General features: G+C 36.5%; 5 protein-coding genes, 2 long non-coding RNA genes and 1 other non-coding gene across 11 annotated transcripts; 6 read left to right on the top strand and 2 right to left on the bottom strand.

The window, feature by feature from the left end:
• The first annotated feature begins 17,654 nt into the window (after positions 1-17,654).
• LOC109156219 lies at positions 17,655-24,190 on the top strand. Its single transcript, XM_019304079.1, has 6 exons — positions 17,655-17,817; positions 20,018-20,152; positions 21,697-22,376; positions 23,222-23,887; positions 23,921-24,015; positions 24,046-24,190. Exons 1-5 carry the CDS (start codon positions 17,771-17,773, stop codon positions 24,010-24,012), a joined length of 1,620 nt encoding a protein of 539 aa, XP_019159624.1. The 5' UTR covers positions 17,655-17,770; the 3' UTR covers positions 24,013-24,015; positions 24,046-24,190.
• A 3,043-nt stretch (positions 24,191-27,233) lies between these two features.
• Positions 27,234-28,376, top strand: LOC109156333. Its single transcript, XM_019304170.1, has one exon. The coding sequence runs from the start codon at positions 27,234-27,236 to the stop codon at positions 28,374-28,376; it is 1,143 nt and encodes a 380-aa protein (XP_019159715.1).
• A 4,040-nt stretch (positions 28,377-32,416) lies between these two features.
• LOC109156305 lies at positions 32,417-34,108 on the bottom strand. The gene is made up of 3 exons (XR_002049993.1): positions 33,709-34,108; positions 33,525-33,573; positions 32,417-32,696 (listed from the first exon to the last, which is right to left on the bottom strand). It is a non-coding gene; the product is annotated as an uncharacterized LOC109156305 (long non-coding RNA).
• Positions 32,480-32,560, top strand: TRNAL-CAG. The gene has a single exon. It is a non-coding gene; the product is annotated as a tRNA-Leu (tRNA).
• Positions 34,109-38,681: 4,573 nt separating the features above from the next.
• On the top strand, positions 38,682-40,564 carry LOC109156422 (proliferating cell nuclear antigen). The gene is made up of 4 exons (XM_019304284.1): positions 38,682-39,126; positions 39,577-39,729; positions 39,815-39,912; positions 40,193-40,564. The coding sequence occupies exons 1-4, from the start codon at positions 38,808-38,810 to the stop codon at positions 40,415-40,417; spliced, it is 795 nt and encodes a 264-aa protein (XP_019159829.1). The 5' UTR covers positions 38,682-38,807; the 3' UTR covers positions 40,418-40,564.
• A 69-nt stretch (positions 40,565-40,633) lies between these two features.
• LOC109156421 (cytosolic enolase 3) lies at positions 40,634-46,091 on the bottom strand. The gene is made up of 13 exons (XM_019304283.1): positions 45,793-46,091; positions 45,532-45,686; positions 45,045-45,219; positions 44,659-44,730; positions 44,465-44,581; positions 44,148-44,228; positions 43,524-43,600; positions 43,352-43,455; positions 43,129-43,227; positions 42,892-42,977; positions 42,696-42,782; positions 42,348-42,545; positions 40,634-40,979 (listed from the first exon to the last, which is right to left on the bottom strand). The coding sequence occupies exons 1-13, from the start codon at positions 45,895-45,897 to the stop codon at positions 40,911-40,913; spliced, it is 1,425 nt and encodes a 474-aa protein (XP_019159828.1). The 5' UTR covers positions 45,898-46,091; the 3' UTR covers positions 40,634-40,910.
• Positions 46,092-47,213: 1,122 nt separating this feature from the next.
• Positions 47,214-53,701, top strand: LOC109156401. The gene is made up of 3 exons (XR_002050024.1): positions 47,214-47,224; positions 51,977-51,986; positions 53,606-53,701. It is a non-coding gene; the product is annotated as an uncharacterized LOC109156401 (long non-coding RNA).
• A 277-nt stretch (positions 53,702-53,978) lies between these two features.
• LOC109156400 (polyhomeotic-like protein 2) lies at positions 53,979-66,199 on the top strand. Of its 4 annotated transcripts, XR_002050023.1 has the most exons (9): positions 53,979-54,119; positions 54,952-55,241; positions 55,333-55,548; positions 55,634-57,845; positions 57,960-58,711; positions 58,863-59,047; positions 59,126-59,341; positions 63,045-63,133; positions 65,770-66,199. XR_002050023.1 is itself a non-coding variant. In XM_019304249.1 (7 exons), coding segments are annotated over exons 2-7 (3,564 nt in total). In that variant the 5' UTR covers positions 53,979-54,119; positions 54,952-55,034; the 3' UTR covers positions 59,127-59,478. The 4 variants fall into 4 exon arrangements, 2 of the variants coding, with proteins under 2 accessions (XP_019159794.1, XP_019159793.1); XR_002050022.1 differs by lacking the exon at positions 65,770-66,199 and having other exon boundaries at positions 63,045-63,532; XM_019304249.1 differs by lacking the exons at positions 63,045-63,133; positions 65,770-66,199 and having other exon boundaries at positions 57,969-58,711; positions 59,126-59,478.
• Positions 66,200-72,089: the final 5,890 nt, after the last annotated feature.

Raw genomic sequence — 72,089 nt, 5'->3', positions numbered from 1 at the left:
TCATGTGTTAGCACGGGCATCTGATTCTATGTCTGCCCTGGGTTCGTGATTTACTGAGCCACCGGCCTGTAATTCATCTCTGGTTGATTATTAATGGAATTTCCATTCTTTCATTTAAAAAAAAAAACATATTTTTGGGGTATCCTTTCTCATTTATAATGTAAGTATTAAAGTTTGAACCATAAACTTAAGGGTCCCTCGATCAATGCTCATACCTTGGAGATTGATGGATCTCAACGCTGCACTATGGTTACGTTACTTCCCATTAGGTCATCCATCTTGTGACTTCGGTAAGCCAAGCATGCTTAACCACAGAGTTCTTTGGCTATCTGATTGTCATATCCTACTTAAAATCAATTGGTGATAAGTAAGTGGACGTTAACCATTTAACCATATCCTTCCATAGTAAGCCACAACGCCACTTCTTGAATCGACCAGGGGCTGAACTCGACCAACTCGGCCGACGCCCAATAATCTCCCTCCCAGCACCTATCACAACCTTAGATCACCCAGCCCAGTTGCTAGAAATTGAGTAAAAATAAACAATTAAATTTGAATTTCAATAGCATTGGAATGGTACAAACAGTGATAAATAAAACTCTTAAAATGTGTATTTATATTTATTGGATAATGTAACTAGTTATTTTAAGAGTTAAGATGGCCGAGTTGGTCTAAGGCACTAGTTTCAGGAATTGGTTTGAAAATGCATGGATTCAAATCCCATTCTTGACACTTTCTTCATTATTTTGCACAACCAAAATAGAAAAGATGATTGCAGTTGTGGTGTTGTGGCTTGTTCATGTTGGTAGTTTTTCAAAGCTGCCTTTGCCCTTTATTTTTTATTTTTTTTATTTTTGGTACTTCAGTTCCTTTGCCCTTTCTGTGGTAGAATGAACATACCCATGACATGAATGCATTCATAAGTTTAAATGTTTTCTGGCATTCATAGCATCTTCTTCATCATGAAAAATTACTTAATTGCCAAATAACTATTAAGCTTGAATTAGGATGAATGATTTGAAGAATGTTTGTAGGAGTGCACTACTTCAGTCATGTTTTGTTAACATTCGTTCAATGTCGCATATCTGTTTTTTATTTTGTGCATTAGCATATAGAAAAAGCATAAAGATTTAGGGTGTGTTTGGTTCACACATGAGAATCGAAATCGGAATGGAAATCAAATACTTAGTAATGGTAATAGCTTTAGGGTTTAGGATATATAATAATGCAATTAACATAAGTCAAGAGTGATCAATTAGTCAATAATTTAATGGGGGAGTTGATTAGTTTTACGAGAAGGAAATATTCTTTGAAAATTTCAAAGCAAGCGGAGGGGGATTGAAGACGCAAACCCTAGACGAAAGAAAGTCGTGGATTCTTTTGGAAAAAGGCTATTGTTTGGAAGAGGTAGAGGAAGGTGAAGGAGATGGATAAGAAGAAGATGAAAAAGATGAAAAAGAAGAGCAAAACATGTTCGAGGTCTTGCCAACCGCCCGAAAACTATGCAATGCACACACCCCACCCTGCCACCTAACTGTATGACTCCCCAGTTATTTGCTCGAGCAGTTTGCACCATCCGACGAGTAGTCTGCATCAACTGACTAGACTGGGTTGGGCTATCTGGTAATCGAAAATTAGCTAGGGCAGCCAAGCGAGGGGCGGAAAAACTCCATAGTCGTGGACCAATGAGAAGTCTATGGGTTGACCATTGACAGTTCGCTCCGTCAAGTCGCATGGGGTCCGCCACTCGCCAGTGAGCCAAGATCCTACACCGGCTGGTGCCTCACGGTCGGGGCGGACCACTCCTCCCAATCGTTTTTTTCCCCAAATTATGTTCCATACTATACTACTAAACGTGCCCTTAGCTATCTTTCTAGAAAAATACCTAGCTCTACTTTCCTAATTGGACTCCCCTTGGCCAAGCCCACCCCTCACCAATCATTATTGTGTAGACCATGGTCCACACAAGTTGTGTGGATTATATTTTGTATACTGTAAAATAATGTACATTCAGTACAAAAATAATGTACTTTTAGTATATTAAAAATATATATTGTATTTAGAGAATGTACATTATTGGTATACTGAGTGTACATTATATTGTATAATGTACATTCAGTACAAAAATAATGTACATTTAGTATATTTGTTGAATTTGGAAGGATGGAATGGCCTGGCGGGTGGAGAATAACACCACCCGCCAGTTAGGCGGAAGCAATAATGAAGAATCAAGGAATGGAAAATGTATAGATAATGTATGATTTTGTATTATTTGTCTGTGTTTCTAACAAAGAAACATAGTACGTGTATATATATATATATATATATATATATATATATATATATATATATATATATATATATATATATATATATATATATATATATATATATATATATATATATATAGGGAAGGGATCAGGTGCATTTGTTGCTTCCCATGCGGATGTGCGGTGGATTAATGTGCGTGAGGTTTATACTTAATGTGCGTGAGATTTGTACTCAATGTGCCTGAGATTTGTACTTAATGTGCGCCATGTTAATATGCGTGAGTTTAATTTGTACTTAATGTGCCTGAGTATTGTGTTTAATGTGCGTGAGATTTGTGTTTAATGTGCCTGAGTATTTCAGAATTACGAACTCAGAAGGAAACAGAACAGAAACTCACGCACATTAACGCCCAAGCTTCTTGTTACTTCTTCCTTCAATTTGGCCATGGATTCTGGATTATCAGCTACCTTCAGTGCAGTTGAATGTTTATATAAATGACGCACGCACAGTAAAATTTGCACAGTAGCTAAGTGTGGATTTCTGTTGTATTATTCCCATAATTCTTAACCACTATAGCCCGCCTCCGCATCATCATCATCAGGGAAGGGGCAAATGGCTACTGGGGATGGGGAAGAAGCTGACATCAATATTTTCTGCTGCATTTTACACATTCACGCACATTAAGTACAAATCTCAGGCACATTAAGCACAACACTCACGCACATTGTGTACAAATCTCACGCACATTAATCCACCGCACATCCGCACGGGAAGCAACAAATGCACCTGATCCTTTCACTATATATATATATATATATATATATATATATATATATATATATATATATATATATATATATATATATATATATATAAACACATAACTGTAAGTAATTATTCATAACTGACATGTATTCATAAATAGATACAACCATATAGATAAACCTAACTCTTTATTTTTCAACACTCCCCGTCAAGCTTGAACATCTGGAAGTTCCAAGCTTCGATTAAAACATACACCCTACCTTACTTTAAATTACAAATGAAAATTAAAAGCAGCTAGAGGATAACAATGTTGAATGGCTTCGGAGGGACAATGCTATACACAACCCTTGAGAAAGAAGGCACCTGGGGTCGAAGCTTGTCACGAACAACCTTGGGAATAAAGACACCAAGGGTGATGATTAACACGAACACCCTCAAAGCAACATAAGAACTCTAGGATTTGCGAACAACAATCTTCATCACGAACGGCAGAGCAAACCAATCATGAGCAGCAAAGGGGATGTAGTAGAGCCCATAGTAATGACAAATACACCCAAAGAATAAAGTATGAATACCGAGAATACCACATGAATGTTGTTTATACCCCTTATACCCTAGGGAATAAATATGGTATACCGAAAATAAAGAAACAAATACAGTTATACCAAAAGCACCCCGGAAAGAAGTTTGGCAACAAAGCCAAAAAATGCCTTCAAACTTCACCAAAAGGTCCAAAGAAGGACAAAACAACAATCTGGAATTTTCACCAGAGAAATACATCACAAGGAAAAATACACAAATGGAGTCGCAAAAGCCTGACGGAGATATCTGGAAAATTTCGCCAGAAAATCTCACCGGAGGTGGCCACACGCGCCAGCGCGTGAGATCGGAGGTCCGACAATGGCAGCGGCGAATGGCGGCGGCGGCGGTGATGTGGCTTGCTAGGTCAGCCTCGCCGGAAACTTTAGAAGAGATGGGTAACACCAATTTGACAAAAGAACTCACCAAAACCAAGTAATTTGAAAAAATTAGGGTTTGTGTGAACAATAACTTTCATGTTTATGCGACTGAAAAATACAACTTTGATGTTTGGCATACCCTAGGAAAGTAGGCTCTGATACCATGTTGAATTTGAAAGATGGAATGGCCTGACGGGTGGAGAATAACACCACTCGCCAGTTAGGCGCGTCCACTTTTTAAGCACAATTGTTTCTTCTCAAGTTCATCTTCTTAAATCACCATGAACTTTTAGTCTTGAGAAGAAATAATAACCACAGAGAGAGAGATTTAGAACAATGAGTGTTTTCTTGAATTCAAGAGATGTAGAGTGTATTCGTTAATCGTTCCTTCAGCAACTCACTATATATATCTCTGGTTGAGGGTAAAGGACACATAATCAGAACATCAGACAGCTTCTTAACCAGATTACGTCCATACCTTTGAGGTGTCCAAATCAGTAAGGACTTTCTTGTAATTTCATCTCAAGCCATAACGGCATTCTGCTAGCACAAACGCTCCTCTAATAAATGTCTTTCAACGGGTTTAAATCTTCAGAGACGCTTCTAATTGATTACCTGATCAATCAGGTCTTCATTCTTCAAACTCAGACTGACTCTAATCTACAGAATATTTTTATAGGAACCACACAATTTCCCCACGGAGTTCCTTTAGTAGTTTCTTCCCGATTTTCACGCGCCAGTCTAGCGGAGCCTCTTCCAATGCTACCTCCTCCAACTCCATGGCTAGCTCAGGAACCTTCCACAACTCATCTTTTTTAAGTTCTTGTTGGGCGGTGTTCACGGAGATATGTTATTGGCTCAAGTTTTAATAGGTTTTCCTATAACATTGGCGAGCTGTCTACTGGTCCCTTCAAATCATGCTTATCCTGTCAAGGGTGTGGAATTTCATGCATAAATGCTCCATCATATTCACACTATTGCTCGTATCCACTAGGACCCGTTTGATTATTGTACCATTGACATTCATAGAAATGAAAATATCATCACGATGTGACGTCCCCCTTGTAGGTCGGTCCTCATCAGCGAAGGTGATGTGCTCACAATGAAGTCTCTTCGGGTTTGGGGCTCCTCCACCAAGCCTATGTACAATCATGTTTCTTTAGTGGTTGAAGGTTTTTTAGTAAAAAAAAATGTGATCAGTTTTATAATTATTATTTCAAACATTCATGTTTGACATATTTATAAAACAGATCCCGCGCCTTTTCCCCTTACTACTGTTATGCACTGTGGCGTCTGTAGTTGTGCAATCTCTGGTGTTAAGCTATGTATTTGCACAGTCAGTGGTGTGTATTTTGGACTACTGGTGTGGATTAGAATAAGTTGGCGAAGAATGTGAGAGAAGGTCAAATTCTCCCTTTTTTCTGATTCCTTGATTTTTCTAGACAAATTAATTTACCCACATGGTTAAATATGAGTAATTTAGGATTCATAATTTCTAGTCAGTTTTTGAAAAAAAAAAAAAAAAAAAAAAAAAAAAGATAATGCAAGTCATAGATTGATAAATATAAACAGTCCAGATTTGTCCACAGTTTTTACGGGGGGGGGGGAGGGGGGGCTGGTTCTTATGTGAGCATGACCATATATATATATATATATATATATATATATATATATATATATATATATATATATATATATATATATATATATATATATATATATATATATATATATATATGGGTTCAGGTGCGGGTATAGCTTCTTGTGCAGTTGGAGCACCTTAAGCATTTAAATGGCGCACCTTAAGTACATAAACCACGCACCTTAAGCACACAAACAAAGCACCTTAAGAACACAAACCACACGCACCTAAAGCTTTAGGCCGACACACCTTAAGTACACAAACTACGCATCTTAAGTACACAAACCACGCACCTAAGATTTTAAAATGGCGCACCTTAAGCATACAAATCACAGACCTTAAGCATACAAATCACGCACCTTAAGCTTTAGATTGACGCACTTTAAGTTTCAACAACTACTTACCTTAAGCACACAAACCATACACCTTAAGAAGGAAAACCACGCCCTTAAATGTGACCTAGATGTGAAAATTATCAAATTGCCAGGCCACCGTGTTTTTTTTTTTTTTAAATTTTGTTAATCCTCGGCGTTGATTTAAGCAAGATCAATAGCTCATATTTAATCACACAAACACACCCCACCGCACGGAAACTGAATTCTATATATATATATATATATATATATATATATATATATATATATATATATATATATATATATAGTACAATGTTGTTGTCCGAATAAATTAAACCAAGTATTGATTGGACAGGATGTTGCTGCCGACGTCGATCGCCTAGTATGCAAGCAGCCCGGGCCGACTGACCTCATTTATTCCATGAGTAGTAGATATTTTGGATATTTATTTACGTTGATGCTATGCAGTATGCATGACCATGTATTTAATTTGGATATTTTGAGCTAGCTACTACAATGTATGATTAATCTTTTCCCAATATAATCTGTAAAGTTTGCTTTAATTTCATCAAGCGATATCGATGCATTCATTATATTATATATTTATATATATATATGCATGTTATCCTAATTCCTCCAAACACATATGTCCGACAACGTCCGTCCAGATCGGACAATGGATAGCATTTGAGATCGAGATGGGAAGTGCAGCTAATTAAACTCCACTCTCATCTGTTGGCCTGAGTCTCATGCATCATATATAATTGCCAGCCCAACATTTTTTTTTTCTTTTCTGAAATACTCATAATTCTTTACAATACAATATATATTTTATACTTTCTCAAACATTTTTAGTCCTAAGAATCTAAGTCCCCACCTCCGCAGTTCAAACCTATGACCACCCATCACTGCTGGAAATTATGAAATTTCCGACCACCTGAAAGTGATCTTAAATCAAGGTGAAAGCAAAAAGTGGTCGGAAATAGCAACAAAGGTTTTTCCGGATACCAAAAGTGGTCGGAACAAGAATTTCAACTTGATTTAAGATCACTTTCAAGTAGTCGAATTTAGAATGATAACGGGATGCTATCACACTACACGATAGTTCGCTCAGCCTAGCTTTGATTACACCTACCTTACATTATCCAAGATTTACTTGTTCCCTTTGCAGTGAACATAATCTCTACGTTCTGGCCTGCCTGGATGCCTTCATCAAAGATGATAATCATATAGTGGCAGGCATTCTAAGTAGTAGTACATAACCCAAAAGGGGGGCATGCATTCTAACAACTATATGTGTAGCCGTGTAGCATGTGATGATGTGCAATCACTTTAATATAATTATCAAAAAAAAATTCAATATAATGGTTTAAGTTAAAATTACACACACATACATATATATGAGTTATACTACATGTACTCCCAAATCTTATTACTCTCTAAATTTTACTCCCTGATGTAATAGACAATGATAAGTTACTTTTTTCAGGCTTGAAAAGTCAATCATTTGAGCTTGCAATTATATTAGTACCAATATCCACTTACAAATTACTCCAAATTATTGGGTTAAAAATAATGTTCTACAATTGTAATTACATAATGCATGGTTAGTAAGCATTGAGGAGACAACAACTTTCTGGCCATGCATGCACGTACTCTGATGCTGCTTATAGATTGGCTCATCACAATATAATGCATGCATCTTCCATCCCCACCCCAATCTCAGCTGCAAAAAGAATAATTTATCAATTATTAGTAATGGTCGACGACGAAAGTGGTCATTCCGTGTATATGTGTGATGATTATTGCATATACATTGATACACAGTACAGTACAGTACTGTGGATAGATATGATAGGATGATGCAGCAATAAATAAATACATACATATATATATATATATATATATATATATATATATATATATATATATATATATATATATATATATATATATATATATATATACTAGCTTTTTACGCGCATTGCGCGATTGGGATAATGTCCAATGTTTTTTTTTTTAAATAAGTACTTTAAAGTAGAGTTTTTTTCCCAAAATGGTCCCTCGACTATTGCTCATTCTCAATTTTGCGTTTCGACTTTTAATTGCACCCAATGTGGTCCCTTGACTTTTAAAAATTCCCCCAAATTGGTCCTCCGTTAGAAATTCTGTCTATTGAGTGTTAAAATGAAGGGCATTTTCGTCCTTTTACCTATTATATGCCTAATATGCTCTGAAAAATAGTCAAGGGACCATTTTGGAAATAGTCGAGGGATCATTTTGAGAAAAACTCATTTATTTATTTCATTTTTGTTTATTTCCATTTTTGTAAGACTATCAAATTAGAGTTTCTATACATTTTTTTTTACAAATATAAATAGTTAAAATCCACAATCAAACCTCAAAATTTTAAACTTTCTATACAAATTTGTTCCTTCTGTCTAAACATACAAACTTTTCCTCTAATCCTATCTAGTTTTACAATAAGTTCTGTAAATTTCAAAAATATAATACTCATATACTTTTTATGTTCACACACACACACACTAAAACTTCAATAGACAATCAATCACTATGCATCATATTAAATATTATTTTTACCATTGAAAATAACATTATTATTTTTATCAGTTTAGACACCCAAAATGTACTCTTCACTTCTCGGTCACTATGCCTTTTGAAAATAAAATTATTATTTTTACAATCAATCGCTATGCTCTGGCACTTCTTCGAACTGAGAAGTACGCGTCACTTCTCGGTCAATGACAAAATCTTAGAAAATATTTTTGGAAAGTTGGCTTAACTTAGCCTGTAAGGCCATTAGTTTCATTCCAAAGTTAGTACAAACCATAGCTACCATTTCCAAAAGCCTATCTCCCCAGAAGTACATCATGCTAAAGAGAGTCTAGAACTATGGCTATCAATTTTATGTCTTAAAGGACAAGTAAAATAAACCAAATGCAAAAATAATTAGCACAAAACAAACAATTCTAAACCTAAAGTCTCATCATTTACCAATATTACAAGTTCTTGTCATTTTGAAGTTTCTTTGTATTTTATATATGAATGTTAATAAACTTAAATTTGAAATTTAAACTTGTTTACCAAAGTACGTAAAAAAATAATAATTTTATTTTAACTATAAAAATAATATTTAATGTAATACATAGTGATTGATTGTCTTTTGAAGTTTTAATATGATTATATATATATATATATATATATATATATATATATATATATATATATATATATATATATATATATATATATATATATATATACTAATAAGAACCCAAGAGAGTTAGGCCTATAATGGGTAGAAAAAATGGCGGTCAAATTTTTTAATCAAATGAATGGCTCAGATTGATCAGATTTTAATTTTTCCTTAAGATTTCCTAATTTATCCTTAATGAATATGATTATCCGTTAACTTTCTGTTAGTTCACCGTTAACTTACTCATTGATTTCAATAAGAAAGGTCTTAGGTTTGAACCCCATCCCAATCAAAGTTGGCATAATTAGTACTCTATTTTACTCTTATTAACTTAAAAATAATAATTTAGTAGCTACAACAAAAAATAATACATATGCATTTCTTTAATTTAGAATTATGTGTCTACAATGTCTTTATTTTACATTCAAATTCATTACTACATTGTCTATTATCTTTTAATTTTGTGCACTATTTTTTAATTAAATATCAAAGTTATAATACAAAATAATGCTATATATTTATTTACCAAGTATTTTATTAATACCATGAAACAATTAAAGAAATATAATTAATAAAGCCAATAATATTAACTACTTAAGAGATTTGTTGACAAAAAGAGTATTCAAATCACACAACAAATTGAAGTGAGAACTACCTCACAATGTCCTTGTTTGACAATCAGCAGTTAGCGTTAGTGGATTTGACCATTGAAATATATCAACGGTTGGTAAAAAGATATTTGTATAAATTAGCTGTTTAGATTAACATGTAAAATGATATGAGGGTATAATAATAATAATAATAATAATAATAATAATAATAATAATAATAATAATAATAATAATAATAATAATAATAATAATAATAATAATAATAATAATAATAATAATAATAATAATAATAATAATAATAATAATAATAATAATAATAACAATAATAATAATAATTGTTTTTAAAAAATTAAAAAATATATATATAAATAAGCCAATTATATTAACTACGAACTTGGGGTATTTATTGACAAAAAGAGTATTCAAATCACACACCAAATTGAAGTGAGAAACTACCTCGCAATATCCTTGTTTGGCAATCAGCAGTTAACTCTTCAATATTAGTATGTATTTATTATTTTATGCCCTAATTTTTATTTTGCTCTCCTTTATGTCGCGTATTTGGTTTCAACCATACATATACAATTATTTTATTGACAATTATAATCAATCTTGACTATATTATCTTGCATTTGTAAACTTAGAATTACCTATTTAAATACGCAAATTCAACATTCAATTCCAATATAATATTTCCTTAATATACTTTAAATTACTTATTTAAAACAAAATAAAAATAAAAATTGGACATTATCCCAATCGCGCAATGCGCGTAAAAAACTAGTATATATATATATATATATATATATATATATATATATATATATATATATATATATATATATATATATATATATATATATATATATATATATATATATATATATATATATATATATATATATATATATATACTTCTACTATACTAATGAGAGTCCAAGAGACTTAGGCCTATAATAGGTAAAAAAAAAAAAAAGACGGACAAATTTTTTAATCAAATGAATGGCTTAGATTGATCAGATTTAAATTTTTCCTTAAGATTTCCTAATTTATCCTTAATGAATATGATTATCTGTTAACTTTTTCGTTAAATATTATCTTTTCCGTTAATTTCTGTTAGTTCACCATTAACTTACTCATTGATTTCAATAAGAAAGGTCTTAGGTTCGAACCACATCACAATCAAAGTTGGCCTAATTAGTACTCTATTTTACTCTTATTAAATTAACTAATAATTTAGTAGATACAACAAAAAATAATACATATGCATTTCTTTAATTTAGAATTATGTGTCTACAATGTCTTTATTCAAAAAAAAATTATTCATTATCGATAAATTAAATAAGAGAAATAATTTCATTAGTTCTATTGTCTTTATTTTTCTCCAATATAAAAATTCTTTTAATTCAAATTCATCAAGTTCTATATTGTAGATTGATAATTTCTATACTGTACATTCATAAAATTTATACTTTAGATTCATAATTTATAAACCGTAGATGCATAATATAAATACAGTAGATTCATAATTGATATACAGTATATTCATAATTTCTATATTGCAGATTCATAATATCTATACTGTAGATTCATAATTTCTGTACTGTAAATTCATAATTTCTAAACTGTATAGTTATCAATTATGAACATATAGTTCTCTGATTTGTGAAAACAGAGTTCAACAATTGGAATTTAAAGTATAAATTTTATGAATCTATAGTATAGAAATTATTAATCTACAATATAGAAATTATGGATATGGAATCGTGTCCACCTTGCAAGGTGGGCACGTACTCACAGCATAATTGGTGATATAAAATATTATAATCATCTAAGTATATAGACAACACACTAACGATTGCGGATCAATAAAATTGTTGTCTTTAAAAACTCGTAGTCTTTGAAGTGTTGTATTCAAATTCGCTTGAAAATAACGATTAATTAAAACCGTTGTCATTAAAAAAAAATAAAGAGCATGCAATGACAACAGTTTATAAAACCGTTGTCTTTGTAGTGTTGTGTATTCAAGTGCCCTTAAAGACAACACACAAACGACAACGGTTAAATAAAACCGTTGTCTTTAAAAATATAATAATGCAAAAAGACACCGGTTTTAAAAAACCGTTGTCTTTGTAGTGTTGTGTAATCAAGTACACTTAAAGACAACACACCAAAGACAACGGTTAAATATAACCGTTGTCTTAAAAATAGTAAAGAACGTGCAACAACGGTTTTATAAAACCGTTGTCTTTGTAGTGTTGTGTATTCGAGTGCTCTTAAAGACAACACACAAACGACAATGGTTAAACCCATTGTCTTTTAAAAAACAATAATGCACAAAGACAACGGTTTTAAAAAACCGTTGTCTTTCTAGTGTTGTTTATTCAAGTACACTTAAAGACAACATATCAAAGACGACGGTTAAATAAAACCGTTGTCTTAAAAAAAAAAACGCACATAGACAACAGTTTTAAAAAATTGTTGTCGTTGTGGTGTTGTCTTTTCTCAAAATGCACAAAGACAACACACTTATAACAACGGTTAAGTAAAAACCGTTGTCTTTGACAAAAGTGTTGCGTCAAAGACAACGGTTTTGCACCAAACTGTTGTCTTTTTATACAAAAAACAACACTTTTGTTAAAAAGTGTTGTCTTTCTAGTGTTGTCTATGTGCATTTTTCTTGTAGTAGTTATATTGTCTTTATTTTTCTCCAATGTAAAAATTCTTTACAGTCAAATTCATCAATTGATTATATTCACTACATTGTCTATTATCTTTTTTGTGCACTATTTTTTAATTAAATATCAAAGTTATAATACAAAATAATGCTATATATTTAGTTACCAAGTATTTTATTAATACCATGAAAAATTTTAAAAAATATAATTAATAAAGCCAATCATATTAACTACTTAAGGGATTTGTTGACAAAGAGAGTATTCAAATCACACAACAAATTGAAGTGAGAACTACCTCGCAATGTCCTTGTTTGACAATCAGCTGTTAGCGGTTAGCGTTAGTGGATTATATTAGCAGATTTGACCATCGAATTATATCAACGGTTGGTAAAAAGATATTTGAAAAAATTAACTGTTTAGATTGACATGTAAAATGACCTAAGGGTATACATATATTTAATAATAATAATTATTATTATTATTATTATTATTATTATTATTTTAAAAAAAATAAAAAATATAATTAAGCCAACCATATTAACTACTTGGGTGATTTATTGACAAAAAGAGTATTCAAATCACACAACAAATTGAACTGGGAAACTACCTCGCAATGTCATTGTTTAGCAATCAGCAGTTAGCTCTTCAATGTTAGTATATATTTAATATTTTATGCCCTAATTTTTATTTGCTCTCCATTATGTCCCATATTTGGTTTCAACCATACCTAAACAATTATTTTATTGACAATTATAATCAATATTGACTATATTATCTTACATTTGTAAATTTAGAATTACCTATTTAAATACGCAAATTCAACATTCAATTATCTATGCATGAACAATTCCAATATAATCTTGTCTTGATATACTTTAAAGTACTTATTTAAAGAAAAAAACATTAGGCATTATCCCAATTGCGCAATGCGCGTAAAAAACTATTATATATATATATATATATATATATATATATATATGTGTGTGTGTGTGTGTGTGTGTGTGTGTGTGTGTGTGTGTGTGTGTGTGTGTGTGTGTGTGTGTGTGTGTGTGTGTGTGTGTGTGTGTGTGTGTGTGTGTGTGTGTGTGTGTGTGTGTGTGTGTGTGTGTGTGTGTGTGTGTGTGTGTGTGTGTGATCAAATGAGTACAAGTCCTCCTATATAAAAAGTGAGGTTGATCTCAATTGTCTATCAAGTTCATTAATGATTGAGTTTTAGTATTAAAAAAATACGGGTTAGTTTTATAATTATTAAAAATATTTAAGAGCAGTGTTCATTTTATAATTAATTTTTAAAAGTTATTTTATAATTATTATGTCGGGAGGGAAAGTCAGCATGATACACCTCGTTTCGGGTCAAGCATGAATGAGACAAGAGGTAGGCACAGGGCAGGGATGCAATACCGGACGAAGGTAACCTAGGCAGATGTCTGCTGGAACCGAGCATCGAGGTCACCTAGCCTGGCCGCAATCAGATAAGAAGGAGAGTAGTCAGCCAATTAACGAGAGAGCCGGATGAGCCCTCTGCGCGGTCAACCCGAACGAATGGGAGCCCTAGGCATCCGACCAGGCAGTTGGCTGAGTAAGGAGGTCGGACAACCGGATGATCGGATGGGCCCTAGGATAGGTACCGTACCAAGAGTAGTCGTTCGGGCCACCGAGCAATTGGTCGGCAACCAGACGAGAGGCTTTAGCAGTCGGAAGGGTGACCGAGTGACAACGGGCGAGTACTCGACTGGAGGGCCAGAGACATGGAATCGCCCGAATGGGCGTCGAGCACAAAGAGTAGTTGGGGAAGATGCATAGGCAGACGACTAAGCAAAACACCCTACCGAAAGGTAGGACGGCCGACTCCCTTGAGGACTCAGACCGATACAGAAGACATGGCGGAATCCTTAGGCGATCTGAGGAGCGGATCTCATGGGGCGGCGAGATATGCAAAGGCAATACGGAAAAAAGATCAACCGAACTTAGGAAAGGAATCGATTGTATTTAGAGAAGGAGATCAAATGTATTTATGGCAAGGAAAACTTTAATTTGCCTAGTTTAGGCCCCTTGCATTCTCATATAAATATGCCCATGTACACCTTGAAAATGGTTAAGCTTTAGATACTCACACAAATCAATACAAAGCATTTACTTTTCCAATCACCGTGTTCTTATTTTTCGATTTTGTTGGCCCGCCGTTTGACTATCCTGATGATCAATAAAACCAACATATTACAAACTTGAAAGTTTAGTAATAGTAAGACCCTAGCCTCTCTTTTTTTCAGTGACGAGAGAAACCTGCAGTCACTTCCGAGGATGTGCATGGGATAAACCTCACCTTGTGACCCTAGTTTGCAAAGGACCACAAGGAGATCGATAAACCAACTTAGCTTGTCCATAATTGACCGGCTCAAACTAAGAGGGCTGAGATTTCAGCCCATGACCTTTTGGTTACAAGCTTATATCCTTAACCATCTTAATTTCTTAAGATGATAAGTGTAGATATGATGAGAATATAATTGTGTTGTATTCAATAATAATGTCTAAGAGTACATGGAGAGAGTATATAGAGATGCTAGATAGAATCCTATTCTACCACGAATAATATAGTCCTAGTCTAATATGAATAATATAGTCCTAATACTACCCGTCAAGCACAAGGTTGGCTAGCCAAAACATTGAGCTTGTCACGGAGAGAGTTAAAATGAAGAGACGACAAAGACTTTGTGAAAATATCCGCTAGTTGATCCTTGGTTGAAATAAAGTGCACTTCTAACTCCTTTTTGGCTACTTTATCGCGAACAAAATGATAGTCAATCTCAATGTGCTTCGTGCAGGCATGAAACACTGGATTGGCACATAAATAAGTAGCTCCCAAATTATCACACCATAGTCGAGGAGGAGACGCAGGCGGGATGCCGATTTCATGTAACAGAGAAACGAGTCATGTAACTTCTGCAGATACATCAGCGAGTCCCTTGTATTCTGCTTTAGTCGAAGAACGTGTCACAGTCTGTTGCTTCTGACAAATCCAAGATATAAGATTACTGCCCAAGAACACAGCAAAGCCACTAGTAGATTTGCGGTCATTTGGATCGCCAGCCCAATCTGAGTCAGAATAGGCGTGAATATCCATAGATGTAGACCGAGAAATACGCAGGCCAAGATTCAGGGTGCCTTTGACATACCGTAGGACTCTCTTTAAAGAGGCCCAATCTGTAGTAGTGGGAGCATGCATATGTTGACACAATAGATTAACAACATAAGATAGATCCGAACGAGTTACCGTAAGATACTGGAGAGCACCAGCAAGACTCCTGTATTGTGTTGGATCGACATAGGGAACGGCCACGTCGTCTATGATTTTCGCAGAAGAGACATGCGTGATTACTGGCTTGCAGTCCACCATGCTAGCACGTTTGAGAATATCCTTCATGTACCGTTGTTGGGATAAAAGCATACCGCCAGATAACGGGACAGTTTCTGTTCCCAAGAAGAAAGAAGGCACACCCATATCACGAACCTTAAATTCAAGTGATAATTTATCAATAAGAACAGTAACACGATCTGAGTCAGAACCCATAATTAAAATGTCATCAACATACACCAAGAAATAAAGACGAATAATGTCACGAGAATAGATAAAAAGAGACACATCCGTCTTAGAAGGCGAGAAGCCCACAGAGACAAGAAAATCATGTAGCCTTGTGAACCATGCACGTGGAGCCTGTTTGAGACTGTATAGAGATTTTTTAAGCAAACGTACATGATTAGGTAACGACTTATCCTCATAACCAGGTGGGTGTCGCATGTAAACAGTTTCAGCTAGCTCGTCATTTAAAAAGGCGTTGTGAATATCCAACTGGCGAATAGACCACCCACAAGATACGACTAAAGATAAGAGAAGACGAACCGTAGTGGGCTTAACCACAGTACTAAAGATCTCAAAAAATTCCTCTCCAGCAACCTAATTAAAACCCTTGGCTATTAACCTTGCTTTATGACGGTTTATTGAACCATCGGCCTTCCGTTTGGTTCTGAAAACCCACTTGCAACCAACAACATTCATACCTGGTTGAGATGGAACGAGACGCCACGTATGATTATGGACCAAGGCATTGAACTCCGTGTTCATTGCATCACTCCACTCAGGAAACTTTACCGCCTGAGACTAACAGGTAGGCTCAGGCAATATAGTGGAAATAGTGGTTAAGGCAACATGTTGATGCGAACTGGAGCTGCGAGTGTTCATGCTATGCGACTGAGGAGGCGGAGTAGCACGTCGAGGACGTCCACGACACATGTCCCTTAGAAACAAAGGGGGTGAAACTCAAAGAAAACATTATTGTCTTTTGCAAAACACTGGACAGACAATAGAGAAGAAGAGAGAACAGGGACATGTAAAACATCATGTAACTTAAAAGACCTAGAATCAGTAGCTAACGAAGCGGAACCAACATTAACAATAGGCAAACATGTACCATTGCCGACTCGCAGAGTCTCCGGGCCATCATAACGTGTCGCAGAAGTCATCAAAGAAGAATTAGGCTTAGCATGATCTGTAGCATCAGTGTCAGGGAACCACTGATGAGGACCGTTGGAATCACCATTATCACCAGAGACGGCCACCCCGGAGCCCCTGAATAACGCCGAAAATAATTGGCTCCCATGTGACCAAAACATTTACAAATTTGACAAGGATCATCATAGCGCCAAAAACAATTGGCTCCCGTGTGACCAAAACGTTTACAAATTTGACACGGATCATCAATGCCACGTCGTTGACTGGACCACTTCTCATATGGTGTATCTTAGTTCGATGCCATCGGCTACTGCTACGAAGCGAGGTGGGACATGGAGGTTGGAAAGGAAAACCCTAGCTAACTGATACCAGATAAGAATATAATTGTGTTGTATTCAATAATAATGTCTGAGAGTACATGGAGCGAATATATAGAGAAGCTAGATAGAATCCTAGTCTAACACGAATAATATAGTTTTAGTCTAATATAAATAATATAGTCTTAATAGATATATCTACATATTATACAGGGAGAAGTGTTCTAACCTAAACCCTCCTAGGCTCCTATATATGCTGAGTACACACTACAGAGAGCTGCTTCTGAAGTGTCTATAAATACTGAGTTTGCGACAAAGGCTTTGCTAGTTTGCACATCGAATCATTTCCGTCTTGTTTCTGTATCTCCCTTTTCTTACCCACAACTTAACACTCACCAACTTCAATTCACACACTCTTACTGTGCTCCAGATCCACTCCACCCAATTATGTTGCCAAATATCTTATTTCCATCACTTCGAGATGGGACATCAAGGTAATTCTTTTATATATATATATATATATATATATATATATATATATATATATATATATATATATAACGCAGTACTCGTGTAAAAAAAAAATATAGAATTAATTTTCTAATTATTATAAATTTTTAAGTTTATAATATTTATAAAATTGAATCGGTCATTTTTTCATTACTTATTAAAAATAATTGTACTTTTAAGTGATTTTACTTGCACATTTGTATTAGTTACTTACACTTTTAATCCATATTATTTGCACTATAGTTTAAGTTATTTACAAAAATGTTACCGTATTTTTTTTAAATTACATCAGATCCGTTAGATTTGCACAAATGTACGACTGTGATTGGTCCTCATTCCTCTCCTGAGTGTCCGTTCTCACCTAAACGTGTCTATACTCCGTAATAATTAAGGATTAAAAAAAAATCATTTTCTTCATTTTTCCCTTTTCTTTTCCCCATTGAATTGCAATTCATATTGGGGATGCTATGAATTGCAATTCAACAAAATGAGGAATTGCAATTCAGTGGAATTGCAATTCCCTCCAATCAAACACTATAATTCGGATGGTTAAATAATTAGGTTGTAATTGAATTCCAATTACACCCAACCAAACAACCCATTAAGGATTTTTTTTTTAAAGGTCATTTTCTTCTTCTTATTTTTTTGCCTTTCTTTTCCCCATTGAATTGGAGGAGGTATGAATTGCAATTCAAAAAATGAGGAAATTGAGATTTGGTGGAATTGCAATTCCCTCCAACCAAACACTTTAACCAATCGTTATGTTGTGCAACCGTGTGCACCATGCATGGTGCACACAGTTGCAAAAATGACGTTGTTTTGACTAAAAACGCGCGTCCCACTTTTTTAAAAAAAAATCACTTTCGATTCCCTTCAACAACATTATGTTGTTCATTCATTCTGAATTTTTATTTCATTCATTCTGGATATTTAGTTCATTCATTCTGGATATTTAGACGGAAATCGAAACTAATTTTTTTTAATTCATGCTGGATATTTAGTTCATTCATGCTGGATATTTAGTTCATTCATTCTGGATTTTTAGTTCATTGATTCTGGATGTGTAGTTCAAATTATGCACAACATAATGCCTATTGCAGGGAATCGAAACTGAAATTATTTTTTTTATGTGGAACGCGTGTTTTAGTCAAAACGACGTCGTTTTTACAACCGTGTGCACCATGTATGGTGCACACGGTTGCACAACATAATTTGCCCACTTTAATTCAGGTGGCCAGAGAATTATGTTGTAATTGAATGGCAACTACATCCAACCAAACAGTCCATAATATTGGAGAACTATTGGCTTGTTTGTTTAATGGCAGATTCGCCAAATTTTTGACGAATCCACCATTTTGACATTTTGACTTTTGTCAAAACGTCAAAAACCATGTTTGGTAACTCAGCGGGTTGGAGCAGCGGTTTGCTCCAAACCGCTGAAATCCCAAACACTGCTAAGAGCAGCGTTTGGGGAAGGAAAATCCTTCCCCAAAACACCCTCCATTTTATAAATAATAATAATAATAATAATAATAATAATAATAATTAAACTTGTTTGTAAGAAGAAAGAAGCATCAGGCTTCTCTTCTCTTGCCCTTCCCATCAAAGAGAAATTGATTGGTGTTGAGCTCACTTTTATAAGGGAGTGCAATGCCATTTATTTTCTAAACTTCCGATGTGAAATTCTTATCCACATCATTTTTGTATTTTTTTCTTATTATTATTATTATTATTTCAAAAATTATTATTATTATTTCAAAAATTATTATTATATATATATATTCTTTTGGTCATTTTACATGTTAACATCTAATCTAAATAGCTAATTTTACCAAACATCTTTTTACAAACCGTTGATACAATCTGCTGGTCAAATCCGCTAATATAATCCGCTATTTACTTACCGCTAATACAATCCGCTATTTACTTACCGCTAATACAATCCGCTAATCGCTGATTGCCAAAGAAGGCCTAAATATTTTAACAAAATCATTAACAGAAAAATTAAAAACATTCCTTCACTGACTAAAAAAACAGTATAACTTATAACATATAAATTGAATTATGGACTAGAAATTTAACTTTTAAAAAAGTATTAAATATAATTCATTGATAAAATCCATAATTAAAGTTTCTGCTTTATTTATTTGCATCTTAATTTCTTGACAATTTTATTTTTTGTAGGAAAAGAAGTACCGGCAGCATTGATGGAATACAAGACAAGGACGTGCATCTGCCCTACTCAGTACCACTTCATCCTCATCTAATCACTGCCAACCACAGGAAATTCACATTGCACCACGAGAATCCCAAACACAGGTTAATAAAATTTCTCATTTATCCATACAACTTATATTAAGTCCAATATTAAAATTATTTTAAAATAAAATAATTTTAAAATATTAGTTTTAACCCATCAGAATTATATTTGTGAAAACCTTATATAAAAAAAAAATTATTTGGCAAATTTGAAATTAATTATTGCTAGATTATTTATGTGTCAAATAAGTCTCTAAACTTTATGTTAAAAGTCAGGAGGAAATTTCAATTTTGGTCATATGATTATAGGGGTCTTGTTAATTTTAGTCTCTGACTTTAAAAAGTGTTAATTTAGTACCTTAACTATGCAATTTTTGTCAATTTTGGTCACTCCGGCTAAATTGTTAGCCAAATTTCGCCGGAAAATTTTAATAATTAAAATAATAAAGGTATTTTGGTCGTTTCACGCCTCTTTTTTTCTTCTCCGGCAAGTCAATCCCTTTCTCTCCCGTTTCCGGCGTTCTTTCTCCCTGTAAACCCTATCTTTAATATCATCAAGCCTCCTTTCCCATCATCTTAGTTCATTTCATTCGTCGAAAATGGGAGAGGAAGGGATGGACTAGCTTGGGAAGAAGAAAAGAGACGTGAAATGATCAAAATACCCTCATTATTTTAACAATTAAAATTTTTCAGCGAAATTTGGCCGGTAATTTAGCCGGAGTGACCAAAATTGACAAAAATTACATAGTTAAGGGACTAAATTAACACTTTTAAAAGTCAGGGATTGAAATTAACAAAATCCATATAGTCATAGGACTAAAATTGAAATTTCCTCTAAAAGTCAATTAGGCTTTTAAACTTTTTTAAAAAGTACAATTACACCATTTAACATGTTATATTATAGCAATGAAGTCCAAAAATGACTTGATATTACGGATTATTAGAACTCCAACATCAATTTTGACCTGCTATATTTTTTAGTTTAACATTAAAATTTAAATATTTGATATAACTATTTTTTAAAAATTCTACATGAAAAAATTAATAGTTGAATTTGGACCATTTTTAAATAGAACATTATTTAAATAGACTTTTACAAACAAACCCAAAAAAAAAAAAAAAAAAAAAATCTAGTTAGAACTAACGGTTTAAACCAGAACCATCGGTTCAAGAATAGGAACCAAAACTATGATTAAGTTTATGCACACGACATTCGATCATATCTGCTGAATCACTAAATTACATATTTTACATGTCCTTTTGGAAATCCAACTTTTGGAGAAGAATAAAGAGTAATTGTTAGTTTCTTAATGAAAAGTGCTACATGTATTTTCATTTTGTATTTTTAATTTGTCCTTTTACACACAAAATTTTGATGTAGACATTTGTATTAGAACACACATAAAAAATAACTTATCAGACTGCGCCACGTCAGGAAGTAAAATTAAGAAGTAGAATTAATAATGTAGTCAAAGTTTAATATTCACTGGCTGTCTCGCACTTCATTAACTGCTCCCTAGTCCCTACTCCCCAGTCCCCACCTCCACCGTTGTTTGTTTCTAATTTTATTTTATTTTTAATTTTATTCACTGGAAATCTGACAGAAATAGAGGCATCAGGAAAATGGCGAACAAGGTCTCCAATTTCTCCGATCTGATCCAGCGCGTTACCGCGTCTTGTTTGCTCCACCCGCTGGTCACCGCCGGCCACCACGACGACGACGAAGTTTCGGTTAGTCGCGGCGGCGAGGACTCCGATGACGACAAGTACAAGGTGGAGAAGGAGAACACACATTACGAAGACGCCGGAGAGGAAACGGATTTCAAGCTTCTAGTCGGCGGTAACGGTAAGGAGGAATCGAGAACTGAGAGGATCATAGAAATGGAGATGATATTGGGGGAAGTGTTCGAGGCGGCGTCGGCCATGAAGAGGGCGTACGTTAGTCTCCAGGACGCGCACTGCCCGTGGGATCCGGATAAGATGCGCGTGGCTGACGTGGCTGTGGTGGCCGAGCTCCGGAGGATCGGGGTGTTGAAGGAGCGGTATCGGAGGAGCGTTGGTAGTGACGACGGCGGACGAGGGAGGCGGAGAGTCGGGGCGGCGACGCTCAGGGAAGTGGTGGCGCCGTACGAGGCGGTGGTGGATGACTTGAAACGGGAAGTGAAGGCTAAAGAAGCCGAGATTCAAAGCTTGAAGGAGAAGCTCAAAACGGCGACGTCTTTAGCTCATTCCAACAGTGGAAAGAAAGGGAAGTCAAAGCGAAAAGTGAGCTGCAGCACTCAAGGTCAAGCTCAAGGTACAACCTTTTTCCTTCACCGTTTAATTATTGTCTTACGCTTTTGTCCTTCAAGCTTAGTCTACGATTCAGGGGTCTTTTTGTAATTCCATCGTGCAGTATACTGATTTATACGCATCACTGCCAATTTAGTGTGGACTATAGTAATTTTTCCCATTTTTTATGTTTAATTAGATTCTCAAAGTCCTCTCAAGATAATTTAGTTAATACTTATTTTAGTTATCAAATATACTAATTTTATTCAAATTAATCTTTAATTATAGTGATTATCTAATTTAATCATAAATTATAGTAATTTTGTTAATTTAGTTTTAAACAACTTGTTTGTGTTTAATTAGATCATCGATGACATGTGTTCAGATAACATGTAGTGATCTTGTGCTCAGATGGCATGTAGTGATTTTTTTATGTGGAAGATCATGAGATCGAACTTTAGTGAATATGTTGTTGACTCTTTGTGTTTTATTAAGTTAAGAAAGTATGTCACAGATATTACAATGTAATCAGTAGCATTTTGCTCAATTGAGTCTCTCTTTAAGTCGGCTTGATAGTCTCACCTTAATAATATCCCATTTAGTCATCATTTATACTAATTTTATCTAAATTAATCTTCAACTATAGGGTTTTACTCGATTTAGTCATGGATTATATTAATTTTTTATTTAGTCTTTTGATTCTATCCGTCAATAATTCAATTTGATAAAATCATTAAAAAATCAAATTAAATAAAAAGAGTTATTTTGGTCTAAATTGAAAAAAAAAAAAAATTATAGTCTAGCTAGGATTAAATTGCGTATTAGCTAAAATTATGTTAAACTTCCCGGTGACTGCAGTGGCGGTGCCACCGGCGCCGGAGCTGTTCGAGAACACAATGGGTATGGTAAAAGAAGCTTCGAAATCCTTCACGGCGTTACTCCTGTCGCTGATGCGGTCGGCGCACTGGGACATAGCAGCCGCCGTGAGATCCATCGAAGCCGCCTCCTTCGCCGCCGCCGCCGCCGCAGACGCAGTAGTCGGGACCAACCACGCAAAGTACGCACTGGAGTCGTACGTGAGCCGCAAGATGTTCCAAGGGTTCGACCACGAGACGTTCTACATGGACGGCAGCCTCTCCTCCCTCCTCCACCCGGACCAGTACCGGCGCGAGTGTTTCACGCAGTACCGCGACATGAAAGCCATGGATCCGGTGGAGCTCCTGGGGATACTCCCAACCTGCAGCTTCGGGAGCTTCTGCTTCAAGAAATTCCTCGCGATCGTCCACCCCAAGATGGAGGAGTCTCTGTTCGGAGATCTGGAGCAGCGGCGCCAGGTTCTCGCCGGAAACCACCCCAGGACTCAATTCTACGGGGAGTTCTTGGAGCTGGCCAAGGCGGTGTGGCTGCTGCACTTGTTGGCGTTTTCTCTTGAGCCGCCGCCGAGCCATTTCGAGGCGAGTAGCGGATCGGAGTTTCATCCGCAGTACATGGAGAGCGTGGTGAAGAGCTCCGTCGCCGGCGGGATGGGAGGGAGAATGGGTATGGGTATGGCCATGGTTGTTGCGTTTGCCGTCAGCCCTGGGTTTAAGCTCGCAAATGGTTCTGTTATTAAGGCTAGAGTTTATCTGGCTCCCAAAACTGGGTTTTGATTTTTGACTCAATGGTCTTTTAAAAGCTTTTGTGTTTTCACTTTTTTTTTTCCCCCTTATTTTGCTTGTGGGCTGGATTGGCACATCACAACTTATTTGACATCATTACTTAGTTACTTGTTAACAAAATAAATATGTACTATTTTTGTTTATAATAAAGCATGGCTTCTTAATTTCATTCTGACTGACTAACAATAATGCTTGTGTACTTTATAAACTTATGACTGAGGTTACCGTGTGAGTGTTTGAATCTCACAACTAAATGGATGCCAGAAAGTCTTAGATTGAATCCGTGACTTAACATTAATCCGGCAAAGCTGGGATCGTCTAAGTTTTTTAATAATAATAATAATAATAATAATAATAATAATAATAACAATTACAATAACAATAACAAGGAATAAGGTTCAAATTGGCCACTGAACGTAACCTGAAAATGCAATTAGGCCACTGAACGAAAAAAAAAAGTGCAATTAGGCCACTGAACACTCCAAAAAGTGCAATTAGGCCACTGAACACTTCAAATGTATGCAATTTCACCGATTAGCAGGTTACCATTAATTTTAGCAGGTTACCTGCTTACGTGGCAGCTGAGGTGGCATTTTTAATAATTTTTAAATAATTTTAAATAAATTTTAATAATAGATTTTTAAAAAATTATTACAAAAAATAAACCCCGTCATTTTTTTAAAAAAAAAATTACATTTTTTAAAAAATTTATTATTAAAATTTATTAAAAAGTATTTAAAAATTATTAAAAATGTCAACTCATCTGCCACGTAAGCAAGTAACCTGCTAAAATTGATGGTAACCTGCTATTAGGTGAAATTGCATACATTTGGAGTGTTCAGTGGCCTAATTGCACTTTTTTCGTTCAGTGACCTAATTGCATTTTTAGGTTACGTTCAATGGCCAAATTGAACCTTAATACGTGTGTTAACTTTTTGTTAGATGATCAAAATATAAAATTGATTTTTAATTTTTGATCAAAATTTAAAAAAAAAAATGTTATACAATTACCAGTATTCTGTAATATAATTTTGAATTTTTCTTAATGAGAGATTTAATTTGATGTATTATAATATCCATTGCGCAGTACCATCACGTCGTAGCAGCTTCATACGGCGCTTGTTCGGATCTAGGATGCACAGCCGCACCCGGATCCTATAAAAGCTCTTCCATGCACCACCAAAATTGAATGGATCGGAGGTGACATAAGAGCCGATGTATTCTCCGATTTTGATAATGAAATCCGGAGAAGCTTACATGGCTGGCAGGCCGTGAACCTGCACCCAGAACGGAATGGAATCAAGCACGACATCCTCTGGCCTGGATCCTGGTGGAACTGGTGCGCATAGGAGCAAATTATTTTCGAATAACCATGGCCCATCGTCCATCACCCTCTGTAGGTCCTTCGAATGGGGGAATTGAAAGAGAAAGAGATCGTCCGCCAAGGAGACCGCATACATACCCATCACCGACCTCCATACCGACGCCAAGACGTGCTGCATGTGTTCAAACCGGATTGGACGATCAGTGAGCAGGCGCCCAACCAGGTTGTTAGGGATCGTCGGATCCGGCATCGCCCTCGCCTCAGGTGCATCGAGTCCTCCAGTGTCTTCTCCAATTGTTGAACGTCCATTTGGATCCACAATGTATGCCAGAAAATAAAAACGAAAAACAACTTTGCCAATACTCTACCCATCGGAATAAACAGATTATAAAAGCCCTAGATAGACTAGGGAGAGCACTCCTTCAGATCACGATCGAAGGAGGATTCCACGATCGGAAACAATGATCGGAAACACGATCGAAATCACTGAAGTTTGCGGAGCGTTTCCAAACCCACTTGGGTGAAGGGGCGAAGTACGGATAATTGGGTGGAAGAAAGATTGGATAGAGTCGTGGCTACGGTGGACTGGATGGACCTTCATGATGAGGTGGTAGTAAGGAATTTATATACTTCATCATCAGATCATTATGCCATTTTTGTGGATTTACACTCTGGACCAGTTCGGACAGCCCTGCGCTCTTTCCGTTTCGAATCCGCCTGGTTGCTTGAGGCGGGTTGTGCAAAAATTGTGGAGGATGAATTGTGGTAATCGACTGTGGCAGTGGGGCGGGGAGTACCATCGACAATTTGGAGCCCGTAGCAAGATCTTACGCCAAACACTTAATGATTTAAAAGAGAGTCGCGCACCTTAGGCCGTAGCTACTTTTCTGAAGGCGGAGAAAGTGTTGGGGACCATCATGCAAGCTGAGGAAATTTTCTGGAAATAGCGGTGCAACTCTGGTTGAAACATGGCGATGCGAACACGAAATACTTCCACAAGACGGCTTCGGCTCGGCGCAAACAAAATCTTCTGTCTCGAGTCAAAGACCATAATGGTGACTAGACCGAGGGGGAGGAGATGAAAGCAGCGATACTCAGGTACTATGAACATATTTTTTGTGCTGGCACTTGTGATGCAAACTTGTTTGGTCGGGTACGTGAGAGGGTGACAACCGAGATGCGAATCTCCATGTCACAACCTTTCACCATTGAAGATGTTAAGTCAGCTCTGTTTGATATGAAGCCAGAAAAGGCGCCGGGCCTGGACGGTATGTCCCCGGCCTTTTTTCAGCACTTCTGGCCCATACTGGGTCATGACCTGTCTGTTTTCATTATTAATTGCGTAGAGAATAAACAGTTTCCATCGGGATTAAATGCTTCCAATGTTGTCTTGATCCCAAAGAAATCCGTGCCGGAAAAAGTGTTGGATCTTCGCCCGATTGCACTTTGTAACGTGGTGTACAAAGTGCTGGCAAAGATGCTTACCAATAGATTGAAAGGCTGCCTGAATCAGGTGGTTTCTCAATCGCAGAGTGCGTTTGTCCCTAACCGATTGCTCACTGATAACATTATAGTGGCTGGAGAAATAGGACATTATTTACGGAGAAAATCTGGGGGAGTCCAGGGGTGGGTTGCTCTTAAATTAGACATGGCCAAGGCTTACGATAGAATGGAATGGCCTTTTCTGGAGGGAATGTTGAGGGCGTTGGGTTTTGAGGGAGACTAGGTGGATTTGTTAATGCTGTGCGTCAATTCAGTGAGCTATTCGATCTTGGTAAACGGGGAGGTGGCGGGGCAAGTTCGTCCCACTCGGGGCATTCGCCAAGGGGACCCGCTATCACCATATCTTTTCATCATTTGTGCTGAGGGTTTTTCTACTCTCCTGCAAATGGCGGAGGAACGTGGGGACATTCATGGTGTGAGGGTGGCCCGGGGGCCTCCGGCCATCACTCACTTATTTTTCGCTGGTGATAGCTTACTTTTTTTCAGGGCTAATGAACGAGAAGCACTCAAAGTTAAAGAGTGCTTGGATGTTTATAGTTGGGCCTCGGGACAGCTTATTAATTTCGAAAAATCCAATGCAGTGTACAGCTCCAACACTCCCACACATATCCGGGCGGTAGTGTCTGAACTCATTGGGGTTCCTGAAGCGGCAGATTTGGGGCGGTATTTGGGACTTCCGTCGATGTTGGGACGTAACAAAACCGCTGTTTTTCGCTACATCGAAGGTAATGTTCATGCACGGATTGGGACATGGCAGAATAAACTCCTTTCCCGTTCCGGCAAGGAGGTCCTACTTAAGAGCATAGCACAAGCCTTACCAATTTTCACTATGTCGGTTTTCTTGCTTCCTTTGCGAGTCTGCGACACTTTGGAGAAATTATACAACCGCTTTTGGTGGGGTGGGGGAGGACCGGACAGACAAGGGATACATTGGCTTAGCTGGGGAAGATTGTGCATTCCAAAGTCGAGGGGCGGACTAGGCTTCAAAAAACTGCATGAATTCAACATTGCCCTTCTGGCTAAACAAGGATGGAGGATATTAATCCATCCCGAGTCCTTAGTTAGTCGGCTGTTAAAGGCGCGGTATTTTCCCACGAAGGACTTTATGGATGCACAGTTGGGGAGTAATCCGAGTTTTATATGGCGTAGCATCCATGCGGGGAGAAAGGTGCTCGATTTGGGAGTTGCCAGGCGTGTTGGGGACGGGATTGATATGAAAATTTGGGGTAGGGGTTGGCTAACGGATTCCTCGCATGTTAACTTACGTAGTCCTTGTGTGGAGTATTTGCAAGAGGCAAGGGTGCAGGGGCTTTTAGATGGACAGGGACATTGGGACTTAAATATTCTAAGGGACATCTTTTTAGAGGAGGACGTGCCCAGAATTTTGGCGACTCCAGTGAACAGTCAGTTCCGGGATAGTTGGCACTGGGTTGGCGACGTGCGTGGTTGCTATACGGTCAAAAATGGTTACCGACGCCTTACGGAGGAAGCAGATTCACAAATCACTTCCGACAGATTTCACGCTTAGAAGGCTTTATGGTCAACGCCGATTCCCCCGAAGGTAAAGAATTTCCTTTGGCAGTGTGCACGTAATATCTTACCTGTTCGTGACAACTTGCGGTCTAAGATGGTTTGGATTGGCGGCGGCTGCCCACTGTGTAGCTACCCGACTGAATCGCAGGAGCATCTTTTCTGTCATTGTGTGTTTGCAGGGATTGTCTGGGGCGGCAGGAATGTCCTACAGGGCCGGAATTTCTTCGACTTTCTATCGCATGTGCTCGGCAACGCGACGGTGGATGTTGCAATGCATGCGGCTGCAGTTCTCTGGGTTATTTGGTCCACACGCAATGATGTGGTGTGGAACGATAAACGCCCACCGGGACCCGAAGTTCGGGAACAGGTTGCAAGGTTTCTGGAGAGTTGGAAGGATATCTACATTAAAACTCCTTCTGGCCCAACCGTAGCAATTACTAGAAGCTGGATCCCACCTCCAAGAAATACTGTTAAATGTAATGTTGATGCAGCGTTGTTCGGGGCAAGCGCTAGCTTTGGCATCGTCGTTCGGGACCATGGGAGGCATTTCATTGCGGCGAAGAGCGGATGGTTGAATGATGTGGTCGATCCCTATATGGCTGAAGCGATTGGTGTAAGGGAAGCATATACTTGGCTCAAATCTCAGGATCACAGTTCCATTATTTTAGAGTCCGATTGTTTAAATTTTTGTACTGCTTTTAATTCTGTTAATTCTGATTGTTCGTATGTTGGTCTAGTTGTGAAGCAATGCGTGTCGATTGCTAGAGACATGGGGACAGTGAGAGTCTCCCATGTGAAGAGATCAGCGAACCGTGTGGCTCATGAGTTAGCTCGGGCGACCGTTTCTTTGTCTGACTCTGGTGTGTGGAATGTTATCCCACCTGATTGTATTGCGAATGTTTTAACCCAGGAATGAAAGTTTTCGACGTTTTACTAAAAAAAAAAAAAACAATAACAATAACAATAACAATAACAATAATACGTGTGTTAACTTTTTGTTAGATGATCAAAATATAAAATTGATTTTTAATTTTTGATCAAAATTTAAAAAAAAAAAATGTTATACAATTACTAGTATTCTGTACTATAATTTTGAATTTTTCTTAATGAGAGATTTAATTTGATGTATTATAATATCAAAATAAATAATAAGTAAATAAGAAATTGAAGGCATGCTTGGAGGGGCGCACATCAACAACACAACCATTAAGATTCGATCTCATAACCTCTCACATAAGAGAGGTCACTACATACAATCTAAGCACAAGTTGCTTGAATCCTTTTTATATATATATATAGTATATGTATATCTATCCGTATAACGGTATAAGTAAATAAAATGCATATATTCTAATTAATGATAAAGTGACTTAATTGGTAGGAATGTAGGAAATAAAATGCATATATTCTAATTAATGATAAAGTGACTTAGTTGGTAGGAATGTAGGATACATGCGCCTTATAGCAAAGGTTACAGTTTGTGGAGAGTGGAGACCCATTGGGTGCAATTTGGATATATTTTCCCCAACACTATATTAAATAAGAGTAATTTTTTAATAAGAAAATATCATTTTTAATTCATTGACTATAATATATGTATCAATTTAGTCCTTGACTATTACAATTTTTAATTTTAGTGTATGACTATTCAATTTGTATCACATTTGGTCTTTGACTATTAACATTTTCAAATTAGGTGCATGATTATTCAATTTGTATCACATTTGATCCAGCCGTTAAATTTTCTGGTCAAAATTCGAGCCAAGTCACTGATGACGGGCTAATTTATTTAATTTTTATTTTAAAATTATTTTAATAATTTTTAAATTAAAAAACTTTAAAAATAAAAAATAAAAAACGATAGCCACCTCACCCCCTCCTCATTCGTCTCTGTCGGAGACGAAGTAAGAAAGAGGTGGGGTGGCCGACGTTCTCTTTCTCTCCATTCTTCCTTTGTCTCCGCCGGAGACGAAGAATGGGAGAAAGAGAACGCCGGCCACCCCCTCCTCCTTCGTCTTAGCCGGAAACGAAGACGAAGGAGGAGGGTGGGGGCATTTTTTTCATTTTATTTTTATTTTTATTTTTAAGTTTTTTAATTAAATAAATTAGTCAGTCACCGGCGACTTAGTCGGAATTTTGACTAGAAAATTTAACGGCAGAACCAAATGTGATACAAATTGAATAATCATGCACCTAATTTGAAAATGTTAATAGTCAAGGACCAAATGTAATACAAATTGAATAGTCATGCACCAAATTAAATTGAAAATTTTAATAGTCTAGGATTAAAACTGATACATGTATTATAGTCGAGGGACTAAAAATAATATTTTCTCTCTATTTTTTTAATACTATTCTTCCAAAAGGTTGAACCCTAACCCGACAGAGCATTTGGGAGGATGTAAATCATGGTAACTCAACTGAACATGAACCACAGAGGCTAGACCGTGCTCACTGCGCACAAGGAACCCCCCTCACTTTGAGAGGTTGCTCCCACTCTGCCGCTGGTGAGACTCGATCCCTGGTCATTTTTTTAATACTATTGATTCTATTACAAGATAGTATATGTTCTATACTTTCTCTAACTAATGCAGTCCAAAGAATCATTTACAAGGTAGTATCTGTTCTATATTTTTCTCTAACTAATTCAGTCCAAAGAGTCAATATCCCACCGCCGGTGGTCGATCCTGTGACCCTCTCTCAAAGGAAGCCACAGAGGTGTCATCTGAGCACAAGATGTTTGGCATAATTGAGTAATTTAGTACTTGTATTTATAACAAGTGTTATTTGATTGTGGTTTATAATGCGGTTTCTATTCAAACCATTTTATCAAATTAACTTAATTATACTTCATATTTTATTATGAATATTTTAATGTGTTTTGAAGTATTTTGATTTCGTGCTCCCAATTACGATGATTTTTAGCTTCGTCCTTGCTTGTAAGTTTTGTTTATAAATTTTTATTAATAATTAATTTATTATTTATTACTTATATATTATTTTATTTTATTTTATTTGGAAAAAAACTGAGGGGGACACCCAAATTACAAACTAGCTTTGTTCGTTGGCCCTAGTCTTTTGTTAGACGTATACGCCAGGGAACCTCGCTCCGCGTTGATCATCCCAAACAAATTCCCAGATATCATACGCAGGATCATCCCAAATAACTAGAAGTTTGAAATGTGTTGGTAAAAGACTCTCTCTCTTGTACTAAAGATAAAAATTAAATTAATGTCATTTTAAACTATTTTTTGAAACTCTAGTGTTCTTGATTAATGTCACTTTGAATGCTAATTTGCAAAATTTTTAGTATTCTTCCTTTTTTAAGTTCATATTTTTCGTTGTAATACATTGTATGCTATGAAATTAACGTTTCAATGCTCCCAGCACTATCAAGAAAAAGCAAATTGATTTTAAGAAAATTATTTTTGTGGCTTTGAATTATTTTCTTGAGTTACTATGATGTGATTATTTCAGGAAATATTTTTTAAATAAAATTTTCCATACACATAAGTTTAAACTTTGAACTCTCAACCCATTCTTAAATAACTCAACTCCTTTATAACTTGAATTAACATATTTTTGGGTATCCTTTCTCATTTATAATGTAGGTATTAAAGTTATTAAAATTTGAACCATAAACTTAAGGGTCCATTGATCAATGCTCATACCTTGGAGATTGATGGATCTCTCAACGCTGCATTATGGTTACGTTACTTCATCCATCGTGTGATTGCGGTAAGTGAAGCATGCTTAACCACAGAGTTCTTTGGTTATTTGGTTGTCATATCTTACTTAAAACCAATTGGTGATAAGTAGGTGGACATTAATCATTTAACCAAATCCTTCCATGGTAAGCCACAACATCACTTCTCGAATCGAGCAGAGGTTGAACTCGACCAACACGACTGACGCCCAATAATCTCCCTCCTAGCACCTATCGTAACCTTTGATCACCAACCCAGTTGCTAGAAATTGAGTAAAAATAAACAATTAAATTTGAATTTCAATAGCATTTGAATGGTACAAACAGGGGGAAATAAAACTCTTAAAATGTGTATTTATATTTATTGGATAACGTAAGTAAGTATTCAAAGAGTCAAGATGGCTGAGTTGGTCTAAGGCGCCAGTTTCAGGTACTGGTCCGAAAGGGCATGGGTTCAAATCCCATTCTTGACATTTTCTTTATTATTCTTGATGCTTACTAAAACACCAAGAAATCCAAGCACAGCAATCCGCTAAGAAGAGCAGCAATGTTGAGAATGTCACAACACCAATATTGTTTAGGATTCCATGCCTAATCCTGCAACAAAACCTTGCCAAAGCAAGCAGTATTCACTGTCAAACACTGGAAAACTGTCCATTTCTGAATACTTTTGAGCAACAGATTATCTTATTAGATTTGGCCGATAATTGATGGGGAACAAAATTACTAATGAATATAAATTTCTCATGTTGGACCCAAAAGAATTTGGGAAAAAAGAATTCACACAAAAACAATAAATAAATCAGAAGTCTAATACAAAATACAGGATCATATCTTCTTTTGAGCCCCAGTGAAAACAGGTCAAGAGTGGTTCCCCACATAACCCTGGGATGACTCAAAGTCTAACCTATTGGCCACAGATACGGGTGCTTATATACTGAGTACACCTTGTCAGGGTTTTCACCCAAGTAAATTAACTTCAGAAAAAAAGGACAAAAAAGTGTTGGTTTTAACATAATTTCTCCATCACTTTCTTCTCCTTCACTCGATGAGATTCCATATCCAATCACCCCATCACTCGATTGGCTTTAACAAAAGTGTTGATTTATTGACATAATGTTGTTTTTCAGAAAACCAGAGATTTAATTTCTCTGTATTGAATGAGATGGATGAGAAGCATACTTTGATTTCAAATCATCAACACAGCAAATGATAGTAATCCAAATTGAATACTACCCAAGTTCCTCAACTTCGAATTTAAGGCCGGGAAAACATTGTTAGTCTACCCCCATGCTTCTAATTTAGCAAACCCATCCTAACAAGCTTACTGCTAATTGACGAAAAAGACAATATCTGATCCAAAATTCTAGCTAAGCATGAACACTTGAAATATGGTAACAATCATTTCCAATACTACGGCTCAAACCGAATACTAACCTCTTCATCATGTGAATCACACCATGGTGGAGAGATGCTTGCTCTGATTCTGAAGATGTGAAGCAAATAAAAAGAAAAATTCACTTAGACGGGTAATTTTGAAGAGGCAAACTAATGATAGAGTTAATAATAAGGTAATCAAACAAGAATAATGAGATTAAACCAAACCCTAATTGTTCCTTACAGTAGAGGCTTGCGGAAGATCATCGGTGAGAAAGGGGAATAATTGGCAGCTTAATATGATATTCTTGAGGCGAAGAGTGCTGCTGAGGAAGATCCTCGTGGAATTCAGGGGATCCAACAGGAGAGAAATCAGGACTGCTCATCATCATCATCTTCGTCGTCAAGCATGGCCGATGGGGATGTAAATGAAATAAGAACGCTGTTGTTGTCCCACATCGGATACTTCTAAGCTTTTAATAGGGTTTATGTATGTTTTTTTCAAGCCGGTGGGTGTGTTCGTAGAAAGGAGAGATGGTTGGCATCTCCCCTGACAGGGACGGGAACGGCCTTCGGGCTTTTCCTTGTTAGCAAACACATCGGTTAAGGCAACCCACTTCGGTGGATCTATAACCCAATTTTTTTTTGCTCCTTCGAGTCCCAACGTAACCCATTTGCAACGATACTCAATTGGCCCAAACCCACAAATGAAACAACTTCGAGGATTTTTGGGTTTAACTAGTTATTATAAGCGATTAGTTCGGAGTTATGTCCATATTAGACCATCTTTAATTCTTCCCACCAAATTTTATACCAAAAGAAATATTTCCAACATATTCTTACTCTAAATTTTTTTTTTTTTTTTTTATCTCCAATTCATACACCAAATTTATTCCTACACTAAAACAATTTATATTCTCATAAATTAAAAGTTTATTTTTATACTTTTATTATTTTAATAGAGTTAATTCTCAAAATAGTCCTTTGACTATGACATTTTCTCAGATTGATACCTTGACTTTTAATTTCGTCAAAGTGGTCCTCCAACTTTTGAATTTTAAGCCAAAATGGTCCTCCATTAGCTTTGGCGTTAAGTTGGTGTTAAAATGAATGGTAAAACTGGAAATTTAGGTTTTGCACTCCAATTTAAAGCAATTTGTGATTCCTTTTAACAATTTGCGCTCATATTTCTTCAAATTAGGTTTTTGCTCTCCTAAATCTGCAATCAAAATGTGGGATAATCAACTAGAAGGCCATAAATCTTTACATTGGGAAGTTTGTGGATAATCAACTGCAGGAGGATTGTGACTGGTTAAGTTTTGAAAGTTGAAGGATTATGGGTGGTTAGCTTGGATGGTAGCAATTTGAAAGTTGAAGAACCATGAGTGGTCAATTTAAAAGTTTAAGACTAAACGTGGCAAAACCACTATATTCAGAGGATCCTATATGGCATTAACTCAATTAGGAATAAATAAAGGCCATGTTTGGTAAATGGTTGTTAACTGATGGCTGTTAACTGATCGTTGTTAGTTGTTAGCTGATTTGATTAATTAGAGGCATAACTAGTTAATAACATTAACTGATTATAGAAATGTGTTTGGTAAATTAGCTGTTAGCTGTTAGTTGTTAGTTGTTCGATATAATTTCTTTTCTCAAAAAGCTAATTGAAAAAGTTGTTTTGAGTAACTTTTTGAATTTTAGCATTTTGGAGTACAAAAAACTAATTAACCAAACACTTATATTGATTTTTAAACCATGTCAAATAAGCTAAAATTGAACTATAGACTAACTATTTTACCAAACAGGGCCAAAATGTAGACACTTACAGACTTACAAGCTGCAAATATGCAGTTTCACACTTTCAATTTTTAACTTTCATTGTTAAGCTTCCCAAAGACATTTATAAAATTGTTAACACTTAAAAAGTTAAAGATTTTAATTGATAGAGCTTTGAATAACAAGTGACATATTGAATGACTATGTACTATGTAATATGTTAGTTGTTAAACATAGCAAGTTAATAGCATACCATTACAACTTCTAAGAGACTATAAGTGCAACAAAACCATAACCTCAAAAAATATCGTTAGATATATTAAATAAACAAAAACAATAATCAAGCAAGTTGCAACCATTTTATTTATCAAGTATTTTGATTCAAGTCATTGACAAGCACATCTATGATATAAAATACAAATATATGTGCAAAAAATTTAACAAATTATAATTTATTTCACAAATAATGTATATGAAGTTAAGAAAAAATAAAATACACTATTACATTTTTCTATGTTCACAAAAAAAATGCAATCTTCCTCATATCATCTCCAACGGGCCTCTATTCCACCAAAAAAAAATAAAAAATAAAAAATAAAAAATTCAGCTCCAACGGGACGCTATTTCACCAAATCTGTATAAGTTTTTTTTTCCCTTCATTTTGACCCATCTTTTTTGTTTAATTCCTTTTGTGTTTTGTTTTTTTGTTTTAATATATTTGTATATTTTGTTAAATTGTTGGCTATAAATTTTATATTATTTAAAATGAATTATATCATTTGAAAGATCTCATCAAGACGATTAAAATAAGTCTAATATTGAACATAGATTAATTAAAAATGAAAACACATGCACTGGACTTGGAAAAAACTGTCCAACAGCTTGGGCCGGACAATATGCTGGGCGTAGTCGAGAACCAACTATTGTTCTCGAGGCCGTAGCTGATTATGATTTATGGATTTGGCATGCACATTTTGGTTTGCCGGGGTCGAATAATGATATTAATGTGTTGGAGGCATCACATTTGTTTGCAAACATTGCAAATGGTACGACACCTCCTGCTCATTATGTTATTCAAAGGAAAGTGTACGATACAGGATATTATTTAGCTGATGGGAAATATCCGAAATGGTCAACCCTGGTACAAACTATTCATCAGCCCCTAGGACCAAAGAAAAAGTTATTTGCAATGATGCAAGAAGCATGTAGAAAGGATGTAGAACGTGCATTTGGGGTCCTTCAATCAAGATTTGCAATAGTCAAGGGACCAGTACGTTTTTGGGATAAACATGTATTGCATGATATAATGACATCATGCATCATAATGCATAATATGATAATTGAAGATGAACGTGATGAGCAAGTCAATATACAAAGTTGGAGAGAAGCACCGGCGACTGAGGTTGATATATGTAGAGATGAAAGAATTGTCTTTGAAGAGTTTCTTGCTCGACATAGGCAAATCAAAAATAAAGAAGTGCATTATGCGCTTCATGATGCATTGATCGAGCATATGTGGGAACATTAAGGTAATTCTGTCAATTAAATGTAGCGGATGTTCTATGAGTTATTATTGTGGAATAAAATAATATTTCCATTATAATTATATTGTATTCTTTTTTATTTTTATATATTTACATATTTTGTTAAATATTAAACATAAATTGTATATTATTAAAATAAAATTATATCATTTGAAAGATCTTATCAAGACGATTAAAACAAAACTAATATTAAATATAATTTAATTAAAAATAAAATTACATAAAATATAATTAAAGTCTAATTTATTAAATTACAACTATTAGTTTTGTAAAAAGAATAAAAGTGTAAATATAAACTTTATGAGGGTGTAGGAATAAAATTTGGTGTAATGGGTTGGAGATAGAAAAAATTTGGTGTAAGAATATGCTGAAAATATTCCTTTTTGGTGTAAAACTTGGTGCAGAATTTGGTGCAATGGTTGGAGATGGTCTCAACACTAATTGGTTTTTTGTTAAGTCGAATCTAATCTTGAGCACAAATTAGTGCTTCCACCATTTTTGGTGTTAAGCTACTTCGGAAGTCATCTAGTACCCTTCCACCAGTGCTAAAGGTAGATTCAGATGCAACTGAAGAAATTGGGATAGCTAGAACATTCCGTGCCATTTCAGCCAATATAGGAAATCTTGGTTGATTAACCTTCCAAGAATATCAAAAGATTGTTCATCTTCTGTATCTTCCTTTAAATATTTGTCTAATTATATTTTTATGAAATAAGATGCGTCGCTTCTTCCAAACGCAAGTTTTGAAAATAAATCCATTAACTTCAGATGCATCCAATTCAGTGATCTTCTTAAGGCCTGAAGTTTCAATTTCTTCAAGGATATCATATCCTGACCCTAGCGGTGCCTCAAGTGTAACCGCTTTGTTCTTAATGAACATTGTTTTATTCCTACAAAAATGATGATTTGTTGACAAAAAATTTCGATGATTGTCAAACCACAACTACTTACCATTATGTTTTAAGGTGAATGCGTCTAATTTCCTAACAAAGTGTAAGTGCATTATTTTGTCGATTTAGAGACTTCATTATAACTTTTATAGTTATGGAACTTACCTGCACTGTTTGTATATTTAGGAGACCAATTTAATTCTTTTTTAGATGTATCAAATTATCTAAAAACCAAAGTGTCGTACATTGTGATTTGATGACATCTGATATGTTATATTTGCCCAACATGGTGCTTGTCGTGGTCTTGCTATGGTCGGCTCCGAACCGCCGAGTGCCGTTCTCCTCTGCCCGACCACTACCTTTCCCGACCATCATCATTCCCCATCGGCCCTTCCCGGGCGAGTTCCACATGCATATTTTTCCAAGGAATCTATACGTGTCAAAGACACGTATTGCCTATGAGCTCATCCGATGGGCGCTAGACACGTGCCCACCATGTTGGCAGCCCGGGTTGATGTTCCCTCCTTTGCGCCTATAAATACTTAGATTTATTACGGTAATGGGGGACTTTTTGACCTACCCAAAAATTCAGGCACCTGCTCAGTAGCTCCCGACCCATTGTCGTTAGACTCTGAGTAGTGGTGACCGTATACAGGTGCTGTACATACAAGCGCGTATTAATACTATCAACATCGTTGTGACCCTTTCAAATGAAAAGTCAAATGTTTAAGTCTCATTTCAATAAAAAATGTTGACATATCATGTTGTTGAACATATATTAAGAATATGTTAGATTATACGGAGTATTATTTAAAAAAAAAAAAAAAAAAAAGCATACAAGAAAATACTCCAAACATACTCCGCAAGTCCTGAATAAATAATACTAATCCGTAATACACGACTTTATGGCGGGAGAAATGGCAAATTCCCAAACTCATTTCGGGTCCCGCCAAATCCGAATTTCCGAGCCCTAAAATTCTCTAGCGCTCTTCCAATCCGCTTTATAAAAACCCGAAACCCGCGTTTTCCTCTCATTTTTTCCCACTCATTTTCGCTTCCCTCATCTTTCTTTCGTTTTCAAACCCTAAACCCAAGTTTGCCCGCGAGCACCCCAGGAATTTTCCGGCGAGAAAATGTTGGAACTTCGTCTTGTTCAGGGGAGTCTCCTCAAGAAGGTGATGGATGCGATCAAGGACTTGGTTAACGATGCCAACTTCGATTGCTCCGCCACTGGCTTCTCGCTTCAGGCCATGGACTCCAGTCACGTCGCGCTGGTCGCTCTCTTGCTCAGATCTGAAGGGTTCGAACACTACCGCTGCGACCGCAACATCTCCATGGGGATGAACCTCAACAACATGGCCAAGATGCTGAAGTGCGCCGGAAATGATGACATCATCACTATCAAGGCCGACGACGGCAGTGACACTGTCACTTTCATGTTTGAAAGCCCCAGTAAGTCTTGAAGATTTAAGTAAATTTTTGGATCTTTTTGTTGTGTTTCGAGATTCATTGGTTTGGCTTTTATTTTGTGTCCAGTGTAGCACAATTTTAGTAGATTTGATTATCCAACTGTTCTCTGCCATCACAAACCTTTATTTCGAATTTCTAAATATTTTAAAGTCTTCCATAATCATTATAAATGTGTATTTTCAATTTCTTGCCGTGAGATTTTCTAATTAACTGGAAAGTACACAGAGATATAAAGTGTGTTTGGAAAGCTTATCATAGATTCATGATCTGTTGAAGAGGTTTTTAAAATTTTTACTTGTTTTGTGGTGGTTGGAGTGCTCTATTTTCCTGTTTATATGTTTCTTGGTTGTACTTTGGTTGTGTAAATTGGAATTAAATGGTACTGTGAAGCAGAGGTTTTCTTGACTGATGTTCTTGGTTTATGGTTCATAGCCCAAGACAAGATTGCGGATTTTGAAATGAAGCTTATGGACATTGATAGTGAGCATCTTGGGATTCCAGAAACAGACTACCATGCTATTGTTAGGATGCCATCTGCGGAATTTGCTCGGATTTGCAGAGATCTTAGCAGCATTGGTGATACAAGTATGTTTTTCATTTCAATATCATTCTTGTGTTTTGGTTTGAGATATAATCTTTTGTGTAATATTGTTTCAAATTATGGTTGCAGTTGTTATCTCAGTGACAAAGGAAGGAGTGAAGTTCTCAACCAGAGGTGACATTGGAACTGCAAATGTGGTGTGCAGACAAAACACCACAGTAGACAAGGTAGGATGATTTTGCACTAAATTGCGATTGAGTGTTAGTAAACCCTGTCTTGTGATCTTAGCCTGCAAAGGGTTACAATTAAACCATCCTAGATTACTTATAGCTTACTTACTCAAACCGAAACCAATGGGGCAAGGATATGAACTTGTTATCTTGTGGTTACAAATATGAATCTCTTGTCATCTTGGCTGGGTTATCTTCATTTGCTTTGATCTCTTTGGATCGTTGTTTATTTGTTGAATCTAATTTGCATTGTTTGTTGGTTGAATCTAATTTGCAGCCAGAGGAGGCGACAGTTGTAGAGATGAATGAGCCGGTGTCGCTGACATTTGCTTTGAGGTACTTGAACTCTTTCACAAGAGCAACTCCATTGTCGAGCACGGTTACCCTCAGCTTGTCTTCGGAGCTTCCTGTTGTTGTTGAATACAAGATTGCTGAGATGGGACACATAAGGTTCTATCTGGCACCTAAGATTGAAGAGGATGAAGAGGATACTAAGCCTTGAGGAGCCTGCTCTTTGCAAAGCATAATCTTGTTGCATTATGCTAAATGTATGAATTTTAGGGATATTTTGGCATATTTTCATTTTCACAAGTAACTTTGTACTGTATTTGCAAAACTATTAAAATCGATGCAGCTAGCTTTCTTGACATATCTTTGCTCCAGCTTCAATTTTCAATTCAAAGGTAGTTTAGCACAAGTCATCAGCTCACAAATGGGGTTGAATTTAAATTTTGATCCCATATTAATTTCTAATTGACAAAAGTAGCCAAATAAATGATACAAAGTCATCAACATCTGATCAAAGAAAATTTTTTTGGTTCTGCACTCCTGTTTTGTGAGCCCTTTAAATCTTCACATTCTATTCAAGAATTGTTGGATGCAGTGACAAACATGCAAGCAAAGAACAACGGTTGCTTATGTATGAGCACAATTGCATTACTTTGACTTTGTTGACAGATGGGACAAAATTTGCTAGTATAAAACGATGAAGATGATCAACAGCGCCTCCAGTCCTGACCAACGTAAACTGCTTGTTCACCAAGCTCCTCTTCAATTCTAATCAACTGTGTGGAAACTGAAGGTTAGTCTTGTGATAGTATATATGCAATAAGGTGCTCTATGTTCAACTGTACATACATAATCACAAACAATAACGATGTGCTAAAATACCGAAAGCATTATATTTGAGAAAGCAGCAAGTGCAATGATTTACATAGAGTTCTGTAGAGAAACTCGAGTTTCATACTTCCATTCTCAACCATTCCTAAATATAACACATGCAGTGAATGCGATGGTTTCCAATTTTCCACTTGTACAAGTCTAGATGTCAACCCCTTGATACCAAACTTAGGCTCAATTATGCCTCGTACAATCATATTGTATTGTTTAGCAGCAAATGCCCCTATTATAAACATTGTATTATTCAGCAAACTGGCTTTCATTCTCAACCATTCCTAAATATAGTAATACTAGTGCAAAAATATATGCCCAATATTAATACTTAACGTTAAAATATTTTTTTAAATAATTGTGTGTGTGTGTGTGTGTGTGTATATATATATATATAATTGTATAATTCATATTAATATTAATGAAGTAAGAATTATAGAAATGATATATTACTAAATATAACTATGGTAATATTTAATTAAAAATTAAATAAAATCAAACTTACCATTGAAGAATGTAAGAAAAAGATATTGTGTATGCATGTGCATGGTAATAATAATGTGAAAAGATAATAGAAGTTATAACGGCAGGGATATTTTTGTCCAAAAAATTATGTAGTACAACATTTATAGCATAAGGTATAAAAAAAGTTAACAGAAAAAACGAACATAAAACCAGGGACATAACCTGGATTGAAACTTATTATGTTTTTAGATTTTTAGATTAGATTAGATAGTATATGCAGTGAATGCAATGATTTCCAATTTTCCACTTGTAATAGTCTAGACTAGATGTCAACCCCTTGTTACCAAACTCCAGGCTGTGTTATGCTATGTACAATCGTACTGTATTATTTAGCAGCAAACGCCCCTATTATGAAAATTGTTTTATGAGGCAAACTGGGCTTTCATTCTCAACCATTCATAAATATAAAATATGCAGTTATTGGCTTATTGCAATGATTTTCAAATTCCCACTTGTATTAATCTAGATGTCAACCCCTTGTTACCAAACTTCAGGCTCTATTATGCATTGTATGATCATACTGTATTATTCAGCAGCAAATGCCCCTATTCTGAACATTTTATTATCCTAAAATCTACAAGTTTTATATTGTACTTAAACTTCTTGCCTTTCTACCCCCTTCAATGTTTTATTCTCTGTGAACACATGAAGACAGTTTCCGAGAGATTAAACCTTAAATGAAAATCATTTGATGCTATGGAATCAAAGTCCAAACAAGGTGAGGCTAACATACAAACCTGATTGTACTTAGCCAGTCGCTCTCCACGGCAAGGCGCTCCTGCTTTAATCTGACCTGTGGCCATGCCAACAGATAAATCAGCTATGAAAGTGTCCTCAGTTTCACCACTTCTTTGGGATACCACCACTCCCCAATTGGCATCCTTAGCCATCTTCACTACTTCAATAGCTTCAGTCACAGTCCCAATCTGATTAACCTGTATACCAGCTCATCCATGTTACAAAAGGTGGATAAAACAAGTCCAATAAGGTTAAGCCATATCTGGTTATGTTCAATTGTGCCCTAGAGACATAAATATGTCAACTGCAACCTTTTATTATAAATTCAAACATCTATAAGCAGGTACCTTGAGAAGAAGGGCATTACACGCATTCTCCTGAATGGCTCTCTCAATTCGTTTAGGATTAGACATTAATAAGTCATCTCCAACTACCTGAAAGACAAAGTATGAAGAACAATGAAAAAATGGATGAGATTTCTATTTACACTTAACAGTATATAAGTACGATTGAAGTTTCGTAGAAGACTTCTTTCCTACTAACCTGGCATATTCCAAGGCCAGAAAAATATTTTGTATGTTCCCAGTCTTCTTTGTCAAACGGATCTTCAATTGATACAATCGGATAGCCTGAAGAACAACAGAAGAATGTAAATTGTAGTCAAAAAGGAAATGAGATATGTCCATCAATGGTAAATCATATGTATCTTCAGGTAAACAGAAAATGATCAAAATAGTTAATGCCTGGAGCTATCTTCATAGTCAATAGATAGTGATATACCTGTACAGAGTTCTCTGTACATCTCGACCATATTCTCTCCTGACTTAAAATTTTGCCCAGATCTATTTGGAGTTTTAAAATCCAAATCATACTTTGTGCCTACATTGATAAAATATTAACACAAGTTTGTCATTCAGCAATGGTTGTATAGATCATACAGGCAAAGAGGGGCGACTCCTGGAAAATCATTTGCAAGCTGGCTTGCACAGAAGTAAAACATTACCTATACAAAACTCAGTAGCAGCGGCATCAATAGCTATCTTGATTTTCTCATTGTATCCTGTTCTGCCTATGGCCTCCTGAACAAGGTCAAGGGCTTCTTTAAAGCTGCAAATACAATATACCAATATTAGCAACTTGCCTACAAAGATAAATCATGCAAGGTCAGAACTTGCCTCGATATGTTTGGAGCCAAACCACCATCTTCACCAACACTGCATCCATGCGCACCATATTTCTCTGTAATAACAGCCTGTCCTTTAAAACAACCAAAGGTGAATTCAACAACCATTATTGACTACAAACAGGTACACAGTCTTAAGATGTATTAATGTATTATTCACTAAAACTCCAAATATGTCAGATTAAAGAAAAAGGAAATAGTTTCATAAATATATTAATACACTCTAAACCATACAAATCTATTAGGACCACAGTTGGAAACAAATATAATTATGAAGGGAATGAATCCATAAGTAAAGAATAAAATTTGGACATCCATGAATCCAGATATTCCATTAATTTACAAATATAATTTATAACAGCATTGCCTGGGCATTATACTGAATTATCAGAAAACACAATGGAAAAGTAGTTAAGACCCAGATAATATAACATCTTGCAAAAATTAGGAATATAAATTTTTTTTAAATATGCAGTTCAAAATGTATCAGTGGCAACAGAAACATATCAAATGGAAAGATCAAGCAGATGTGTTATTATTTATGATTAAGTTCAGCAGATCCATAAAAACCCATTTGTTGATCAAGCAGATGTGTTATTTAGTCGAATTAAATTACCTTCAAATGATGATAGGTTTCAGAGCCCATTTGCAATGCCTCCTCAAATCGTTTTGCTCCCACTGGGAGAATCATGATTTCCTGAAGCATATTGAAATTGTCAGATAAGTTTAATAATACAACACAAAAAATTACTAGGAGCAATAGGGGTAGGGTGTACATCCAAAGATGACTAGAGCTTTGAAGAAGTGAATAATAGAGTGAAGCACCTATGACCTATATATTGGAAATAAATCAACTAAAAAATTTATCTCCTTCATTGAAAGTAGACAGATATTAGTTTATCTGTACTAAAAGGGTGAAGCACTATGACCTACCTGTACAGCCAAGTTGTTCCCAGCATGTTTTCCACCACTTATGAGAGTGAAGGCAGGAACAGGAAGAAGCAGATTGGTTTTTCCAGAAAGATCAGCAATGTGTTTATAAAGTGGAACCTGAAGATAAAGTAAAGTTAAATACTTCCAAAAATTTCAATGTTAGTTATTGAAATGCCAAACTAAAATGTGCATGCCTCTTTTTCAGCAGCTCCGGCTTTACAAGCAGCCATGGATACAGCTAAAATGGCATTTGCTCCAAGTTCACCCTGCAATCATGTACAAAGTAAAGAGACAGTGACATTAAATGCTACATTAGAAGCAATCCCCATCATCCAAAACTTTAAAGATACAAGGAATGAAAACAACAATTTAGATTTGATTTCATGTATAATCGAATAATCTAATACGGAGTAGCATTTAGACGGGTAGCATTCCTCTTCAGTCTTGTTCTTTGTCAATGATACACATACAGCTCTGTAATAACTTAGCTTATTAATAAGGTATTATTATGCCCCTTGCATAAGCAAATAAGCTACAAAGACCATATGAAACTAGAACCTTGATGGGAGGATAATGTCACCTTCTTCTCTGTCTTGTCCAAATCTATCATGGCCTGATCGATTTGAGACTGAAGTGTTGGATCCATACCAATCAAAGCTTCGGATATTTTTTCATTGATATTCTTCACAGCTCTGCTAACACCATTTCCAAGATACGTCCCTTTGTCTGCATCACGTAACTCAATAGCCTCATACCTGAATTTAAGTAACACTATAAGATCACACAATGTTGCTTCAATGACATACATGTAAATGAGTAAATCCAACCACAATCTGTATTACCAGTTACTGGTACTCGCAAATTAAGAATACATGAAATTTGAAGTGGAAAACTAATTAGTGACGCTTCCAATGGTCTGAACTACACTGCTTACACTTTTACAAATTACTCAAATTCTTGGCTGAAACTGCCTTCTTACAATGAAAACTACAGGATATACATTCTCATCATAATGAAATCAAATATTCAAAAAAAAAATAAAAAAGGAAGAAATACAGAAGACATACATTCCCAAGGAAGCACCGCTGGGGGCAGAAGCTCGAAACATGCCTTTATTTGTGTACAAATCGACTTCGACTGTAGGAATGCCTCTACTATCGAGAATTTGCCTCGCTTTCAGCTTCGTTATTACCGATGGCACGGATTTTCTCATATGATTAGACTGTAACCAGCGATACAAAAATCATCACCAAAAAAAAAAAAAAAAAAAGTTGCAAACGCAGCATGTATTCAAATTCAAATCAAAGGAAGGGGAAACTAGAGCATACGATGAAGAGGACAGGATCGGAAGTCTTTGCCCGGACGGCGGCATTAACGGCATCTTCGAGTTTCCGAGAAAGCATGTGCTTATCCAGATACTCTTGCACGGACATTTTCTCGGAGGTGGGAAGATTTGCAGAAGTGGAAGAGCTGAAGGTGAAGTTAATGAGTTATAGAGATGAGACTTAATTTTTTTTTTTTCTTTTTCTGATTTTTTTTGAAATTGAATCCGGGGACGAAGGGGCTACGGCCTGCAGGGATTTGGTTCGAGATCTGCACCTGTGACGACAAAGCCACGGTGCTTTTACGACTTTTGGCTCCTCACGGCGTCGTTTCAATATTTATTTGTTTGCATATTTCAAAACTCTATTGTACATACTCTCAAATTTTATTACCTTACTTTTACTCTCTAATGTGACAAACAATGATATGTTGCTTTCAAAAAAAAATAAAAAAATCAATGATATGTTATTTTCATCATGTGAGTTTAGAACTTGTGAGATGTAGTAAAAGTTGAGAGTATAAAAAGATAGTCTACTAAGAGCAACTCCAATAGGGTTTTTTGCTCAGTTGTTTAGGAAGAAAAAATCATGTGTTGTTTTTGAACAAATGGAGATTGTGATTTTTTTTTTTTTTTGTGGATATTTTTCTCCTGCAAATGAAGGTTCTTTATGGAGTCCATGGCATATGTGGAGAGAGGAAGAGACACAGTTTATCCGCGTGAAGAACACTGCCGCTCCCAGTATGGCGCGTGCATAGCACGCCCATCTGGGCGCATAAACAGTGCGATTTTTTTTTTCTTTTCTTCTCCATCCCATTTTCTCTTTCCTTGTTGGCACGGTAAAAAATCATCTAAAATCCTTCTTTATTGAGCTTGCTCTGAGAGCATCTCCAATAGTTTTGATTTTTTTTTTTTTTTTTTGTGGTTTTTGAGATACCAAATAGGAAAGAGAAAGGAGAGGGAAGAAGAAAAATAGAAGAAAAAAAAAAAGAAAAGAAAAACAAAATCTGACAGTCAAAACAAACAAAGAAATAAAAAAAAAAATTATTGTTTCCACGCGCCAGCTAAGCGCATTAGTGCGCCTAACGCGCTGCTACGGAAATGCTTCAAACTTTATAAATTTAAGTGGGCCCCACATAAAACTTTTACTTGCAAGAATTAAAACCATCCAAAAACCTATTCCCTCATTTGTTCAAAAATCACCACTAAGCTTTTAAGGTATGCAAAAATTCCTAATGGGGATGCTCTTGTATTTTTCATTTCTGAGTATCCCAATATGGGTTTTTTCTTGGCATTTTTATTGTTGGATGAGAAAGGTAGTGAGTTGGAGGGGAGAAAGATGAGCAAGAGAAAAAACAATTTGCAAGAAGAATGATATTTTATGAGGCCTAGAAGGAGAAGAAAAAAAAAAAAAAAAAAAAGTAACTCTTGGTGCACTTGTGGGGATAATTTTTTTCACCTGAAACTCTGAAAGTACTTTTTTTTCTTTTTTCTTTTTTCATGTTTTTCTCCCCCCTAACCATCTTATGTGGCTTGCAAAAAGTGAGCAAAAAAATCCAAGAATGCTCAACAACATGAGTTTTTATTCCAATTTTTTTTATGGACCCCATCATCTAACTCAGCATCTACTATCTCACCCAATCTTAAAAATCTTTCTTTCCAACTGTTTGAAATTTTTTTTTTTACAGTTTTTTAATGGACCTATCATTTTACACAAACTATATTTTAATTATTTCTTTATTTATTATCATTCTAAAAATTATAATTATAATTATTATTTATATTTAAATTAATATAATTGATAATTATAAATTTAATAACAAAATTAAATAAAGAAGTTGGTCATTGTATAGCAAAAATTTTAAAAAATTTAATAATAAAATTAAATTAAAAATGTTTTAAAATAAAAAAGAAATTGATTGTTACATAACAATGGCCAATAAAAAACAAACAAACAAAGATTAACATTCAAAGTGGCCGCCAACTGGCCATCACGTCTATTTTCCTTCTTTTGTTTTTTACCTTAAAAAATTCTTATTTGCAAGAGAAAACACACTAAAAAAAACCACCTTAACTGTTATAAAAAAAAAAAAAAAGTAAAAGACATTTTTGGTCCTAGACTTATAGTGGCTTGGACAATTTTAGTCCTTTATAAAAAATTTTGCCATTTTATGGACAGAGTTATTGTGGCGAGGACATTTTTGATCCTCCGTCTATATTTCTGTTAGATAACCGTATGAGAGAGGGACAATTACGTCAATTTAGGCTATCTCTTTATTGTGAGATGGACGATTTTGGTCCCACAACCATGCCTTTAATCTGACCCTCATTTATTTGTAGTTTTGCACTACGAAATGCTCTGCCCACAATCATGCCTTTACTGCAACTTGGACTCTCCGACTCCTTCGAATTATGACCGAGAAGAAAACAAAACACACATAGATATAATAGATAGAAGGAGATAGCCTAAATTGATGTAATTACCCCTCTCTCAGACGGTTATCTAACAAAAATATAGACGGATGACCAAAAATGTCCTCGCCACAATAACTCTGTCCATAAAATGACAAATTTTTTTTATAAAGAACTAAAATTGTCCAAGCCACTATAAGTCTAGGACCAAAAATGTCTTTTACTCAAAAAAATCCTAATTTTTACGTCTAAAAAAAAATCCCAAAGAACATCTCTTAGGGTTGCTCTTAGAGGAAAAACCACAAGTAGAGGCATCTATTTTTGTTTATATATTATTCCTAATGGTGGGTTTGATAATTTTTATTAATATTATGTTAGGCTTTAATGAAAAAAATAAATGAACAATTCCTGTTAAGTTGGTCAGACTATTAACTTGGTAACTATAAGGTTTTAGCAAAAAAATTTACACGAGGTCACATATAAAAATTAGTAATCAAGTTTATATATTTAGAAACTATATTAAAAAGTACTATAAAACACACAAAAAAAAACAATTTTAAAAATAATTTTAAAAAATACTAAAGAAAATAAGTACAGAAGAAATTATTGGTTTGACCAGTAAATAGTAAACATGACATATAAAATGAGATTGAGAAAGTATTACATTTTAGTTCTCTAATTAAAAATAAATAAATTGATAGCTAGTGACTTGAATGCTACTATCATGAAGATTTGAATGAAAAGCATTGTATATATGGTTCATCATTTTCATATTATTGAATTCATATATGTTCATATGAAAGGATAATTTCTATGTCAACCGTACCGGATGTCATTGCATCATTGGACTGCATATATTTAATTGACAATTTTCTAGAAGACACTATCTTTTTTGTTATTGTGTGAGTTTTGCTTAATTGAGATTTTTGTTGTTGTATCCAATAAAGAATTTGTGAATTCACAATGTAAAAAATTAAAACCCTAAATATGATGTTGCTAGGAAAAATGATCGATCCCTCTCTAAGCCTTTTCATGACACATTCATACTTGATAACCATACATTATACCTTTTAATCTTTCATCGAGCTACTAGAACTATATGCCTCAATGTGCCTCCTTTTCTTACAAACTATCCTAGGCAACATGGTGCTCAATTTAGGCTATGTTACCCTCTCTCCATTGAGTTACATGTCCAATTTGATATGCTCTATAGATTATCTAAGCTCACATGTATGGTCATTGTCATTGGACCATGCACACCCGACCTTGGGCCCTAACTTTGGATATCAAAACCCTCTCTTACTGGGTTCTTCCCTGATTGGGTTTTCTTGGGCCTTGGGTATGGGTCACGTTACCATATCTCCAACATTCTTAATTTTAGCTAGGGCTCATGTGCAAATAGGTTTCTATATGTGAGCATCCTCCCACTTGCATTTATTTTATATTTTTCTTTCCTAGATTTTCCCAGTTGTGATAACGTTATCATATCGGCGCAACATCCAGTATGTGAACAAGTCGAATGGGAAAGTGATGTCGGATTGGTCAAAGATCACAACATGTTTGATTTGATTCAGAGGAAATTGGAATTACCTTCTACGCAAATATGACGTGAAGATTGATGATGGAAGAAAAAAGAAAAGGTGAAAACCGATGATGGAAATAAAAAGGGAAATGCAGCAAAATCCCCAAATTAATGGATTGCGCGATGAGCGATGGCTATGGTTGGCGCTTGTAATTTTTTTATTTTTTTTTAATGGTGAAATTCCTCACGGTATTGGTTAGATTTTTGGAGCAAAAAAAGAGAAAAATATCTATTTTTTGGCTTCCTTATGCAACAAGCTTTCAATAGCAACAAACCCGTAATGGCGATGCGTTAGTGGTGGTTTGTGTAGACAAGTGTTATGGTGGTGAATTTTCAATATATCATAGGTAAAACATATCTTATGCAAATTCACTTAGTAAGAAATTAATAATTAAACCTATTTTTAATAAACAATTGTTTCAATAAAGTTTATTAGTGTACATTTGATGATGAGGTCATTAACCAATTGCAATAATTAACATTATCTCTTTGTTATTCTTTTGGCAAAAAAAATTGCAGAGGCATCAAAACCTGAATTTTGTAGTGGCTATCTAACTAGTTTGTGATGTCATTTTTTGGGAAAAAAAAAATCTCTATAATTTTTTATTTTCTTGATCATATGTTGATATAAGAATACGAAATGCATCAATTTTTTATGCGGCAATGACAATTGTACATATTTAACCATTTCTTGATCTAGTGTTAATTGGAGTGTCCATGGACATTAAGCAGCTTACGAAGTTTTCTCATTTTTTTTATTTATTTATTGTGGCCACCCTAAATTTCCAAAAACGACAACTACGAAAGAAAAAGTTAATCAAAATTCTGAAATTAACATTAGATTTTAAGATAAGTTTTAGTTAGTATATGATCAAATCAGTGTAATGAACTTGGGGCTGTTTCCCAATTTTAGGAGGAAAGATGGTCAATTTTAAATGCAGGAGAATGAAGATGAGGGAAATGACATCATTTGACATTGTTAGTTAAGTACTTGCAATTACTTTTTTATCCTTGGCTATTATTTTTGTTTTCAGCACTGTTGACAATTGATATGAAAAGTTTGTTTTTTGGTTAAGGGTGATTATTTCCTTGTGAAGAGATATATGTTGTTGTATGAAAGGGTATGTTTTTAATGCTAAAATTAATGAAAGTTATTCATTCAAGATCTATGTTCTTTGAATTTATCCTCTCATCTTCTCTGTTTCTCTCCTCAATTTCTTTGAATTTCTTTTACCCCTCCCCCTAACGGTTACATTTGGTATCAGATGCGCTAAGAGCTAATTTTCCACAGCAAGGCCACAAAACTTGGCGGAACAAGTTTGACACATGTAAGCTAGAATATTGGAGTTATAAGGGGAGATCGACAGTAGTCAGCCAAAAGTTAGGGATGCTGTTGACAATTATTTGCTCAAATGTCTAAGCTAATGGAAGCATTGAGACTCAATTGTTCATCCCCAACATTAATGTCTACTCCAAAGACAGCTTCGAGTGTACACGACAGAGGTAATCAAGCTCCTACACCACAAAGCTTTAATATCTTTGAATTTGGTGATTATAACCAAACACAATTTATGGGAGAAAACAAAACTCCTTCACAACCTCATCAAAACCAAACCCAGCCATCAAATCGACCCTTTAACCCTCATGCCCAACCAAGATCCTGAACAACCCCTCATTCACCCAAACCTACTGCAACAACCCCCCTCCCCCCAACCCATAAATACACCATGTTCATTATCACCACCAGACACATAATATAAGACCCAAAGTATGCTTCCATTAATTTGACTATGATAATCCTAGATTATGGGTGAAGAAATGTGAAAAGTACTTTCAAATGCATCAAATTCATATGAACTATTGAATGGATTATATTGTGTTTAATTTATCTAGGAATGCAAACACTTGTTTATAAGGGTATTTTGTGGACAATAGAGAGGGATTACATAAATTGTTTGAAAAGAGTTATGAGGTGCTTTTGTGAGGACAACTGGGCCAACTACTCTACTAGAAACATATTGGTTAGCCAAGTAATTTGAGGAAATAATGAAAACCACTGATTTCTTTCACAGAGTTCCTAATTAATATAAAATCATTGCTCGCAAATGAAGGCTCTAAGCTACTAACTGTTGGTCAAAGAAACCTTGAGTTACAAAGGCTTAGGGATTAAAGACTCTGTTTCTACTATAGGGAGAAGTGGTAGTAAGGTTACAAATGCAAAGCTAAGCCCATGACTACTTTTATGGAAGGGACTGTTGAGGGAGAAAAAACACTGGACCAACGTGAAAAAGAAACCCCAATTGATGAAGTGGTGAGTGATGAAGCAAAGGTAACTCCGCATGCTATTGTGGGAGGAGAAGGAATGTATACCATCAAGCTATGGAGTAAGGTGAACAAGAAAGACCCAGTGATCTTGGCAGATATTGAGAGCACCCATAGCTTCTTAGATTTTTTGATTGTTTATCGACTTAAAATGACAATTCAAATGACTCACCCTATGTTTGTTATAGTGGTTAATGGGGAGAAAATGCAATTTGATGAGGTCTATAAGAGCTTCAAGTGGAGCATATAAAGAGAATAATTTGAGAGGGATTTCAGATTGTTGAGAATGGGTGGATGTGATATGGTATTGGGCATGGATGATATTGAAAATTGTGCTCCTATCTAACTACATACCATGCCTCCAAGTATAACCTTTAGTAAGGAGGGAAAATGGGTTTCACATATGAGTATTGCTAGGGATATCAGGATTAGAGAGGTAAGTAAAAGGATGCCACTAAGTACAGTGGGAAAAGGGGGGAACTAGTGGATTCCTCTTACAATGCATAACCAGACTATAACCTAAGCAAGGTAAGGGAAAGTATTTTGTAGGGGAAATTAATTTGATCATTGGGATGTCTATAATTGAGGTAAGCATAGATTCATAATTGAAGGAACTATTGCAAGAGTATTCTAACATTTTTGTAGAGCCAAAAACCCTTCCTCCTAGCAAAGAATGTGATCCTGAGATTCCAATGTTACCAATTCCAAGCTTGTTAACATGAGAACTTATAGATACTCCTATGATAAGAAGAATGCCATTGAAAACATGGTGGAGGAGATGTTACAAACTGGGGTTATGACACCCATCACTTCACCATTTGTTTCTCCAATGATTTTAATTTGGTCCCTAAAAAGACTAATCCTAGAGATTTTTTTTTTTTTTTTTTCTTTTGGAGATTATAGAGACCTCAATGATATAATAGTGAAGAATTAGTTTATCATTCCTATCGCTGAAGACATACCCTCTAAATTGGCAGGGGCAAGATACTTTACTAAAATATATTTAAGGGCTGGCTATCATCATATAATAATGAAGGTTGGCGAGAAATATATATATATATATATATATATATATATATATATATATATATATATATATATATATATATATATATATATATATATATATATATATATAAAGACAACTTTCAGAACTCCTCAAGGCAAATATAGGTTAGGGTGATGCCATTTAGACTTACCAATCATCCAACTACTTTATTGGCATTAATAAATAGGGTTTTCAAGTCATTTAAAAAAAATCAGTTTTGATCGATTTTCTTTAATGACATTTTGGTTTACAATGACATAATGAGCAGTCATATTGAGCATGCTAGGGAAGTCGTACACTATGAGGGGACACCAACTCTTTACTATAATGAGCAAGTGTTCTTTTGCTCAAAGTATTGATAGAATACCTAGGGCACATAATTTCAATTAAGGGAATTCAGACCCCCTTTTCTAAATTGGAATTTATTGTAGCATGGCCTAAACCATAGACAATTAGGGGGTGTTTGGTTCAAGTTATATAATATAACTAAGGTTATATTTACTTGGGGAATATAAGATTTTCAGGTTTAGTTCAGGTTATGTAATTTTTTCAGGGAATGTCATATAACCCCCATATTAAGTTTTTAGCTATTGAAAGAGATTGTAAGATAGCCTCTAATTTTTTTTTAGGTAATCTCACATTCCATTGTCTTATTACTAATTTTGAGCTTTTGACATTTTAATCAAAATCGAACCACTACCCGCTATCCCAATTCAAGAAAAATCTGCCGCGGCACGTCAGCTGGGTAGCGTTAGGGTTAAAATAAGCAAACGCACACACTGCAACGGCGTTTCTTCTTAAACGCACACACAAAAACGTCGTTAATAGCTGTCCAGTGAGAATCGAAACGGATCACCTCGCTCTCTCTCCTAGTCTCGGTAAAACCTCACACAAACAGACCCCTTCTAATTTTACCGGACCGTTCTCTCTGCAATTCGCTAGCTGGACTTCATCGTCTCCGAAAACCCTAGTAAGATTTTATATACGAACATCTTATTTGATGTTTGTGGTTCCGTGTGAATGTATCGAGTTATTTGTGGTGCAATGGATTTTTGTGATCTCACTATTTGGTTCAAGATTGAAACCATTTTATGAAAAATTAGTGTTTTTTACAATCTATGTTCTTGATAGGTTTTTCCATCTTCTTTTGCTTCTTTTGACGATGAATCTTGCAAGTGTATCGTCGTTGAGACGCTACCGCATTTTCCAATCCTTTGGAATGTGTGAATCATTTCGCTGATATTCTGAGTTGTCCTGGTGACTAGTGACTTCTGTTATCCTATGCCCATTTTAAAAGGGTGAATTGCACGGGAGACTATTAGTCTGATTTGTTGTGGCTAAATTCTTGAGCAATGATGATAGCTAACTTGTATAGGCGTGCACTTGGAATGACTACAGAAGCAAGGATGAACTTTTTTTTTGCAGTTTTATATCATTTTTCAGATGTTTTCCTTGATAGTCCTAGAGCTCAGGCACTGGCATTTTATCCGAAATTGGCATGGAACTTTGGAAGTTCAGAAACTTTCTAGTCTACTCTGTGATTCCCTAGTCAATCAATGAGCATACTTTATCACAAAATTAATGTGTTGTTCCCTTGTAATTTATGGGGCTGCAGTTAACTTTTGATGTTTTGATACCTCTCTTTCTAAGTGAGGTTCAGATGAATATGTAATAATTTGAATTTATGAAGGTTTTTCTATGATTCAGTGTGTGCAACTCAACTGTTTGTCAACTACGCCCTTAATTCTCTAGCTGGATCTTCTTGTTATTTTCATGTGATTTTAATGGTCTTTCATTTTCAGGTTTCACTTTGCAGTTCTGTAGCCACCTATAAATCCTAGCCATACACTTGGATGTGTCTTGGGGAACTGACTCCTGAACTGACATGGGCTTTGATATTGAGTGCATAATTGACATCCATACTTATCCTGGGGAGTATTTTTGTCCAGTTTGCCGAACTCTTGTCTACCCAAATGAAGCACTACAGTCACAATGCACTCATCTCTATTGCAAAGCTTGTTTGCCACTTGTTTCTAATGGGAGCAAGGCCTGTCCATATGATGGGTACTTAGTGCTTGAAGCAGATTCCAAGGTTAGGTTATTCTGCCAATATCCTCTTCTCTCCCTGGCAAAATCCCTGCTGTTCCCCTTGGACATTCTAAAATATTTCCTTATCATGGCAGCCTCTTATTGAATCAAACAAGACACTTGCTGAGAGCATAGGCAAAGTCAAAGTGCGCTGTCTCTTTCATAAAAGTGGATGCACATGGGAGGGCATTTTATCTGAGTGTACCTCTCATTGTTCAGGGTGTGCTTTTGGGAATTCACCAGTTATCTGCAACAGATGCGGAGTGCAAATTGTGCATCGACAAGTGCATGAGCATGCTCAGAGTTGTCCTGTGAGTATAGTAAGGCACATTTTTTCATATGCTCACATAATCTTTTGTGAAGGATTAGTTATATGTTCAAATTTGAAATCTGCAGGGTGTATATCAAGTGCAACAGACAGCAGAAGTTAATTCTAACTCTCAGTCTGGAGCACCAGCTACTAGTACTGCAGGTGCTGACCAGAATCGACAAGCTGCTCAACCTGGACCATTAGCTTCTCAGGTTCAGAATCCACAAACTACTGCTGCTCCTCAGCTTCCTGGGCAAGATCTCAATCAGCAAACTAATACCAACTCTCAGGCTCCAGCTGCTGTGGCAACTCCTGAACAGTGGTACCAACAACAGTACCAGCAATACTATCAGCAGTATGCTGGATATGACCCTTATCAGCAGTCTTATCAACAGTACTATCCTTATCAACAAGGCATGCAACAATATCAGCAACAACCCTCGCATGTGCAAGGGCAACCCCAGCCTCAAGTTTATACCCAACCTCAGGCTCAGTCCCAGGCACAATCGCAACCTCATTCCCAGGCACAACCTCAACTGCCGGCTCAATCTCAGCCTCAAGCCCAAGTTCCAACACAAGTGCAGGTCCAACCACATCCACACATTCAACCGTCAGCTACACAGCATCAGAACCAAAGTCAAATGAACCCACAACAACAATTTCAATCTCCTGTACAATCTCATGCCCAAGTTCCATCACAGTCTTATCCACCTGTTCATGGTCAGCCTCCTCAGCCCTACTCTGTGCAGCCACATCCACAACATATGCAGGTCTCTCATTATCAGCAGCCTTCTGCACAAATGCATAATGCCCAGCCTCCAGTCTTACCCCAACCACATTCACAAGTCCAACCACAACTAAGCATGCGCCCTCCTCAGTCCAGCCAGCCTGCAGTTCCCAATGTCCAGCCTCAGACCCTACATCCTACACCTCATCCTGTCACAGGACACCAGTCCTACCCACAACCTCAACCTGCACATCAAATGCCAGTGGGGGCTGTGGCTAGTGGGTCTTTCCCTTCTGTTCAAGCCCAAGGTCAGATTCTGCAGCAACGGCCAATGATGCACCCTCCACCTGCTCCTAATGCCAATCAACAACAGGGTATGTTGGCTCCTCAAGGTCAAGTTCTTCCTCAGCAATCCCATCTTTACCCTAATACTCAACATCCAGGCGCTCCAATTCAGTCACGTCCTCCTCAAGCAATTCAACAACTGGTGCCTCAGCAGCCTTTTGCTGGTCCATTCCCAAGCCATTCACACCAGCAAGGTCCCTATGGGCAGCAGCAACAGTCTCACTTACATCCACCTGGTCCTCCTCATATGGTACCTCAAAGTTCTCATGCTTCTGTCCAGTCACAGCCAAATGTTGCTTTAGGGCCTGGTATGCATCCTCAACCACCGCAAAATTATTTTGGAAGACCAGTAATGCAAAATCAAGGGTTGCAGCTTCAGCCAGTGCCTCTTGCTCCTAGTGGGTCTGGTATTGCACCTCCAGTTCGCACAATGCAACATGGTTTAAACCAACCACCAATTAGTCAAAGTTATGCAAACTCTGTGAATAACCAGCTTCAAATTTCTACAGATCAAAAGAAACCTGTAGTGCATGAAAGCCAACCTGACCCCTCATCTGTGAAACCTGAAAGTAGTGCAGAAGTCACCATAACTTCCCAAAGCAATGCTGACAAGGATGCCACTGTTCTTGAAACTGAATCATTTGAAACTAATGGTACAAAACTGGAAACAGGCTTGAGTAGTGAACAAGATGCAGCAAAGGAGTGTGCTAAAACTGAGCACCCTGAAAAGGGCAATTCTAATGACCCTGTAATGAAGCAAACTGTTAAGGAAGAGCATACTGAGAATGCTTTGGAGCTGTCTTCTGGAGCCAAATCAGCTGATGCTGAAGTTGTGATAGAGAGAGCTTCCTTTGGGAGAGTGCCTGGTCATTTTCCCCTGTCTAGAGGCATTGACACACAGTCTAATACTTCTCAGGGATTCCCTTTGAATGCTTTACCTTCTGGCTCAACTGAAATTCGAGATGGAATGGGAAGAGCATCCCTAACTGGTCCTGAAGGTCGCTTTGGCCCACAGCATGCACCTTTAAATGTTCCTGAAGGTCACTTTGGGCAGCAGCATATGTCTAATCCAATGGAAGCTGAAATGTTTCAGAACAGAAGGATGAATGGCTTTGATAGAGGACTGCCATATCATACTGAAGCATCTCGTGATGAAAGGTTGAAAGTCACAGGTGGGGAGCCCCCAGGAGCTTTTCCGGTAGAACCACGTTGGCCTATTGATCAAGGTGAATTTAGAAGAATCCTTTATTTATTTCCTTCTTTCTTAAAAATTTTACTTGTTAATTACCATGGATGCTCAAATCCTGATAATTTAAATCCTCTTTGGTTTGCTATTGTAGCTGTACCAGGTCCTCTTGACAAGGTGCCTCGTGGGTTTGGCTATGATGGTAATGCTGTTGCACCATCTAGATTACCATCCTCATATCACCCTCCTGGTGCTCCATACATTAATAACAGTGCAGAAAGAGAAGTGCGACATGGTCTTCTTAATGATGAGAGAAGAAATGCTGATTTTGTTCACAGGCATTCTGACTTTATGGGACCAGGCCCTGGATTTGGTCCGCGGCACATGGATCGCTTGACACCTAGAAGTCCTGACAGAGAATTCTTTGGCATCCCACCACGTGGATATCTTCCTCGTGGTCGTGCAGGATTTGATGATGTTGACGGCAGAGAAGCACAAACATTTGCTGGAGGGTCCAGACCTTTTGGCCTTCCTACTAATCCAGTTAGTAACTCATTTCATGAAGACAGGTTCCATGCTTTGCATCGTCACCCACAGGGAGATGCCGTCAATGAGCATGTGGCAGTTGGTCCTCCCCATAACCACTTCAGGGGAGGTGAGCTCTTTGGGAATGATGTGCCCAGTCATTTGAGAATGGTTGATCCTTTGGGTCCTCGGAATTTACCAAGTCATTTGCATGTGGGAGAGCCTGCAGGTTTTGGTCCATTTCCAGGTCCTGGAAATTTGTCTCATCTACCTTTTAGTGAATCATTTGGGGGCAACAAGCCAGGTATGCCGCGTCTTGGGGAGCCTGGTTTTAGGAGCAGATATTCTCTCCACAGAGTTTCTAATGAAGGAACTTATATGGCAAGTCTTGTCATCTTCTGAATCTTGCTTTTATCTGAATTTTTACCTATTGGATGTTAGTTAATTTAATGGGAACTTTAGTTTGAAAATCATGTAGTTATCATTGGTATATATATATTATGATATTTTCCTGTCACATGTATCCTTTCAGGGTGATGTTGACTCCTTTGATAGATCAAGGAAGAGGGCTTCTTTTAGCATGGGTTGGTGTCGCATTTGCAAGGTTGACTGTGAAACTGTGGAGGGCTTGGATATGCATTCACAAACAAGAGAGCACCAGAATATGTCTATGGATATGGTTAGAAATATCAAGGAACAGAACAGAAAGAGACAGTAGTGAGTAATATTTTGATTCATAATTCTGCTATGTTTCACAGAGTATGCAGACATTCTTTCCTGACTTTAATTTTGCAGGAATCGTGCAGCAGTTGAAGAGGGAGGGAAGAAAAGAAATGCTGCTTTTGAGGGTTGTGGTAACAAGCCTTGAGTCTAACAGCATTTGCAGGGATTAAAATGTGGTTTGCCTTTCCATGCCTTTCTTCCATCACTGGGGTATTTTATCCTAGTTTTGTCATTTCAGGTTGCTGGCCCTGTTTTGGGAGATGGTTTTGGAACTCACATTCTGTTGCAGTTAAGTTTGTTTTGTTTACAACTTTGAGATCATTACTTATGTTGGGACAGTTTTTGTCAGCTTATTATAGTTCAGCTGTACTGCACCTCTGCTGATGGAGTTTGAGTTTATATTATGACAAAATGTGTTTGCTTTATCATGTCGTTTGAATCATGTCAGAGTTCCTAAACAAATTTGAACAAATTAAACTTGCTATGGTCACATTCACTTTGATAATATTAGCAGCCTACTGCAACCCTCTTCCTCAAAGAGATGGAAAAAGACGAGTGAAGTTGGATGCCACCGATTAGATAATATATGGGATACATTGTGGAGATGAATTTGGCTGTTTTATGATTTAAAGAGAATATAATCAATATATTATAAGAGATTTCCTAATACTGAATAGTTTACCAATTAACCTTGACTTGGAAAGAGCTAGGCAGTCTGGGAAAAATGTAGACTAGCAAATCGCACTTGTTAGGAACTAAGCTTGGGATGCTAATATTTGCTATTTTGATGAGTGTCAAATCTAATTAAAATTACATTAGAGTTTAATGGATGCAACAGTTCTATCTTGGATTCTATAGTTGCTCTCTCCGCCTAAAAATGAGAGGAGAGAAATAAGGATCATTTTCTTCCAATCCCTATGTGCACTAGTTAGCAATGTGTTTGGAGTGAAAGCTATTTGCTTATGGAATTCTTGATTTATACTTATTTGGTCAATTTAGAAGATTGTTTCAATTTTCATCCTTTTGGAATAAAACTAAAACTATTTATTCATTAAAGGTACCCTATGGAATTCTTGATTTATACTTATTGTGGTCAACTCAGAAGATTGGTCCAATTTTCATGCTTTTGGAATAAAACTAAAGCTATTGATTAATTAAAGGGACCCTGTTTTGGTCAATTTACGAGCTATCTTTTCTGTGCTAAAAAAACGGTCGCTACACTTGTTTTAAGTGGGTATATTGCAGAGTTTGGATTAGAAGAACACTAAGCTTTGACAATTAAAGAGAACCAGTTTTGTTATCCAAATATTTCCTAGTCCTAGTTAATTTGAAAAATTCCTGGTGCACTGTTTTGGCTGAATCAATTAGAAGATGCTAGCTCGAGGATAATTTACTCCTTCAGCTTCAGCTATATTTATCTTTGGTTGTTGGGGAAGATTTGTGGGCTGTCTTTGTTGCTCCTATTGTTGCTTAAGTTCTAAATGATATGAAGCTAATATTTTCTTGTTGGTGGATGCTATCTTTCAAGTTTTCTGAAGTAATAGCTATGAGGAGGTGTCAGTAAATGAAGGGAAATATACATACACATACCCCTTGTGATTGAGAGGAATTTACAATTAATGTTATTCACTAGTCATTTTTCCTTGCCGATTAACTATATCCTTGGAATGTTTAGTTTTCATATTAGCAGCCCCCCTTACTTTTCAGTCTTATGAAATATCATGAGAACAAAGACTTTGGGTATTGACTCTGTTTTGGAGTTGGCATTTAGTTCTTTCTTGACATTTGAACTTGCCTGTAGCATTACTATCTGTTAAGGTGTTTAAATACAGTTTGATATATATTAGGATTTTAACTTTAACTTCTGGAATGAGTGGCTAACTTCAATGTTCATTTGTTGTGTGTTTTTATCCTAATCTTCTTTTCGGTGAGGAGGAGAGGGGAGTTAGTTGGGTTGAGCTGTAAAAACAAGACTAGTGGTTTTCTCGCACTCTTTTTACACTAGTGGTACAGCTTTTTACCATGGTATGTTTATTGTGTCAAGCTATTAAAAATGGGACCTAATGTGAAGTCTTGGTTCTTCTGGATTTTGAATAAAGGGTTCATCTGGAAATTTAGACATAAGTCATTTTCCAAATTTTCTAGTGTTTGGTTACCAAAGGAAAATGAAATCAACGGGAAATACTTATTCTAGTCAAAAGAAAATGACCCATTTTGATGGACTAAGAAGAAATTTTCCAATTCACTCTCTTAAGCTCAACTCTCTCTCTCCCTGAGTGGTGTCAAATGTGTGGGCTGGCCCACTTTATCCCCGATTACTCTTTGAACTGGACTGGGTTGGCCAGGTTAAAATTTGGGCCAAGCCTGCCAGGCCGAAGGATAAAAATATTGGCCTGGCATAGCCCACAGCCCAAAAACTTTTTTTTTTTTTTTTTTCCTTAAATTTCTGTAGTTCATAGTTATTACATTTATCAATTTATATATTTATTTTTATTATAATAAGATACAACTTAAAATTAATTATTTACATTTTAAAATTATAGTTATTGTTAATCTTTATAACTAATGAACTATATAAACATTTATTTATAACTTCATTTTAATCATTTTAATATAAACAAAATCATAATATAAAAACAAGGATACAAAGTTTGAACTCTTAAAAAATAACAATTATTATCATCATTAAAATAATTAAAATTTTATAAGAAATAATTTTGTAATAGATTTCCGTTCATTGTTTGGAAAATGAACCAAACAAAAAAAAAACAGTTTTTTATTTTTTATTTTTTTATTTTATATATATATATATACTTTCAACAAGTAGAAAAAAACTTTTAACCAAACACTAGAAAATGAAAATGTTTTTTGGAAAATGAGCCATTTTCCAGAAATTCCAGATTTTTTTTTTTTTTTTTTTTTTTGGAAAATGAGCCATTTTCTAGAAATCGTTTTTTTTTTTTTTTTTTTGGATTTCCAATCAGACCCTATATGAATACTATTCCCATCCTAGTTGGCGTTACCCACATTCTTTTTAGTCCATCCTGAAGTGTTGTTACATTTCGACCACTATGCATAACTATACTCTTGATTTCCTTGCCACACCAGAGAGTAGAAATGTACGCATTTAGGACAACTATCAAATTGAAATTTAATTGAAGTAGTGGAAATCCACTTGAAGTTCTCAAAACATGAAAATGCTAATCTTACTATTAGATCAGACTAATAGTGATTTCAATAATCACAAATCCATATGGTTCTAGCTATAACTGTATTTATATAGGATTATAGCATAGTACATACCATTTCAGTGTGGAATAATACTTGGTACACGTACATGACATTCAGGTGTAAATGGTTATTAGAAATACAAGTTGAATATGTTCTCTTCCACTATGAGCTACACGTGGATTGACTTGAGAAAACCAGTTCTTGATGTTCCTAATAGCCAACCAAAATATGTTGAGTTACCATACCTCCACATCATGGGCTGTTTAATGCTGTTGAGATGGTGAGGTACTATTAGTCTATTACATACCTCCCACATCAGATACTTGTTGAATGAGTGAAGTGCTGAGGATTTACAAAAAACCATGATGATGCATAGTCTAATTGGTCAAGAGAACTCTGAATATGATATTTTTAAGCTTGAATTTTAGTGGTTAACAAAGAAGTTTCTGATGCACCTTGTTCAAGCTTCCTACTATATAGAAGTTTATTTTTTTAAAAACTGTACTTAGATGCTACAGTTGCTATTTTTGATTGCTTACCACATCAACATGCTACGTTTTTACCAGGCTTTGCAACTTTCTTTTCTTTTGCATGTCAGACATGTGTATTCATGTTTGTCTTTTTGAAGAATATCCTATAGATCATATTGCATGTCAGACATGGGCAAAGTTTCTAATCCTTTAACAGTTGATGTTAATTTTTTTGTGTTATATGTTTTGAAGTTAATACTTCTTTTGTGGTTGAAAATCTTTTATAATAGATCTTTTCGATTGAACCTGCCTTTTTTGGGTGATGCTGAAAAGAGAAAAGGATGACTTCAACCGAGAAAACTCACATTTTTGTTGGGTGGTAAGGATATGTTTGATGCACTAATTTTTGTCAATTGGTATATAAGTCAATGTAGCACTTTAATTTTAATCAGTAGTCTGCTGGTGATTCTTACTTCTTTTTTTTTTTTTTTTTTTGGCTATAGAAGTAGTTTGACTACCTGACATTCTAAGTTGACAACTTGTTAGTTCTGTATTGATCCAAATGCATTATACTTCTAGCCTTAAAGCTGTTATAGTTTGCAATTTGAGTTGCTGTAGTTCACATTGTACCAACTACCAAGCAATGACATGGCTAATTGGGAGTGCCTTTGTTTATATATCTCTCTAGGTTATGAGATTCCATGTAGCTTTCTTAAACTGAAGCCATAGGTGCATTACCATAAATGTTAGAGAAAGAGAAAAGAAAAGTTGTGACTTCAGAAAAAATTTAGGGGGTGTGGCACCCAAACTTTATCTTTGTTTATAGATACATTTCAAATGAACCCTGTAGCATGTTTAGAATTGCCTAATAGGATCATACAAAGTACACGGTAAACAATTCAACATTTTGTGTAGGGCTTTTAAATAATGGGCTAGTTGTAGGATGTAGCACGTCTATGCTGCTTGCAACATTTGTACAATTTTGAAACAATTCAACATTTTGTGTAGGGCTTTTAAATAATGGGCTAGTTGTAGAATGTAGCACGTCTATGGTGCTTGCAACATTTGTACAATTTTGTTTAGGGCAATGAATTTTTGTAGGTGATAATTACACTATATTAGATGACTATGACTTCTTGTTTGTTGAAATTTAATGTCTAACTACTTAACTACTACATAGTTGCCTTTAAAAAAAAAACTACTACATAGCTGATAATATAATTAAGGAAAAAGGTTCAAATTAGCCATCAAACTACACGTAATAGTGTAATTTGGCTATCCAACTAAAAAAAAGTGCAATTAGGTTCTTGAACTATCCAAAATTACGCAATTCGATCAAATTTGACATGTTCTTCAGGTCATCGTTGACGTGACGGTCATCCTATTAAAAATTTATTATTTTTTAATTTATTATAATAAATTTAAATAAAATAAAAATAGAGAAAAGAAAACCCCACCCCCCCTTCCTGTCTTCGTCTCCTAAGAAAACTCCACCCCCCTTATCGTCTTCGTCTCTGACCTGGAGACGAAGAAACATCTTCGTCTTTGGCCGGGAGACGAAGAAACATCTTCGTCTTTGGCCTGGCGACGAAGAAACATCTTCGTCTTTGGCCTGGCGACGAAGAAAATGTTTCGTCTCTGGCCGGAGATGAAGACGGGGAGGGGGTGGTTTTTTTTTAATTTTTTAATAATAATAAATATAAATTTAATAAAATAAAATTATTAAAATAATTTAAAATTAATCATTTTTAATAGGATGACCGCCATGCTAGCAATAACTTGATGAACATGTCAAATTTGGTCAAATTGCATAATTTTAGACCGTTCAGGAACGTAATTGCACTTTTTTTATAGTTGGATGGCCCAATTGCACTTTTGCGTGTAGTTCCCTGACTAATTTAAACATTTTTCCTTTAATTAATGGAAAGTTTGGCATTGGTGATGTTGCATACAAATAATGTGTAACAAACAATGCATTTTGTTATTGATATGCCTTCATTTGAAGGATATGCCTGTTCCTAGAACAGACCATGTTCACCTGTGAAATGTCACACACATCTATTGTATTATTGGTGGATCTTTGAGTTCATTAGTCCACTTATCTTGGAATTTGTTGGAGAAATCTGAATGTGAGTGGATTTTCTTTATACATAATATTTTTTTGGTGAGTGATGTGTGGTGTTGGGAGGAGAAGTGAGTGATGCCGTGATGGGATCCTTATTGACTTGCATATTTTTTTCCTCCTCTCTTGATCCTCCGTTTGTCCTTTGGAAAAATGAGAGATGGTCTTGGGCTTTTTAGCAAATATATATAGACTCAAGTCTGTTTCATTAATTGTCTTTAAGAAAAATTGGATTCTTGTTCTTCTATGACAGTAATTAGATTATCTAGAAGGAACATTTATTCCCATTTCAGATTTTAGAGATAGGATTCTATATCCCTAGGATACCATGTCACTTGATATCCCAACCAATTACATTTCAACATTTCATTGATTTTCGGAGAGAAGAATTTAATATTTCATTTAGCCAATGGATCTTTTCCTCTATGAAAATCAATGAAATATTGAAATGACAGTAATTAGATTATCTAGAAGGAACATTTATTCCCATTTCAGATTTTAGAGATAGGATTCTATATCCCTAGAATACCATGTCACTTGATATCCCAACCAATTACATTTCAACATTTCATTGATATTCGGAGAGAGAAGAATTTAATATTTCATTTAGTCAATGGATCTTTTTCTCTATGAAAATCAATGAAATATTGAAATGTGATTGGTTGGGATACTAAGTGACATGGTATCCCGGAGATATACAATCCTATCTTATTGCAAGTAGTGGGTGACTGGGTGCAAGTCTCACCATAATTTAGAATTCTGCCTTTGAGGTTAGTCAAAAGATTATTAAGCCGTTGATTGCCTCTGGTCTTTGACATATATTGGTCTCTCTGGTGTGTAGTTTCTGTTCCATATAAATTTGCATGCCGATCTCCCTTGTAAGTTCTTTGTAGGATGTGATGAAGGCTATATCTATGGTGGGCAATTTTTGTGATGCACCCTTTGGTTCACAGCTCGATATCAAAGACAATTGCAATGTGTGGTCACCAGGGTAATTTGGCTTTCTTTTCGCACTTTTTTTTTTTTCTTCCTTTTGTATTGGGGGTGATATGGCTCTGCGTGCATCATATTCAGTGATTGAGCAAATTATATTATGCACCCCGGCCGGGTTCATATTGTAAGATGGACCCTGATACATGTTTATACAATTTTAGTGTATACAAGTTCAAAATGTATACTAAAAATAAACTTTTATTAGGGGTTCATATTGTAAGATGGCCCCGCTCCAGAATATAACCATTGTACATTGGCAAAATACTGAATCTTGCAGATTTACAGAATTCTATAGTTGTAATAGAAAAAACAGTTAAATGCATTTTCATATCTTACAGTGACAACCCTCAAATGACCCCATTCCTTCTCTCTGTCAGTTACACAGTAAATAAATAAATAAATAAAATGTAATATAATATATTAGGTCTTTGGAGGAAATTTATTAAATACTTGGTTTAACAAATGGTTATTAAATGACTTTTCTTTTAAAAAAAAATGTATATCGACATATTTTGGTTCCTTTCAACAACAAATAGAAAATGGAGTGCACACTCAATGAACCAATTTGTATGCAATGTGAGAATCGTACTTTAGACCCAAATGATATATGATATATTTATAAAATTTGGGACATCAAAGTTTTTGTTATTGTCATCATCAACTAGGGATAGACGTACAAAACAAAAGTTCTAATTAAATTAGACTGAATATTTTGCTTTGACGTTTTTATTAAATTAAAAATAAAAACTAACACTTGTTTTGCTTTAATTTCAAACTAAGTTGAAAGTTATAGTATATTTTCATATGAATCTTGAGTAAATGTGTGCTCATATATTCCAGTAATACAGAGAAGAAGGGGAATGTAGAGAATCGTGAACCTAGAATCTATCATCTCATTAGATCACCGGCAAAATACAGGTACAACATGGGTAATACATGATCTGAGAAATTAGGGTAATAGCCACATTAATTAATATATTTACAACAAAAGTAACTTTAAATTTTGTATACAACTTATTTAATAAAAATAAAATTCAACTTTTACAACTTCCCACTCAAACTATTTATTATATAAAATCTAATAATTATTATGGTAAATAATAGCTCAATAAATATGACAACTATATATATATATATATATATATATATATATATATATATATATATATATATATATATATATATATATATATATATATATATATATATATATATATATGGCAAAAGGGTCTAATAGGTCCATGTACTAACCACGATTGTTCATCTAGCACCATGAATTAAAATATGGTGCATCGAGGTTATTATATTCTAAATTTTTTTCATCTAGTATTTTTAACCCTTTTCTAACAAGTAACTCATCTAATTTGCTGACATGGAAAAATAAAATAAAAATAAAATGCGGATATGTTATTTTTTTCATCTAACTTGCTATTTTTGTCACTTTTTCTGCAGAAAAATTCAAATTTTTTTTTACGTATTTCCGGATTATGTTAATTTTTGATATGGCTTGAAAGATTCCACTCCTCTGTTGCGAGTGTTGAGTGTGAAAACACGTAAGGGTATTTTAAGCGTAATGCGTCCATGCTGTTGTTACCATAAATTTTCCCTGCGATTAGGACTGTCAAAGTGAGTTGAAGCCCGTGAGGCGAGATAGGGTCATGGAAAAATAGGCCCGCGAAAATGCGGGCCTAATGGGGCGGGCTGAAATTGCCCCACAACCCGCTAACCCGCGCGGACTGCGGGCGAAGTAATTAAATACTCCAATTTTAAACCTAATCCACCCAGCATGTGTTATGTTTTTTTTTTTTTTTGCATTTCAAATGCAATATTGTTTTGTTTTTAGTTAATACGTCCATCTGCTGCACCAAATTTTTTTTTAAAAAAAACATAATATAGCGTAGAATTATACTGCATAAATTTTGTTACTATTGCTACCTCTGCAAACATTATAATACGAAGAGTTTAATTTAAATTATAAATTATGCTGTAGAAATTTTTAGTCCTACAGGAGATTCCTAATAATTTTCTTTTCTTTGGGGTCAATAATAGAATCTCCAGTATTTGTAGACTACTAGACTTCACTTAATTTTTTTTTGAACTTTAAAGAGAGAGAGAGAAAAAAAATCGTGGCCCGGCCCGCGGGGCCCGCAACCCGCACGGGACGAGTTAGGGTTGCATGAATCTTAGCCCGTGGGCCTAACGGGCCCGCCCGCAAAAGTCCGTCAGAAACTAGTCCCGCGATGGGGCGGGCCGGCCCGCTTTGACAGTACTGCCTGCAACAATGTGTATTTTTGTCGTGGAGGGATACCCCATCACCTTCAGAAACATGACCGCTTCCCTCGGGGACATAGGACAGCCTCCAATCTTCTTTCTTCGGTGTTTATCTCTTTCTCTTTCCAATGCTACACATTATACCTCATAATGCGAAGTTCCTCAGCTTCTACTTCAGTCAGATTGTGGCTGCAACCAATAAACACAAGCATGTCCTTTTAGTATTCACACTTAAAGGAAGTCAGTTAATTAAGTTACACCTAAAACATTAAATCAAAAATCATGTTAGTTATTATATCTCAAATGATGAGCAATATACAGATCATCATTGTCCCTTAGTCTATTAACCAGTTTTTTTCCAAGTTCTTCAATCTCAGGTGTGTACCGAAGAGCCTCATAAACGCACCATCAACAACCAAAATCAAAACCAAAACCAATGCCAATAAATGGGTTCAAAAACCACAAAAGCGGTAACATACTTATTTCACAGCTGACGGGAAAAATAGATTCACTATTTTTTGAAAAATTCGTAGAAGAAATCATCATAATCTGGAAATACGTTAAAAATGATTTTTTTTTCAAAAAAAAAAAAAGTAACAAAAATAGCAAGTTAGATGAAAAAATAACATGTCAGCATTTTGTTTTTATTTTATTTTTTCATGTCAGCAAATTAGATGGGTTACTTGTTAGAAAAAAGCTAAAAATGCTAGATGAAAAATAATGTGGAGTATAGCCTAGATGGACGATATTTTAATTCATAGTGTTGGATGAACAATCAGTGTTAGTACAATATATATATATATATATATATATATATATATATATATATATATATATATATATATATATATATATATATATATATATATATATATATATGGTAGGGAATATCCCGACCGACATAAGCTCCACCACGACCGGATTGCCTTTGTCTTTGTCTTTCTGTCTTTGCAGGTAACAGGTCGGGCTTTTATGAAGAACCCGGTCGGGAATGGCCCGAGCATCGGTGTCGACCGCCGAGCGGTAGCCCTTTGGCAAGAAGAGCTGACAAAAGGACACGTGGCGGCTCTTTACGACGACAGACAGGGCACCCGGGAGGATGACACGTGGTGGCTACGTGGAGGACATGCCGAACGGCTGGAATCCTGTCCCCGGCATAGCGGTTATAAATACCCACAGTAGCTACAGTATAAGGGACTTTTGGACGATCGATAGGTTGTTACTAGAGAATCCCGACCGCAGCCAGTCGGTACTCAGAGCAACCAAGTAGATTGTACTTAGGGCCTTTACCGTGATCAATAAAATCTTTTACTTGCTTTAATTGGTCTCGGGTTTATTTTATATTGCTCGCGTAGAATTAGCAGTATCATTTTGGCGCCGTCCGTGGGGACCCGTGCGAGAAAGCAACGTTTTGACGAGCACCGCTCCCTTTCCAATCATGTATCCGTGGGCTCAAAACAACTTCGCCGACGACCAGGCGGATGCAGCTAGCTCATCTGGGCACCACGCCACCCAACAACAGGGTCAAACGGTAGAGCTGAATCTCAATCTCTCACCACCACATCCATCTAACACATACCCGGTCGCCCAACAACCGGTGAACTACATACAACCGGGATACCCAACACCCAGTCAGCCATATCAGCAGCAGCCGATGATGTATCCTGGTCAATATCCATACCCGGCCCCACCTCCACCGTACGGGTATTGGCCTGGCCAACCGATGTACTACACTCCCCCGGTTGGTTATCCACCATATACGCCTGCTTACACAGCTCCAGCCGCCGCCCCTCCAGTACAGCCGACCGCACAGGTAGAGCCGCAGCGTCGATCAGCCTCTCAGGCTCGACGCTCGGCTCATTCGCGGTTGGGGTCGGGGGGTGCTGATGCAATGGAGGCACCAGCGCAGGCCCAGCAAGCGGTCGAGGTTCCCGTCCAAGCGGAGGACCCCGAAGAAACTGCCCGAGCGGCAGCCTTTGATCGCCTTCGACCGGAGATGCGCCAGCGTTTGGGACTCCAAGACCCGAACCGCAGGCAAGAAGATGTACAGATGCAGGAGGCTAGCCAGGAGGCCTCATCTGGGTATAGCGGGTCGAGATCTCACCGACGGCGACGCGCTCGGGATACGGCCCAAGCTGCTCAAGCCGCCGAGCTCAACGAGACCCGAGGATTACTCTATAACCTCCAGGCGGAATTTGCGCAGTTCAGAAATGCGCACCCTGCAGCAACCCCGGTTGGACAACCGACCCTACACCAGACGCCTTTCACAGCGGCAGTAATGGCTCAGCCTTACCCGCTCGATTTAAAAGTCTCTGGAGAGAAGAGTTATGATGGCCGGTCAGACCCTGAGGCTCACGTCAACGATTTCTACAGCAATATGACGCTGAAGGGTGTGTCGGATGCCGTGATGTGCAGGGCTTTCTATTCCACGCTTACCGGTCGAGCGGCGGAGTGGTTCCGAACTCTACAGCCGGGTTCGATCGACAGGTTTGACACCCTGGCGGTTAAGTTTGTGAGGAAGTTCATAACTTCCAAAGTGGTGAGGAAGCCTTATATGTATCTGGAGAAGGCCAAGCAACTTGAAGGCGAGAGCTTGACCGACTTCCTCACCAAATGGAAGGCGGCGGTCGGGGAGGTAGAGCCCATGGACGATGCCACCGCCACCCACATGTTACACATCTCTCTCCGAGCGGGGTATTTATATCAGGACTTCATTTTACACCCCCCGGCCACGTATGAGGAGGCCCTTCGAAGGGTCACAGATTATGCCAACGCTGGCGAGGCGAACGCTGTAAAGCGCTCGCAGGAGGTCGGGTCTTCATCTCGTAAACCGGCCGGCCGGGCGGAACACCGATCGGATGATGACCACCCCCGATCCCGCACCAGGACTGGTGAGTTTACGGCCTTGAACCGATCCGCAGCGGAGGCCATGCAGTATGCCCAGTCATGCAACCTCATCAAGCTTCCCCATCCCGATCGAGATGGCCCTGACAAGAGTAAGCATTGCGCTTACCATCGATGTGCTGGGCATGACACTGAAGAGTGTACCCACTTGCTCCAACTGTTGGAAGATTTGCTTAATCTAGGGAAGTTGGACAAGTGTGTGGGGAGGAGGGAAGACCCCAAGAGGAATACCGATCGAAGAGAACAGCGGCGCTCTCATCACCGCTCCGATCGGTCAGGTCAGGACCGAAGAGACGATCGAAGAGATGATCGTCGCGATGACCGACGGGACCCTGACCCTCCGTCTAGCAGCCGACCAGCAGGAAAGCTGACCATCCACGTCATTTTCGGTGGATTGAAAGACGCTTCCCGACCGCGAAGTAATTGCCCGGTCGCTATAGTGGATTCTCGGGAAACCGGGAAGAGGCAAAAGATGGAGCTCATAACCTTCACCCTGGAAGATCAACCCAGTAGCGGTGACCACGGCATGGAGGCGCTCGTGGTCACAATTGATGTAAAAGGGACGGATGTCCAGAGGGTTATTGTCGACACTGGTAGTAGTGTGAACGTCCTTTATTTGGACGTGTTTGAAAAGCTTGGCCTTGACAGGAAGGAGCTGACTCCGGTCGGTGTACCACTGTCGGGATTTACCGGGGCTCTTATCTACCCCGAAGGAAAGATAAAGCTCCCGGTCGAGATCGGCGCACCTCCAAAGTCGATCAGAACGGAGCTAGAGTTTGTGGTGGTCAACCTCCATTGCGTCCACAACATTATCCTGGGCCGACCCGCCATTATGAAGATCGGTGGGATAATTTCTATGCCCCACCTATGCATGAAATTCCCCACCCCCAATGGGGTCGGTGTGGTCCGTGGCGATGTCCAATCCGCCCGGAAATGTTACACCCGAGCGGTTAATAGACGTGACTCCGGTCCATCTTCCCGGGTGAACACCATAGCCAAAGAGGAGGCTAAGGATCGGAAGGAACAACCTGAGCCTTCCGAAGAA

This window comes from Ipomoea nil, unplaced genomic scaffold, assembly GCF_001879475.1.
Source record: "Ipomoea nil cultivar Tokyo-kokei standard unplaced genomic scaffold, Asagao_1.1 scaffold2705, whole genome shotgun sequence".
In the NCBI taxonomy this organism is placed as follows: Eukaryota; Viridiplantae; Streptophyta; class Magnoliopsida; order Solanales; family Convolvulaceae; genus Ipomoea; species Ipomoea nil.
Note: the sequence above shows the minus strand (reverse complement) of the source record. Positions and strands in the feature narration are given on the sequence as shown.

Excerpts from the sequence above, each read along its gene's own strand:
- LOC109156421 (XM_019304283.1), bottom strand. The coding sequence starts at position 45,897 with ATGTCCGTGCAAGAGTATCTGGATAAGCACATGCTTTCTCGGAAACTC. Across the intron at positions 43,456-43,523 it reads TTGGCTCCAAACATATCGAG|CTTTAAAGAAGCCCTTGACC; the intron begins GCAAGTTCTGAC and ends TTGTATTTGCAG. Across the intron at positions 42,978-43,128 it reads GTACAGAGAACTCTGTACAG|GCTATCCGATTGTATCAATT; the intron begins GTATATCACTAT and ends GTTGTTCTTCAG.
- LOC109156400 (XM_019304248.1), top strand. The coding sequence starts at position 55,035 with ATGGGCTTTGATATTGAGTGCATAATTGACATCCATACTTATCCTGGG. Across the intron at positions 55,242-55,332 it reads TGCTTGAAGCAGATTCCAAG|CCTCTTATTGAATCAAACAA; the intron begins GTTAGGTTATTC and ends TTATCATGGCAG. Across the intron at positions 58,712-58,862 it reads CTAATGAAGGAACTTATATG|GGTGATGTTGACTCCTTTGA; the intron begins GCAAGTCTTGTC and ends GTATCCTTTCAG.
- LOC109156333 (XM_019304170.1), top strand. The coding sequence starts at position 27,234 with ATGGCGGAGGAACGTGGGGACATTCATGGTGTGAGGGTGGCCCGGGGG.
- LOC109156219 (XM_019304079.1), top strand. The coding sequence starts at position 17,771 with ATGTTGCCAAATATCTTATTTCCATCACTTCGAGATGGGACATCAAG. Across the intron at positions 20,153-21,696 it reads CACGAGAATCCCAAACACAG|AAATAGAGGCATCAGGAAAA; the intron begins GTTAATAAAATT and ends GAAATCTGACAG. Across the intron at positions 23,888-23,920 it reads GAGCTCCGTCGCCGGCGGGA|TTGTTGCGTTTGCCGTCAGC; the intron begins TGGGAGGGAGAA and ends GTATGGCCATGG.
- LOC109156422 (XM_019304284.1), top strand. The coding sequence starts at position 38,808 with ATGTTGGAACTTCGTCTTGTTCAGGGGAGTCTCCTCAAGAAGGTGATG. Across the intron at positions 39,127-39,576 it reads TTTCATGTTTGAAAGCCCCA|CCCAAGACAAGATTGCGGAT; the intron begins GTAAGTCTTGAA and ends TATGGTTCATAG. Across the intron at positions 39,913-40,192 it reads AAAACACCACAGTAGACAAG|CCAGAGGAGGCGACAGTTGT; the intron begins GTAGGATGATTT and ends TCTAATTTGCAG.